Raw genomic sequence first — 57,261 nt, 5'->3', positions numbered from 1 at the left:
ATAGGTTAATTGGCCAATATCGGCATATAAATACTTTAATTGTAACTAGCCATTGGAATGGCTTGTGATGGATATGTTTGGTATGTATTTGAAATTGGTTGATTGATAGAAATTATATTGGCATATTGATGATTGAGTTAAGTTAGTATATTTGATAAGATATGCATATAAGTGAACTTGGTAATTTAAATAGGTGTGTATACTTGATTATATGAGGTATTATATCATGTATAGGACTTGATTTTGAGTTGGGTTAAATGACCTATAATAGATTGTGAATGTGATAGAGTGTTGGTGTAGGAGGATGACAAAATGGAGTGAGAAATATGGCTAGGAAAATAACCTATTTTCATCCACATGGGCAGAGACACAGGCGTGTGTCTCAACCATGTGTGACACACAGCCCAGCACATGGGCGTGTGATCTGGCCGTGTGTCCCCTGCATCTTTAAAATTTCAAAACAGAATGCCCAAGTATTTACACACGGCCTAGCACACGGGCATGTGGATTGGCCATGTGACCCAAGTCAGAGAACTACACGGCCTGAGACACGGGTGTGTCCTTTTGGTCGTATGAACCACACGGCCTGACCACACGGGCATGTGACCCCTGCACCTAGGAAAAATTTTGAGATTTTTCAAAAAATTCTTTAAGTACCTGGTTTAGTCCCGACTCGTTTCTAATCATGTTTTGGACCTCGAGGGTTCATATAAGGGACTTTATGTTTGATTTCTGACATGAATACTGTATAAAATGAAATATCTGTTTACTTGATTTGCATATTCTGGTAATGCTTCGTAACCCTATTCCGGCGACGAATATAGGTTAGGGGTGTTATATCCAGAATGCAATTTTGGTATCGTTTTTCTATAGCGATATAGATGTCTTTCATAAAATATCGATACTTTTTGTTTAAGTATCGATATTTTGTCCCTGTTTTGAATAAAAATAATTTTTAAATCATTTCCAAACATAAACAAACATCCATTAATAACCCCAAATGTTTATATTAATAATTTTTTAGTTAAATAAGTTAAATCACTATGTATGAATGACTGAATTATAGAATTTCTAACCAAAAATTCTTTGGCACCAAATGTAATAGTCCTATACAAGGTCCATATAGTCGGATCGACTATAGGGGTGTTACAATACTAACCCTGTCATTTTCATACAAGCACAATATTTTTTACTTCTACTTCGATGCTAGGTTTTGTTTTTGAACCTTCATCCCCAGTGTATTACACACCGATACCACCGACATTTTCGATGACGATGATAACGACGACGACATATAGGTTGTCTTTGTTTTGGGCACCAACCGAGAGTCTAGTCATTATGCCATCAGTGTATGAGACACAATATAGTTATACTCCTACACCGATGGTGTCACAAACACCTCTGAGATCATTGTTCTACTAAGGTGGATCATCTTCCTAGCCACCTATTCCTAGACTGTAGGATGCACAATGGCAACTGAGAAGTAATCGATCGTAATTAACCACGAACAAAGGTGAAGAAGATGAGAAGCCAAGACCACAAGCTATACTAGAGGTTGAACCAAGAAGGAATCTGGCTCGCAACCATTGGCCATCTCGATGTGTACACATTCTAACTGGGGATTGGATTGATTTACATTATTATTGTACTTCTCATGTTAACATTACAATAAATATCAAACATTTTTATTATATCGATGTTGCACATCATTATGTTTTTAGATAAATATAGTTTCTTTTTCATTAAAGTTGGTATTTGTTATCATTTCAAAATATTAAATCAAGGCTGTACGTGAACAATGGAAGAAAGTTGTATAATTTATTGATTTGTATTTTATGGAAAAAATGCGCGTTTACAGATTACAACAAAATTGATGTTAATAATGTGTTGTACTTGTATCATCCCTTTGATGTGGACATGACGACATTGTATGGTCCGAGTTCCTACACCACCCACATAACCTCAATTGATTTGACTTTTCTCAGATGTCAATGTTGTTGTGTATCTGAGTCGATGATGGGCGACTTTTTGGTTTGCAATGCAATGATCTATCAGGTAACAACTTAAATGGAGCACTCGATACAGGTGACCACCTACATTCATTTGGGACTAGTGGGAATACGTTTCCCCACACATTGTAAATGTTTTATAGTTTGTAGACTTCGTCAAAAAAGCTTATGGGATCCAAACGTTGATTGTTACATATTGCAATTACATGAGCACATAGAAAACAAAGTGCGCCAAATCTCCCACAGTCGTAAGTCCTTTGTCTCAGGTGTACACGATACGCTTCCCCGACAATACCTTGGTCTGACCTGTCGTACTCCATTACTCGAAACCATAGGTCTTCACGTGAGTGACACACTAGATGCATACAGTTCGCTCGTGTTGTAGCCTTTCTAATTGCTTTCAGTACATCATTGCTCCAAACGTGGCCACCATGCATCTACCCAATATAATTCACTGTGACGCCTCAAACCCGATCGGGATGGTCCAACCCAATTCGAAACATCATATTAGCCACCGAAATAACTCTTCATTTAAAACTTTATGAACCACACCAACCATGTAACACCCCTAACCCGTCTCCGTTACTAGATTAGGGTTACGTAGCATTACCAAACAATTGGAACAACATTTAACATCATAATATTAAATAAATTAATCTAATTAAAAACCTATCAAACATATGCATTTGGTCCCTAAATCGAGCCTTCAAAACCCTAAAAATAGTTTAAAAGCAATTTGAGACTAGTTTGAAACAAAATAAAAGATTTGAGAAAAAGTTGCAAAATTTAAAAATAGGGGTCACACGACTGTATGGTCAAGTCGTGTGACATAGCCCAGGCTGTGTAGCAATCAAACAAAGGGACACACGGCCGTGTTGCAGGCTGTGTAACTCTTTGACTTGTGACACAACCATGTGCTAAGCCGTGTAGCACACTAACTTGATACACTAGCAATTTACACAGCTGTGTTGCCAAGCCGTGTGACAGCCCATGTCCCAAGTCGTGTGATTCATAATTTGACCTTAAAAATAAGCCATTTCGAAACCAAAACACACCTAACCATCCATCCCATTTGTGCACACATTTAATAAACTTAAGCATCATTCAAAAACTTATAAACATACCATTTCAAACATCCTATTTCATCTAACCAATATGTCATTCAAAGGCACCACATTTATATCAAAACATCATTAACCAAATAAATCAATATAACCCTACTTAAAGCACAAAACCTAGTTCATTTATCTACCAAATGATATCACATATGGCCATTTACATGCCATCACAAACATACCAAAAAGGATCTTATATACAAGCATTCGAGAATGGCCAAAATGTTCTAACTTGTCATAGCTCCAAAGTTTATCAAACCAAACATAAACTTCAAAAGCATATACATACCAAATCAACCACTACACATTTAAGAACTATCATAATAAAAGGGTCCTATACATGCCATTTATAACCTTGGACAAAATACTCAAAACTACCAAAATAGTTACTGGATAGTGTGATAGATCTTCAACAAGTCTCCAACCAATCGAGCTTCCAATAATCTGTAAAATTAAGGAAAGTAACTACAAAAGCAACTAGCACTTAGTAAGCTCGTATAAACTCAAATATAACTTAGCATTTCTTTAGCACAATTTGTAGAAAAAGCATAATATCGTTACCAAGACTATAAGCTTAGTAAAATCTTATACAAGCACCATCAAACTCACAAGTTAGTAAGTTCATCCATGGTACAACCATCAAACTCACAAGTTAGTAAGTTCATCCATGATACATATGAGTTCAATTATATCATAAATAGATTTCATAAGATACATCATTTAACTCATCAACGTTTTCATAAGATCATGAACCATTTCATTTGTATACATACCATGACATTTCCTTTACTTACCTATTGAACCATCTAGAATTGCATCAGATACTCGAGAATGCTCACACATAGTGTGTGTTTTTCCATATAACCGTAACCTTTCCTTTTTAATAGTACTCACACGAGCTGTGAAATGGACCTGCTCACACGAGTTGTGGGTCAGAATGTTAGCTACATGATGCTGCTCACACAAGCTGTAGGGAATTCACAATAAATGCAGGACTTCAGCCATCAGCAGGACATTCAAGACCAGCACCTGAAACATGAAATCCCTAATGACATGTCATTCGTATCCTAAGAATTTTTAAAGTTCAATGGGATTCATTGTCAGTTAATTACTCAAAACATCGATACATAAGCATTTTCAAGTTCATTTATATTAGCACATTATAGTAAATAATCAATTTAGCTAACATTAATACGATTATAATTCATACGAACTTACCTCGATAACTATGGTTGTAGAAGTAGAATTTGAAACTAATCCGAAGCTTTCGTCTTTCCTCGATTTAAATTCGATTGTTGTTTATCTTGATCTAAATAGATAATTTCATTCAATTAAGTACTTCAAGTATTCAATTCAATTCAATTCAATCTATAATTCATATTTATATAAAATTATAAAATTACCCCTAATATTTTAACTTTTCATAATTTAGTCCTTAAACTCATAACTTGAATATTAATCATTTTAACCTAAATCCATATTAACTAATGCTACAAGGAGCCTTGGTAATATATTACATGCCATTAAAACTAATCATTCTAAGTGTGAACTTGGAATAAATATCAAAATTACATGTTAACTTTTAAATAGTACAACGTGATACATGATTTTTAATTTGATTCAATTTTCACAAATTATTAATACCGTTATTGACATAGTACCATTTTACATTTATATATTATATATAAAAATTTATTTATTCAATATGAAAATAAATGATAAAATGTGTATAATATAAAAAATATCTCATGTGAACTTAAAATTATTACAAATATCCTTTCTTTTAACTAATAAATTTATCCTAGTTAAACATGTAGTTTAATTATTTTATTTAAACTTAATTAATAATATTAAAATTAATAAAATTTATATTATATAAATTTTATTAATTTATGTAAATTTAAAATTAATTTAACTGTAAAATATTAGATTGATTTTTCGTAATATAATATTGTAATTATACTTTTAAAATTTGAAATTATTTCAATTTCCATATTAAATCATGACTTAATTAAATTTTTATAGAAAAATATTATACTATTAATCTTTAAAATAATTCACGTGTAAATGCATATAAAAAATTAAAATGAAAAATGTTACATATTTATGTTTATTAATTGCATGCTTTAAATTCTCATTATATCTAAATTTATAACCACGGTTATTTTAATTATATTTCTTAATGGTCTACCGCTCCGCCATGAATTGCTTAAACGTCATATACCTGTCAACCCCTTCTGTGTCTTCTGTTCGGAACAACCTTAGGATATTGATCACCTCTTTCGAACATGCTCCATATCTAGGGCAATCTGGTTCGGAACACCCAAGGCCATTCGAAGTGACACTCTGGCTCTATTTGAAGCAAGTATTGTGAAATGGATGTGGATCATAAAGCTGTTACTCATGGCTGGATAGTAACCCTCTGGCGAAGCACCCCAATGCAGTATTGTTTAACAACGAGGAGCCAAATCCATTACTGGTGTACATGTGTCCTGGAATATAATGAGTCCATACAGGTATCCGCAAAACCTATAGTACTGCACCGGTAGAAGCGAAATTGCATATTCCAGGTAACGCGTCCCAAGAGCCTCCCGCTAACTGTCCCTTTGCTGCTCTGGCAGCACCATTCTTAATGCTTATAGCTTTAGTACAAGATAGAGTATTAGCAAGATATGGCGTCGCAGCTGCATTAATAGGATATTGCCCTAACCCTCTGTATCTTGCTGCTTCCTACATGCAAATTTCCAAAACCCATTGTCGGCTCCTGCTGATCCGAGAGGCTTTAAGGAAACTGAACTCATTACGTATAACTCATGCACAGTTATATCACTCTGATCAGACATAGGCACGTTTGATTAATGGCCAGGTAACAGTTCACTGGAAGCTGGAACCATTGCAATCAGGCATCCGGAATTCGCTCCGCACCATCCATCTATGATTGGAGCGAACATGGCACATGCGGTCACACAGGGTATACCTGCTGGCTCGAAGGGCCACTACTTCTCAGCACTGGAACCCATTAACAATGTTTTTTGCGCTTTAGTTAATCCACCCAAAAAAAATTATATTTTATATAAAAAGTGTTACATAAATTTATATTTCGGTAATTACAGGAGGGATAACCTGAGCCAATTAATTAGTAACTAACCACCAATCGCATCAGTCACCTGGAATAGTTAATTGGAAACACTCAAGACCCTGTTAAGTAATAGACTTCCTTTAGCAAGCCATGCTGCCACGAAATGTTTTTCCCTTCGAACATATGCTACCTGCTATGGGTGGGGTTTACTTCCACTTAGGGTGAGCATTCGATCGAATCGAATCGAATCGAATCGAAAATTTTCGAGTTAATCGAGTTTTTGAATCTCATTTTATCATCCTAACTTTATTTGAAGTTTTCTCAAATCGAGTCGAGTGAGATGGAATTCGAATCGAATCGAATCGAATATATTTGCTCGAGTTAAATTTTAAAAAATAATTTTGGGTCCTTGTAACCATTGTCACCCATCGTAATAAAATTTGTCCACATTAATCAAATTTTTTATTAACTTTCATCACTTCATAATTTATTTATTAATTTTTTATATATTGGTTAGCTTCTTTGCTTGCTTAGCTGTTTCAATTATCTTCAGATTCTTGTCACTATTTATTTTAGAATTAAAAATATATATTAAATGTAAAAATATAATTTTTTAATAAAATTTATTTTAAAAATAAAATGTGAAATTGATACCAATATAAAATTTTAACACGAATATTTTATGGCATAATTAATAATTCAATTTTAATATAAATATTTAATATGACTAAACAATTCAATAATATAAATAATATAAAATGTGAAATTTAATTTAATAATATAAATAGTAGATATAAATAAAATTATTACTATTTATGTTTAGTGATTTTTTTGGATAATTTTGATTTTTTATTTGAGAGTAAAGGGTGAGAAGTAAAAGTTTAGGGGAAAAATAAAAAGTTTTGGGGAATAAAAGTTTGAGGGAAAGTAAATAGGGGGAGTAAAATTTTGGAGAGAAAATATTTAAAAAAATTGGAGGGGGAGGGTTTGGGATAGATGGGAGGTGGGATGGGAAGGGAATAAAAGTTTTAAGGGAAAAGTGGGAGTGAGTAAAAATTTTGGGGGAAAATAAAAGGTTTTGAGGGTTTTTGGGAGTAAAATTTTGAGAAAAAATAAATGGAAGAGTAAAATTTTGGTGGGAAATGGATTTTGGGTAGATTGGGGGGTTGGGATGGGAGGGGAGTAAAAGTTTTGGGGGGAAAGTGGGAAGGATTAAAAGTTTTGAGGAAAAAGTAAAAAGGTTTGGGAGTTTGGGGTAAAAATGTAAAATATTATAGTTTGATATTCGAATTATTCGAGTTATTCGAATTCGAAAACTCAACTCGATTTGAACTCGAAATTCGAAAAAAAAATTCGAGTTGATTCGAATAACTCGATTAACTCGAATAACTCAATTAACTCGAATAACTCGATTCGTTTAACTCGAAATTCGAATTTTTTTCGATTTTTTCGAGTCGAATCAAGTTTTGCTCACCCCTACTTCCACTGGCCTAAAGGTACATTCAAATTTTGGAAATTGGATAAAAATATTATGTTTGAAAAATAAGTTTTTAACAAAAAAAAATAGTTCTGTTTAAAATATGGACTGGGCTCAAGCGTTTGAGCTTGGCCCAGTATATTTTTAAGTTTATAATATTTTATATTATGTTATATTTACATATTATCACTACACCAAAACAGGCTTTTAGCGGCGTTTTTTTAGGCCTTTAGCTGCGCTTTTTAGCGCCGCAAATACTAAGCGCCGCAAAAGACGCTGCTAATGACTACGTCACTAACTTTAGCGGCATTTTTAGAAATAAATGCCGCTAAAGACCAAGACCTTTAGCGGCGCTTTCCCAACAAATGCCGCTAAAGACCATGACCTTTAGCGACGCTTTTCACACAAACGCTGCTAAATACCATGATTTTTAGCGGCGCTTTTCGCACAAACACCGCTAAATACCATGATCTTTAGTGGCGCTTTTATCACAAACGCCGCTAAAGAGCATGATCTTTAGCGGCGCATTTTCCATAAAAGCCTAAAGAGCATGATCTTTAGCGGCGTTTGTGGGAAAATCGCCGCTAAAGCCCATGACCTTTAGTGGCGTTTTTTTTTTAAAACGCCACTAATTTTAGCAGATTTGTAAAAGAAATTTTTTTATATTTTCAGCCATCCTGTAAAAACAAATCAAAAGAAACCAAATCTAAACCAACCGAAAGTAATAAATCTATATAATATTTAAACTAAACGAATAATATAATAAATATCAATAAATAAAATAAAATTCGTATTATTCTTACAAAAATGTTAAAAGTTAAAATGATAATTAAAAGTCAAATTGAAGTATATTTACATGATAGTCTAAGACGGCGGCTGTTGCGACTGCTGAAACATATTCATCATACTCTAAAGCTGCTGCTGGAGTTCATCGAACTTTTTACGCTGCTCTGCTTCCCTCGCTGCAGTCTCTGCTTCCCTCGCTGCCGCATCTGCTTTAAGCTATTGCTGGAGTTCTTCATACTTTCATTGAACCTTAGCTTCTCTCGCTGCTGCATCTGCTTTAAGTTGTAGCTGGAGTTCTTCATATCTTTTTTGAACCTCAGCTTCTCTCGATGTTGCCTCCGCTTTAAGTTGTGTAATTTGCTCAATTGTTGTCGCTTGCATCTGAGCTATCTGGTCTCTTAACCTCTGAACTTCAGCTTGAGCCCGACTCCCCGAAGGCATGTATTGTTGCGAGCTGGATTCAAAATATTGGGATGGGTTAACAAAAGATCCTTGAAATCGAACCCGACCATACCTTTCAGGACCCAAAACTTCAGTGATAATTTGGTTATCAATGTCGTCAATATGAACAGAACTATCACTGCAAGGAATCGTTTCATACTCCGCCTTCTTATCCTTTAGTTTTTCCTAAAAAATAAATCACATAGTTAGGAACGCAATATATATTAAAAAAAACAAATGCAACATAACTTAACAATATTTGCATTACATATATGTAATTTAAAACACATTAAAAAAATAAACTTATATAAAATATATAATACTACTCTAATATAAGCATTAAAATAATGCTAAAATGACTATATAAAAATTTTAATAAATAAAAAATATATAAAATTATTAAATATTAAAATAATATATTATAAATATTTTAAAAAAATATCAACGGACTTAAAATAAGTTTAGATTAATTTTTTACAAATATAAATAAATTTAAATAAAATTTTAAATTTATATTTTAAACTTTAAATAAATATACAATATATTAATATCTTGGGTGCGAATCTCTCCTTAGCAAAGCCCTTATGCCTTCAACAATAGATGAGAAATGACATAAATTTGATAATGTATCATACCTAACCCATAAGAAATGACATAATTTATTAATTTGATAAAAGAAATGGAAATTCTTTTGATAATGCGACATAAAGCTAAAAACAGAAAAAGAAAAAAAAAACATCACAAAACCACGTCCAGCCCACTGTTTCTATCTTTGGATTCATGCGGTTTTGTACCAAATGAATTATGTTTAATTTAATCCCTTTTAAAGTTTGCATTTTTCTGCATTGAAGTACTTAATTAGTAGCTTTTTTTATATAATTTACTTCCTATCTCAAATTTAATTTAATTTATTTCTGAATTTAATTGGTATTTTTAATTCTTAATTATGATATAATTAGTTTATATAGGCATAATAAATTTATTTAGCCTTTAATTTTATAAAAAAATTATTTTAGTTCTCTATTTAATTTTTCATCTATTTTAACTCTTAAATTTGAGTTGTTTGTTAAAACACTCCAAAATAAATGGAAAGTTAATATTTGTTAACTTTGACATGGCATATACACGTCAACATTAATTAATTAATTTTTAAAATTTAAAGATTCAAAAAATAAAAAATTTATTTTTTAAAATTAAAAATTATGAAAAAAATATCAAAATGATAAAAAAAAATATTTTTTAATATTTTAAAAAATCAATTAATTACTTTTTTTCTACAAGAAAATGCAATTATTTTCAAAAGGTGAAAATGCTTAAATTGTTTTTAATAAAACTATAATAAACCCCTTTTTTTACTACAAGAAAATGAAAATACAATTGATTATAGGAGCTATACAAGAAGAAGGGCCTAGGAACTGGAACGAACTGGAAGGCCAGATTCCAAAATTTTCACAGTTTGGTCCATTGTTGGCCTAACTTCTAATATGGGATGAGAACAAAGAACTGCAACTAAAACATACTGCTCCATCACTTCTGCTAATCCAATCTCTGCCATGTCTTGTTCAAGGACATCCAATGCCCTACCTTGTTCCACAAGCTCCCATGCCCAGTCTGTCACCCGAAAAATCTTTCCCTCATCGTTGTCATATGCCTTTTTGCCACTCAAAAGCTCGAGAAGCACAACCCCAAAGCTATAAACATCGCTTTTCTCAGTTAACTTGCCATACAAGGCATATTCTGGAGCAACATAGCCTAGAGTTCCAGCTACCCTTGTGCTTAAATGTGTCGTTCCTTCGGACTTGATCTTTGCCAAGCCGAAATCCGCAACTTTCGGCTCGAATGTCTCATCCAAAAGTATGTTACTAGCTTTGATATCTCTGTGAATGATAGCAGGATGAAGTCCATGGTGCAAATAAGCTAAACCTCTGGCAGTTCCAAGGGCAATTTTAAGACGAATAGGCCAGCTAAGTCTCTTCTTCTCGGATCCGAAAAGATGATCATAGAGGCTTCCGTTATGCATCAAATCGCAGACGATGATCCTTTGATGTCCTTCCAATGGAATTGTTGCAGTGCAGAAGCCTCTCAATTCAACAAGATTGACATGTTTTACACTTGCAATGACTTCTACTTCATGTACAAAGTTTGCATCTCCAACAAGTGAGCAATTCTTGAACCTTTTTATGGCAACTTCAGATCCATCAGGTAACACCCCTTTATAAACATTCCCGTATCCTCCCATTCCAATAATGTGCTCTCTCGAGAAATTCATTGTCGCACTTTTGATATCCTTAATTTTGAACTTCTTTAAACCGGTGCTTCTACTATACAATCCGAATCCGAAAACCAAACTAGTCTCATCTTTAACTGAATCGTTCTTCTCCATAACACGGCGACTCCTCTCCTTTATATTTTTCCTATGTCGTCTCATCAGAAGGACTAAAATTGCAGAAAAGGCCCCAAGTAGACCAACAAGAGAACCAGCTGTGGCACCAGCAATTGCACTTCGGTGGTGGCTACTGCTCGATTTCTTCGGTTTAAGTTCTATGGAAAACAAACACTTAGCAGTTGCTTTATCAGTTGGACCAAAATTGTTGATAAATGCAGCTGCATACATACTAGGATACCCTGAACAAGCAGAGATGTTCCCCGCAGTGCTACCGATGCCATCGAAGTAATTTTTCCTAAGTTGGAGCAGCTTTCTAGTACATAATTCACACGTAAAACTATCATCCAAAGACTGAGTACAGTAATATCTTAATTGGTACAAGTCGGTACTGGGGATTAGGCTCTCAAATTGTGCTCTAGATTTTATATTCATGCAGGGTTTAGAAATCCATTCTGCAATATTATATCCGCAAGAAGTTTCGATATCAAAACCATTTATGAACTCACCTATTAGCAGTTGATAGGAATCCCAGCATGCCTTAGAGGTGGTGGGAGGGGGAACAAAGTACTCGTTCGTTCGGAGATACTCGGATCGGACCAAATCGAGTCCTTCAAGGATGGTTTGACACTGTGTAGAAATGTTAGCAAATGTAGAGCTTTCAGGGTCTTTGTTTACCAACTTCTTAAGGATGTCAAAGTTCAAAGGACAAGAGGCTTTACCAAGGGTTTCATTTGAGAGGTTTTGGCAATATGAAGCTGAAATACCGATCTCCAAAAAGGTTAAGATTGTTACTAATGCAAAGAAAGGGAATAGAGATAAAGGCATTGCAATGTCACTAAAAGGAACCTTCAATTTTAACTTTCCGCTGGAGTTGATCAAAACAATAACTTCAGCATCAACCTTTTATAAGATCCATTGGCCGGTTTTGGCTGTTTGTAATGGGCGGCAACTTAGAGCTTGGAACCAGTCTTCAACCAATTTTAAACGGCGGAGACAGGAGAATCTTTAACATACATCAATATAATCTATTTCATATATTTGGAGCCTCATATCTCTCTATTTATCTTCGATTATATGTTGGATATAATTGATACTTTGAAAAAAATGAAAAATCTGAATAACATGAGCTAATATTATACCGAATACGAATGCAATGAAAAATTCGAATAACATTAACGGGGGTATAGTTAGAAATTTTCTGTTTGTTGAGATGCCATGGACGAATGGATTCAATGGCTTAAGAAAATATGCTAAGAATTAAAGTCTAAGCCGTGCATGTGAGGTTTAGGTAGAGGTTTTATTAAAAAAAGAAAAACAACCTGACAAAATTAGACTATCCTTTAAAAGGTAACTTTTGGCACTAACCAAGACTAATTCATATATAGGAAATTTTACTTAGTTAAATTATAAAAGAAAATTGAAAGTTGATATCGTTCATTGTCGGTATATTTGATAAATTATAATGTTCTCCGATTAAAATGTTTAACTATTGTATGAATTTTGAGATGGACCCAAGAAGTGAAGTAAATTAAATTTGGAGTTTGATTGCTTAATATGATTTTATTTTATATGTTTGAAGAAAGAAAGGATTATATAAAATTTGATATTATATCATTTGTATTCTTTTCTAATAATTTAATGTCATTTTAATATTTTCATCTCAGTTTTATATAATCCTTTCTCTTTTGATGAAATTTAAAAGTTTAAAGAATTTGGACAGTAATAATAATGTTTGAGAGAGAAACATAAACAAAAGAGATGCATATAAGAGTTTATTATTTTTATTTTTATCTACTTTGGTTCTCTTCCAAAAATTCTTATTTATTTATTTTTGTCATTATGGTCATTTAGCTTTATTTTTATTTTTATAGAAGGAGAGATTGTTAAGATAATTTAAAGTTGTTGCAATGTGTTAAGGGAAGCTTTCATTTCCTTTGTTATTGTGACAAAAGAACTTGTCATATTTTGAAAATTGACAATTTATTAAATCAAATCTTTGGACTACGTTGATATCATGGAATGATTCAAGCCCATCAATGAATATCAATTTACTTGGAGAAACATATCTAGAAGATCAAATCAAATCGTTTATATTGAATCCCTTGGATCGAGACAATTGGATCGGATCAAAACTTGAAGACTTAATTTGCCAACAGTCTATTTTACTTTAGTCATTGAATATTATATTGCATTTAACTATTTTAGCTATTGTTTAGAAGGGACGATGATTGATCTTTATCATGTTAGCAAGTCTCAAAAATCTTATATAATCGAAGAGACTTGTAAAGGTTTGTTACTATTTTTTGGAAGCACTTATCTGTTCAATGTTAGGAACATTATTTGTAAGAGTGCATTTTTTATTGTAAAACCTGTGTAGTTGGTTTTACAAGTTAAGTTCTCATGGAAGAATTTAGTGGTGAGAGATCTAGTCTTTGAAATGCAAGAGTGAGGATTCTTCATTGGAATGTGTTAGAAGTGGGATCACTAGTTGTATTCGTTTTAAAGATAGTGAATTCATCTCACTGAGCTAGGTTTTGCAGACGTAGAAAAATCAAATTGCATAAACAACTTTGTTTTCCACTATTATCATTGTGATTGTCATGGTTATTACAAAAGTGTCCACTTCTATTGTTACTTTTGCTCATACTCTATTTCTTATTAACTTAGTAATTGTTTCAAGTCAACAATTGACACCAAAGCATCTCATTAACATAACTATTGGGGATTCTTGGTATTGTTAATTATAGGTCATGCAAGGACCATCAACTACCATCCCCACTGTTGGAGATTGGTCACTATGCTTACTAAAAGGCACACATGAAAATTTACTTCAAATTCATTGATGAGAAGGCTTGACACTCGATTCTTATAGGATGAAAGCATTATATGATTGAGACTGAGGTAGGTATAGTGGCTAAACCCGAGCTACAATGGACAATTGATGAGAAACTACTTACCAATGCTAACTCTAATGCATTGTATGTATTAGCAATCATCCATATTAAAAAAAGTCAAAGATATGGGTATCAAAATGTTGGCATTGGAAATAAGAGATTTAAGGCATTGAAAGTGGGATTGAAATTTGGCATGAGATATTTGCAACTTTTTGGTCCCTAATTGTATAGTGACCTTACAAGTTGATTCCTGAATCTCAACTATAAATAGGCCTAACCATTTCTCATTTTCATTCATCCCCCATATTTTCCATTCTCTCCTTAAGGCATTGTTCTCTCTCTTTATTTGTAAATTTGCACTTGTATTTTAGAGTGAAATATATTTCGTAGTGCCCGAGGACGTAGGCAAAATTTGCTGAACCTCGTTAAATTCTTGTGTTCTTTATTGTTTATTTTGCATATGTGAGTGTGATTGTAGTGATTTATTGTGTAGTTAAATTACGATAGAGGGATATTCTGGCCAGGAAAGACCTGGTACTTATGTGATTCTCATGATCCACCTCTCTTTCCTAGGAATTGAACTTAGTGTGATTTTTCAGTATAGTAAATTTTACTCTTTTACACGCTTTCGCACAACAATTGGTATCAGTGCTAGGTTCGTACTTAGGGAATACGATCGTTTACGATACTATTTACACATACGGTATTGCTCATCCACGACACTATTCACGTCGACGGTACTGTTCACATATACAGTAGTTGGGATTGATGAGAAAAATGACAGAGGCATCGTCATCAGCAAAAACTACTATGACTAATGCAAAATTTGAAATAGAGAAATTTGATGGTACCAATAATTTTGGTATGTGGCAATGTGAGATCATGGATGTCTTATGTCAGCAAGACCTAGATATAGCTCTTGAAGAAAAACCTGACAAGATGGATGATAAGAAGTGGGCCAAGATCAATAGATAGGCATGTGGTACAATCCGTCTATGTTTGGCCAAAGAGCAGAAGTACTCTGTCATGAAGGAGACATTAGCGAAGAAGTTGTGGGATACACTGGAAGAAAAGTTTCTAACGAAAAGTCTTGAAAATAGGCTTTATATGAAAAAAAACTTTATCGATTCACGTTTGCACTTGGTATGTCGATGAATATAATCATCTTACCACCACATTGTTTCATGAGAAGGATACGATCACATTTGATGCAGTCTATAGTGCATTGTATAGATCTGAGACTCGAAAGAAAGATAAAAGAGATTACAGAGATACAGCTGCAGAAGTCTTAATAGTAAGAGGACATTCGCATAGCAACAAACCTGGTAGAAGGAGTAAGTCCAAAGGGAGACCTGCCAAAGATGAATATGCTTTTTGTAGTGAGAAAAGGCATTGGAAAAAGAATTGTCCTAAGTTAAAAAAGGGCAAGGCTATTTCTGATGCATGTGTAGCGGAGCATGATGAGGAGTCAGACTTTAGCTTGGTTGGCATGGTAATGGCATGTCAAACAGATGAGTGGATTTTAGATTCGGGATGTATTTACCATATGTGTCCTAATAAGGACTGGTTTTCTAGTCTTAAAGAACTAGAAGGTGGACTTGTTTTTATGGGCAATAACAGTGCTTGTAAGACAATGGGAGTAGGTACAATCCAATTGAAGAATCACGATGGCTCAATCCAAGTCTTGACAGATGTTTGCTATGTACCTAGCTTAAAGAAAAATCTCATCTCATTAGGGGTCCTAGAATCTAAATGGCTCACAATCACTTTGAGAGATGGATTACTAAAGGTAGTAGCTAGGGTATTAATGGTGATGAAAAGAACAAGAAGAAATAACCTGTACAATTTAAATAGAAGTACAGTTATTGGATCAACATCAATAGCTTCTACGAAAGATACAGATTCAAAGGTTAACAGGTTATGGCATATGCGATTGAGACATGCTGGTGAAAAAGCTTTGCAGAATTCGGTGAAGCAAGGCTTGTTGAAAGGTGAAAATTCTTCCAAATTGGAATTCTGTGAACACTGTGTTCTAGGCAAGCAGACGAGGGTAAATTTTGGTTCAGCAATTCACAATACGAAATGAATTCTGGACTACGTTCACAGTGATGTGTGGGGACCTACCAAAGTGGTTTCTTTGGGAGGTATGCATTATTTTGTTACTTTTGTCGATGATTATTTAAGAAAAGTATGGGTGTATCTAATGAAAAGAAAAAAGTGAAGTTTTGAATGCATTTCTGAAATGGAAGAAGATGGTGGAGACTCAGACTGGTCGAAAGGTCAAACGACTTCGATCAAACAATGGTACTGAGTACAAGAATGATTCATTTCTACAAGTATGTTAAGATGAAGGCATTATGTGACACTTCACTGTTCGGGATACACCACAACAGAATGGGGTGGTAGAACGTATGAATAAGACTATACTGGAGAAAGTTCGATGTATGTTGTCCAATGCTGGATTGGGTAAGGAATTTTGGGCTAAGGCAGTTACATATGCATGACATCGAATTAACCGATTGCCATCAGCTGTAATAAATGGAAAAACTCCTATAGAGATGTGGACTAGTAAACCTGCTACTGATTATGATTCTTTACATGTTTTTAGTTCCACTGCATATTATCATGTAAAAAAATCTAAGTTAGACACAAGAGCAAAGAAAGCATTATTCGTAGGACTTGGGAGTTGGTGACACAGCCCAAAGGAAAGAAGGCAATTGGATGCAAATGGGTATATGCAAAGATGGAAAGATTTCCTAGTAAAAATAAAATTCGATACAAGGCTAGATTGGTAGCAAAGGGTTACACTCAGAAAGAAAGAATAGACTACAATGAAGTGTTTTCTCCAGTTGTGAAGCATTCATCTATTCGGATTTTGCTAGCCTTAGTTGTGCAATATGATCTTAAACTAGTTCAGCTCTATTTGAAGACCGCGTTTTTACACTGTGATTTGGAAGAGGAAATCTATATGACTTAGCCAGATGAATTTAAGGTTGCTGATAAAGAAAATGGGTTTGCAAACTGACAAAGTCACTTTATGGATTGAAACAATCTCCGAGACAGTGGTACAAGCGATTTGATCAGTTCATGAAAAGGCAAAGGTACACAAGAAGTAAATTTGATCATTGCATGTATTTCCAGAAGCTACAAGAAGGAATTTTCATATATTTGCTCTTATATGTTGATGATATGTTGATAGCATTTAAGAGCAAAGTTGAAATTGAGAGATTGAAGACTCAACTCAACCTTGAGTTTGAGATGAAATATTTAGGTGAAGCTAAAAAGATTCTTGGCATGGAAATATGTAGAGATAGAGCTCATGGCAGAGTTAGCTTGTCTCAGAAGCAATATTTGAAAAAGGTACTAAGGAGTTTGGCATGAACGAGCAGACAAAACTTGTAAGTACCCCGTTGGCTTCTCATTTCAAGCTTTCTGCACAACTATCTCCTTCGACGAATACGGAACAAGAATACATGTTACAAGTTCCGTATTCTAATACAATAGGTAGCTTGATGTATGCAATGGTGTGTACAATACCCGACATTTCACAAGCAGTTAGTATAGTGAGCAGGTATATGCATAATCTTAGAAAAGGACATTGCAAGCTGTGAAATGGATTCTATGGTATATTCAGAAGACCATGGATGTTGGATTACTGTTCAAGCAGGATACTACACTTGGTAAATGTGTTATTGGGTACGTTGATTCTGACTATACCGGTGATTTGGACAAACGAATATCAACCACCGGTTATGTGTTTACACTTGCTGAAAGACCAATAAGTTGGAAGTCTACACTATAGTCTACAGTTGCGTTGTCATCCACAAAAGTCGAATACATGGCTATAACAGAGGCTGTAAAGGAAGCTATTTGGTTACAAGGTATGGTTAAAACCTTGGGATTGGTTCAGAAGCATATTAACGTGTATTGTGATAGTCAAAGTACTATTCATTTAGCAAAGAATCAAGTCTATCATGCACGTACAAAGCATATCGACGTACGATTCCATTTTGTATAGAAAATTATTGATGAGGGGAAAATTCATCTTCAGAAGATTAAGACTGCAGATAATACCGCAGATATGATGACCAAGGTGGTGACAACAACCAAGTTCGAACATTGTTTGAACTTTATCAATATCTTGCAAGTTTAATAGTTGAAGAAGGCACTATCAAGTATTGTTGTCAAAGGTAGAAAGAATTGTGTGAAGATAAGATTATCCTAATCAAATCTTTAAGGTGGAGATTATTGACAATCATCCATATCAAAGATATGGGTATCAAAATGTTGGCACTGGAAAGAATTGTGTGAAGATAAGATTATCCTAATCAAATCTTTAAGTGGGATTGAAATTTGGTATGAGATATTTGTAATTTTTTTGTCCCTAATTGTATAGTGACTTTGCAAGTTGATCCCTGAATCTTAACTATAAATAGGCCTAACCATTTCTCATTTTCATTCATCCCCTACATTTGTCATTCTCTCCTTAAGGCATTGTTCTCTCTCTTTATTTGTAAATTTTCACTTGTATTTTGGAGTGAAATATATTTGGTAGTGCCCGAGGACGTAGGCAAAATTTGCTGAACCTCGTTAAAATTCTTGTGTTCTTTATTGTTTATTTTGCATATTTTGTGAGTGTGATTGCAGTGATTTATTGTGCAGTTAAATTACGATAGAGGGATATTTTGGCTAGGAAAGACCTGGTACTTAAGTGATCCTCGTGATCCACCTCTCTTTCCTGGGAATTGAACTTAGTGTGATTTTTCAGTACAATAATTTTACTCTTTTACACGCTTCCGCACAACAACAGTATGGCATTTTTTTGTGGACTGGGTCAGAATTGCAAAGTGCATGATTACAAAAACTCGGAATATTCTACATATTGCACATGAAGCAACTAATATCGTCAAGCAATAAAAAATGCAAATGTTGACCACTAGATTTGAAACTTTGAGGATGCAAGATTCAAAGACCATAGGTGAATTCTACATAAAAATCTGTGATCTGTCAAATCAAGCATTTGCCCTAGGGGAAGAATACTCCAATACCAAGCTAGTCAGGAAGGATCTAAGATCTCTTCCTGAGAGATTCTCTACTAAGGTTACTACTATAGAGAAAGCTAAAGACCTTGAAAGCCTGACAATTGATGAATTCATTAGTTCTCTACAGATCTTTGAAATGAATCTTAATGAGGCCAAATGCAACAGGACAGAGGGAGAAAATATTACCCTTCAAGTGGGAGAAGAAGTACCAACTTCCCACACCACTGCAATCAAATAACTTCAGGAGTAGATCACATTACTCAGAGAACTTCAACAAAGCTTTTAAGAAGCAATCAAGGAAGACAAAGAATTTTGAATCCAACACGAATGTTCCAAGAAAACTAACAAGATTATGTTAGGAAAATGGGAGTCGGTATGTGATGTGAATACTCAACTGTTAAAAAGAAAATGGTCACTTGCAAGAGGAGAAGACAATACTAGTCAAGCATATCGAAGCTTAAGAGTCACTTCTTACTATAGAGCTTGACAATCTAGTGAAAACCTAGAAGGATTTGCTGCATCCAAGCTTATGGTTTTTTTATAGTTTCAAGGCAAGAAAAAAATTAATGCAATTTTATAGTCTCAATAGGAAAAAAAGTTGTATATAGAAAAAAAATAATTTCTCCCCCTCTATCCATTATCACATTTCTTAAAGTGCATTAATTAATTTTTAATTCCCATATACAATTTTTTTCCCTTAAAAAATTAATTAATAGCCTTAAATGTTGTTTAAGATTTTTAAATTCAATAAAAAAATTGTAAGCATTTAAAGATAATAATGCAATGATATTATATATGGTTAAAACACATTAACAAAATATTAACCATAATTCCTATTTGATAAGGAATATTTATATTTGATAAGGAATTTAACATAATTATAGTAACATATATATATATATATGAATATTTGGTTCTTGATTCTTGATGACAATCAATATGAATTGGAACTTTGCATCAATCTATATCATTATCATTCATTAATATGGAAACATAAACAGAAATTATGGTTATTAATTTGATAATATCTTTAATTATTATTTTTAAATAGTATGATTTGAAATCTTCTAACTAATGTATTATAAATTTTTTATTGAATTTAAAATTTTAAACAATATTCTTTTTAAGGCTTAACTTTTTTAAGGGGAAAAAATTGTATATGGGGATTAAAAATTAATTAATGTAGTTTAAGAAATGTGATGATGGAGAGAGGGGGAATTTTTTTCCTATTGAAACTATAAATTTATATTAATTTTTTCTTTCCTTAAAATCATAAAGAAAAACCATTAATTAGATTTATTAATGTAATTCTATAAATATTTTTTTCTCTTCTCTCGTTTTCTTCGACTGTCGAATTTTTTTCCATCATCTTTTTCTCTTGTTTCCTTTAGCTACTAAAGTACTATAATAAGTAAACTAAACCGAAAAGCATTTTACTTAACATGGGTGTCAGTCACCATAGTGCCAACACTAAAATATGCTGGAGAAAATTTTTTAATTTTTTTCTAGGCAGTGTCAGCCACCTAGACACCAACACCTAACAAAAAAAATTAGATTGGAGAATATCTGTATTTTATAAAATACGTGTGGAAAAATACATATGAGTGTGGGTCATTACAGTGTTAACACCAAATTTTTTTCTAAACCCCCATGCAATCAACAATTAATGATAGGGGATGATTGAGTTGGGTGTTGACCATCGAGGTGCCGACATCGCCCGACATCATTCATTTCAGATTATTCTCATCATTGTTTTTGAAGTTAGGTCATTCTTGTAAATATTTAATTTTTTTAGGTTAATTAGGTAAAAAAGCTAGCAATTAATAAAAATAAAAGTATTAAAATTATTTAAAACTATTAAGAATTTTTTTATAATTTCTTATAATTTCTAATAATTTTCAAATAACTTTTTATATTTTTTTATAATTATTTTTAAAGCTACCTCCAAAATGTACTTGAATAAATGATTGTCCGGACTTACGGTAGTTTTTAAACAACTTTTATTAATTTCTAATAATTTTAATATTTTTTAAATATTTTTAATAAATCTCTATAATTCTATACTATTATAATAATGATTAAAAAAAGCAAGTTTTGAAGAAACCTGCACAAATTGTTTTATTATTTTTAAATAATATTTATTTATTTTTTGAAAATTTTTAAAGATCTGTTGATGTATGATTTTGCCACACATGATTAAAAGTTAAACTTCATCAACATTATGGAAGAACTTAATTGATTAACATTTCAATTTTAAGGGTTCACCGAAAATTTTTTATGACTACTTAATTGATTTTTTAATATGGGTTTTTTTTTTAACCCTTAAGCGTTCAAATTATGTTATGGAGCAATATAATGTAGCTTTAAAAAATCCCAATTGTGTCTATATGGGTGTCTCAAGGTTTTAATTTTTTAAGGAGGTTTATTACAAAGAAAAATAATCGACAAATTTTATGTTTATTATCGATAAGTCTTCCAGTATTTATAACCAATTTTTTAAAGAATACAAAAAGTCCTTTGCATTAATCATCAATTTATTAATTAAAATTAATAATTTTTCTTCAGTTAGATACAAGTTTATATAGATTTATTGAATTTTAATTACATTTTTTTAATTTTGGTAAATAGGCTTCTCTGGTTTTTCTCTCAATTTTAATATTGAGCAATTTGGTCTTTATAAAAAAAATGATCAAGTCAATTTCAAAAGTGGACAACTAAGGACTATTAATCACAACGATAATGTTTTTCGTCAATTGTACTTTTTTTATTGGTATAATAAAAAAATTTACCCCTCAAAATTTACACATTCTGTCAATTTGATCTTGAATTAATAAATTTAGCCCATAAAATTTACGCATTTTTTTTAATTTGGTCATGATTTAACAAATTTAGCTCGCAATATTTACACAGAATATATAAACATCAAGGACTAAACTTGTTATTATACCAATCAAAATCATGTACAATAGATAAAAAAAACATTAATGTTATAATTAATTATCCTTAGTTGCTCACTTTTGAAATCGACAAGTACTAAATTGATCTATTTTTTTTAAAGTGGCTAACTTACTCAATATTAAAATTGATAGGGACCAGAAAAATATTTTCTCTTTTAATTTCAAAATCTCAAATTTATTTTTATTGGATTACAGGATTATGAAAGAAACTTCAAGGAAAGATCCATTCATTTTCCTTTCCTAATATATATTTGTAGTTGACATGGCCAGCTGACCATTTCTCATGTTGAATGCTTTGAATTAGGAGAACTTGTAAGAAAGTAGATACAAGGGACAATGACTGCCCAGAAAGGGATATCAAGAAAAAAAAACAAGATGACAAAGCCAGAAAACTTCAACAATCAAACATGGAAGACAATTAGTTTTTAACTGTCGTGATTTTCTAAAAGAGAAGATTGAATCATTACTCGTTACAGTTACATGGATGTTTATCATCAGCGCAGGCGCTTGACATGCTGCGCGACGATCTGAAGTTGGCTGATTTCTGTTGGAAAGGAAGTTTCGGAATTCAGTGAACTGGAATATCGGTTTCCAATATTCTCACAATCTGGTCCATTGTTGGCCTAGCGTATAACTGTGAATGACAAGAAAGAATTGCTAACAAAACATATTTCTCCATTACTTCTGGAGGGCCTAATTCCAGCACATTCTCGTCAATAACATCGAATAGTCTGCCTTCTTCGACCAATGACCAAGCCCAGTCAGTCAAAAGCAATGTATGATGATCATTAATGGAAATAACTGCTTGCTTACTGCTTAAAAGCTCAAGCAGGACAACCCCGAAGCCGTAAACATCACTTCTCTCGGTTAGTTGCCCGTATAAAGCGTACTCCGGGGCTACGTACCCTAGAGTTCCAGCTACCCTGGTGCTCATATGAGAGAAGTCATCAGGAGTGAACTTTGCAAGGCCAAAATCTGCCAGTTTTGGCTCAAACGTATCATCTAAAAGTATGTTACTAGCCTTAACATCTCTATGTATGATAGCAGGCTGTGCACCATAATGGAGGTATGCCAGCCCACGTGCCACTCCAATGGCAATTTTCTGACGAATAGGCCAACTAAGCTTGGTAACTTCTGATCCGAAAAGATGGTCGTATAAGCTTCCGTTTTGCATCAAATCACACACGATTATTCTCTGGTGACCTTCCATAGGAACCGTGGCAGTGCAATAGCCTCTGAAAGGAACAAGATTGACATGATTAATACTAGCAATAACCTCCACTTCATGTGCAAAAGTTGCGTCCCCTGCAGCAGAGCAGTTCTTGAACCTTTTCAATGCAACTTCGGATCCATCTTCTAATATACCTTTATAAACATTCCCATATCCTCCTTTCCCTATAATATTCTCCCTTGAGAAATTCTTTGTAGCCTTTTTGATTTCTTCAAATGTGAACATGACCAAACTGCTATCTCCACTTATCGTTTCTATTCCAAAACCCGCACCTGTCTCATTCAGGGCGACACTATTATGTCTTCTCTTCCATTTCTGTTTTCTTCTCCAACTAAACCAGATCACCATAACTGTCATGATCAAGCCAAGAGCAGCGCCTATAGGGGTGGCACAAAGAATAGCTTTCTTCTTCCAGTTGTTTGCATTAGTTGAGGTATAATCAAGGGAGAACAAGCACTTTGCAGTGCCTGAATCAGCCGGTCCCTCGCGATTAGCCAATGCCCCGGCTTATATGAAGGGGTACCCTGAACAATCTGATGCATTCTCGATGAAGTATGATTGATAAATGCTATATAAGGTACCCTGGCATGGTGTGCATGAAGAATCCTCATCTAAAGAACGGTTGCAAAGATGGTTAACTTCTTGCAACTCCGGTTTCGAAATAAGACCTTCGAATTGGAATCGAGTTGTGATGTTGTTGCAACTTTTTGATAGCAAAGTGGCATCGAAGGCACAAGTGGAACGAATATCCAACCAGGGTACTAATTCATTGACTAACTTCTGATACACATCCAAACAAACCTCAGAGGGAATGGGAGAAAGGGAAAAGTTTCCGGTGACTCGAAGATAGTTGGACCGAACCAAACGAATACCTTGAAGGAGGGTTTGACACTTTCTTGGAACATCTAGAAATGAAGGTCTCCTAGGACTATCAAAAATGAATTTCCTGACAACAGTGAAATCCAATGGACAAATGGAATCAGCCAGGTTTCTGTGTGGGATTTCATGATCACCGGTAACTAAAGAGATAGGAGAAGAAAAACATAAGCTGAGAGCGAGGAGAATGAAGTGAAAGGCTGGCATTTCAGTGTTGAAACATTGAAATGCTTTCCATTAGATTGATTATAAAAGTGATGGGAAACTTTGAATACCATGTTTCATAATCTGATGGAAATCATATAATCGATACTTGAAACTGATGTTTCATCAGAGGCTGTTAGTATTAATTTAGATTAAATAATCATATGGTCATGCTTCCTCCAAACAAACTAATTAATTCTCAAAGTCAAATGACTGACTGGTTCCAATTGCTTTTCAAGCTTAATAATATAATCAACCAGTTACCTCATATATAAAGAGTATCATATATTTAAAAGATTGTTTCTTTTTGAGTTTGAAAAATGTTGCATTTTCCATAATTAGCCATCCAATTACTCACTAAATTGCTTGGTCAACATTCCTTCATAAGAACCATTCTCTACTTCTTTGCTCTTCTGGATTTCATACCACAAAATTTAGTTACTTATACATTTTATATCTATATATAACTTATTTAACCATCATATTATACCACTTTACTTATACAATTTATATCTATATATAATTCCTTTTTCATATGCTGACGTCCTTGAATAAGTGTACTCTGTAAAATAAAACTACTGTCGTCATTTTCATAACAACGATATATTTTTCCAACAACAAAGAGGTACAAAATTATTAATTATTTTTATACATTTTTTCCAAACCATATATCTAAAACATATATCTATTGTTGTTTATAATTATTTTTCCCTATACCATTTTTCAGAAGTAAATTTTCCTCACCGTTTTAAGGAATAACCAATATTTAGGTAGGGTCAACGTTTAATCGAATCGAGTGAAAAAATTTCGAGTTAATTGAATTCACAAGTCCTATTTTATCATATTAACTCAATTTAATTTTTTTTCGAATCAAGTTTCGAGTCGAGTCGAATCGAGTGAAATTATTCGAGTTAAATTAAAAAAAATTGAACATGTCAAATAAAAATATTTTTACATTATAACTAATTCTATGTTATAGCACATAAATTTGAAACCATATATATTTGAAAAAAAATTCAAAGCAAAATAATAATAATAATAATAATAATAAGATACTTGAGTATGATAAATTTGAATCATTAATTAGGTCCCAAAATTATTATTTTAGAAAAATTTTAAAAGTTTTAACTTCTTTTTATATATTTTTTAGAATTTTTATACTTTTTTAAAAAATATAAAATTTGAAATTTTTATAAATATTTTGAATTTTGGATATTATTTTGAATTTTGTTGTAATTTTTGTTGATAGAGAGGCAAATTTGCTTATTTTCAAAATTGATATGGACCAAAAGGGTATTTACACCAATCTGTTATTCGAATTTTTTGAAATGTGAAATTCAACTCGACTCGAACTAAAACTCGAATCGAGTTATTCGAGTTGACTCGAATAATTCTAATAACTCAATTCAATTGACTCAAAATTTAAACTTTTTCGATTTTTTTAAATCAAATCGAATTTTGCTAACCTATATTTAGGTATTACCTACTACTCATATACAACTCATAATATTTTTATTACCTTCGAATTTTAACTCCTATTACGATTAATTTAATTTATTTCATTACATCTGTTTTGTAGATACTTTCTATATCATCACTAATTTTATCAATAATAATCGTATTTTCCTTTAATTTTTTATATTTTATAATGTATTACATTGCCTGATTGTAACAGGATTATGGGTTGGCTGAAAATAAAAATCATCACCAAAATGTAAAAAAAAAATGAAAATTAAGTATGTAGCAATTAAAAAATAGTAAAAAAAAATCAAGGGGATTTTTTCTTATTCTAACAATGCATGGTATGTTGATTCAGCCTTATTTTGACTGGTATAAGTATTACTGTCAATTTAGAAAGATATGGGTTTCAGTGCATTGAAATACATTATCCTCCTATTTATGAGTAGGGTGGGCATATAAGTAGTTTTAGGTATTATATTAGAAATAACAGATATGATCAGAATTTATAAGGAAATAGATTAAAAAAATGCATGGGTATCCTTTCAAAAAAAAATAGTGCATGGGTAAATAACAAGTAAAGCCCTCCACGTTCTATTGTTTTTAGCGGAAGATGCCGCATTTTACAAATTTCATCATTAGTCCTCTTCCCTCTCTATTTTTATTAAATTGAAATTAATGCATAATTTTGTTTACGTATTTCATCCCTTTTTATTTACATTTCTTTTAAAAATGGCTTTTTTACATGCACACGTTGCTTGATTCACATATCTTTAGCAAATCTAAACCGATGTTTAAAAAATTAAACTAATCATTCAACTTTAAATTTATCTTTTTGTAGTAATTATTTTTGTATTTTTAAGATGATATTAAATAAAACACTTTTAATTTTTCTTATTGGTAGTAAAAAAAACCATTTCTTAATGCTTACTTTCTTTTTTCTGGAATTCAATCTTCTTACTCTTATTTTAGGAATTTAATCTCTTTCCATTTAATATTTTAAAATGTAGATTCAATTTTAAACGCATTTAAAACTTTTATTTGCGAGCACATTTATTTTAAAAAATTTAGCCCTTTTGTTCATTTGCAGTTTAATATAAACATGACTTTCTCAATTTATTTATTATTTCAAAAGGTATTGTGAATTTCATTTGCCCATAAAATGCTTATATATTGCTTATTACAATTACGTTCAATAAAAACACTACATTATACAATTTAACCATTTTACACATCTCTAACTTGAAACATATCATAATATTCCCACAATCTTGGACTATTTTTTTTATTGCTTTTTCCAATTAAGCATGTTTGTTTATTAATTTCTATGTTTTATATGCATAACTTTATTAATCACTACATGCTTCTCCTCACACAATTTATACATTAACAATTTTTTTATAATATATTTATCGTGCTTCTTCAATGCTAATTTTATTAACAATTACTAAGTAGTTATTTAGGTTACTAAGTGGCTCTCGCACAACTTATCTTCCTCTACTTATTGTAGGGTCTTTGCCCATGTCTTGTCGATTTTCTTATCTATCCTTACCACTTTCATCATTTTTGGCAGATTCCACATGATTCGTTTTCCATACATATGTTTTCTCTTAACTCTTTTTCCACCTATGTGGTTTCTCATACTTAACACGTTGTCATTATATCCCTCACTTGAGGTCTCAGCGAACTTTCGCATCTGTTACCTTGAAGACTTTATGGGTTGTCGTAGCCGAGCTATGGCCTTACACCCTTCTTACCTCATTTCCCTTGTCCTTTTGGACTTACCCCATATTTACTGTCCCAACGAACTTTCTCTTTTATGTTTACTGTCTCAGCAGACTAACTCTATTCTATGTTTACTATCCCAGCAGATTATCTATATTATGTGTTTATTGTCCCAACAGACTATCTATGTTCTGTGGATGCCATGGACTCTTTCATCTATGGTCTTACATCGATTCGCCATCCTGGTGTACTATCTTATAATGTCATGGAGTCTTTTATCCATGGTATTACTCATCATACCTGGTTGTCATAGCATCTTTTATCTATGGTCTTACACCGTATACCTTATACTTTGTACCATGCTGCAATGGTGGCTTCCATTCATGGTATTACGCTACATACCTTACACTAGACTGGCATAGCGTCTTTCATCTATGATTTTACGCTATATACCGTCGTCACGGTGTCACCCCGAAGGACTAGTAGATATCGTCGTCACGGTAAATACCTTTCCATAATTTTTATTTCCCGAATTCTCCTCTCATTACCTCCTTTACATCGCCTAACTTTGATGCTCAAACACCATAATGTTCCCTCCGCAAGGCTCAGAGCTTTGCCCAAGGCGGTATCTAACAAGATCACTCCTTATTTCCCTTTCTAACTTCATCAATCCCATTGAGGTTTTTCCCACAGTCATGCAATGCATGCACATATCATCATATTTTATGGATTATGCAAACATGAAATATTCAGACAGCGTAGATCATACAGTAGGTTTAAAGTCTGGAACTCGCCTAAAGCTTCATTGTCTCCATAACTTAGCCTTCTCGAACGTTATAGCTTTCGCTCTCCTGAAAGCTAAGTATTTCAACCAAAATCATAGGTTATACTCAATATTCTCAGTTTAACCCCATTTTTCCAAAAACATGCAGAACCCTTAAAATGGTTCTGAAGTCCATAACTTTATTCTACGTACATAAAAGGGTTATGAACCTTACCTGCTTGTTGGTTTCCTACTTTTCCATCTCCCACCTCATGAAGTCTGCTCCATGCAGAACCTTCCATGGTTATTCCTTTTCAAGTTATCGAAGAATGTGGAGAAGAGAAAATAAAACAAAGTCGAGAAGAAAATTATCTTTGGGAAGTGACCACCCGCACGCTTGCACATTAAAACAAACGACTTTGGAAAACTATTTTTTAAGAGCGATTCTAACTGCAAGTGTACAAGTCAGTTGTAATACTTATAGTGTCCGATGGAACACCGAAATATTCCAAGGGGTCGAACCTAAAGGAGATGGCGATTGAGTAATAATTAGTGTACACTCTAGAGTCTAAACGACTACTAGTACGATTTTATAGTACGATAAATCATAACAAGAAAATGTTACAAGGAAATTAAACATGCTACTCTAAAGACCAAATTGTAAATAGTACAAGATTATGAAATTAACTAATAAATAACGAACGGTGGTCGGTTGACTTTGATGTAGTTTGTCAATCTTTTAATAAGGGACTTAAATCGCTTAAATTACTAAAGTGGCTCAATTTTATCCCTCGATCTCAATTTTACCAATATGGACAAATTAGTTTGGTTTATCTCTCGATCTCACCGGATAATCCGGGACTAATGGATTGGTGCACAACAAGATTACCTCTTGGCCCCACTTGTCTAAATGTTCCCTTAGGGACATCAATATTAAGTTTTTAGGTTTATTCAAATCAATTCAATTTATTACGGTTTGATCATTCATCCAAAAATCAGCTCACCATATCTCTATCAACCAACTTCCTTAAAGGTTTAGCTACTCATACTGGAAATACAACTAACAACCATGGAAATGAAAAGCAAAGAAGTCATTAAAGTAAAGCTTAAAAAAAATATAAATTTGAGATTTTTTATGCAAGAAAGCTTAAAGAACATGAAACGAAAAGCATTCAACAAGAAAATTTAAAGCAATAAATATAAAAGTAACAAACTTTAATATATTTGAAATAAAGGAAACTAAAATACATCAAACTAAAGTTAAAAATGTCATTACAACCAATGTGCAATGACTAAAAGTGCAAATAAACCTAAGCTACAGTGATAACTAGCTTAACTAACTACAAGAACACTAAGAATAAGAAGAAAGTGCAATAAAATAAATCCTAAAACTAAAAAATGAGAAGAGAAAATATAAACCCTAAAAAAAGTTGTAGAAAAACTAAGAGAAACCCTAAAGAAACTAAGGCTAAAACTAAGTTAATGTGTGTATCCTCTCTCTCCTCAGCCAAAATTGACTGCTTTAGGTTGATGGATGATGAATTTTTGTTGCCAAAATTGCCCCTACATGTGATTGGTGCGTCGAATCTTGCAAACATACATTTTCATAGGAATCTAAGTTTTTATGCGAGCCATATCTGAATGCTTTGTGCAGTGATTAAGTGTAGTGTGAACCTATTGAAATAACTACATGTTCAAAGATATTGTTTCGTATAATCATATTCTTTAATGTTTTATGCATGCGAACCCTTGTATTTTGAGTAAGTGTAATTTCTGCTACTTTCTTAAAGATTAACTCTACATTTGTGTGCTATGTATAAGTGGTGCGTTGGAGGACAGGTTGGGAGTTAATGGAGAGTCACTTCGGTGGCTAATGAAGCTCGCCAAATTCGAGTCAAAACTTGCAGGTCGGATTTGGAGTGTTACAGACCTTACCTAATAATTGGATTGTTTCATATTCTTTTTGAATAAGTAAACTTCTTTCTTTTGTTTTTATAAGGCATTTAAAGTTTCAAAAGTTGTTTTCTTATAAACATTAGTTTGTTGGAACTCTTGGGAGAGTCCAATTATCAAATCTTTGGAAACATTTTCATAATGTTTTTCTTGTTCATTAACAATGTTATTTGAAGTTTTGTTAGACTCTTGGGATTGTTAGAGATAAAACTTGCTAAAGAATTGGTTCTCCTAAGGAAAGGAAACATCTTTTTGTTTTCGTATTTCCTATAATGGGGTTGTAACACCCATAACCCATACATGTCGCTGAATTAGGGTTACGATGTATTACCATACAATCCAGAACAATCAGTAACAGATAGCATTAAGTTACCTATTTAATTAAAAGAATTTCATAATAATTCAAATTGGAGTAATACGTATATTTATGGGCCTTAAAACGAGCCTACGAGGCCTTAAAATTAGTTTAGAAACAATTATGAACCAACTCGAAACAAATCAGAAAGTTCAGGGAAAAATTTAAAAATTTCAAAATAGAGGTCACACGGCCATGTGGCCAGACCATTTGACACAGCCCAGACCGTGTGGCTCCAGACATGGCCGTGTAGCCAACCGTGTGATGAATCGTGTACCCTCCGAAATAATTTCACATGGTCGTGTCACAGACCATGTACTAGCTCGTATAGAATTCAAAATACCCTCACATGACTGTGAAACAGCCCGTGTCCCAGACCGTGTGTACCCAAAAATGACCAAAATCATGCTATCTCATTTTTTTGCAATTGCATAGGAACCCAGACCAAGTCATACCAATCCAACACATATCTAGAAACATTTCATATATTCATTTACCTTATTACATGCCATATAAGCCAAGATGTTTACAAAATCGACCATAAAGAGTCCCCAGGATAGTGTGATTCTTCGAGTCAATCCGATTTCCCAACTACAAAATGCAATCTACAAAACAAACACAAAACAAGAGTAAGCTTACTTGAAGCTTAGTAAGTTCGTTAAATCGAACAATAATCTTACTAAATTTAAACATAAGAGATCAAATTATATGATTAAATAACTAAGTTCATGTCAATCACAGCTCACAGCAAGTGAGTATTGTGTGGTACATTAATTCATATTCCAAGTCGTCGTTTAGTAAGATATCAAGTCAACAATATCCAATACGAATCGTTACATCGGCACGAAGCTTGCCAGGCCTTAAGCCTGATAAACACTGGCACAAAGCCTGCTAGGCTCAAAGCTTGATAAGTCGCTAGCATGAAGCTTGTTAGGCTCAAAGCCCGATAAGTCACTGGCACGAGGCCTGCTAGGCTGAAGGCATAATACAATACACCAGCATAAAGCCTGCTAAGCCAAAGGCCCAATACAATACAACCGCCATAACAACTCAATTCTATTATATATTCCCGACAATCAGCATTCAACTTTATAATACTAAAGCTAAAAGAGTAAATCCAATAATAAAGAATAAAATATAACCATATATATATAATACGAACATTGAACTTACAGAACCAGTTTGTAGTAACGACTCAAGTATAGGGACTCTCCATCAGTAGGACATCCAAGACCAGCACCCGAAACTATATAACCCCTAATGACCTGTCCTTTGTGTTTCAAGTATTTACGAGGTTCATACGGGTCATATACCATGTCCATTTCAATTAACTTTCTTTACATTATACCATTGCGAGCACACATCTATATAGTTATTATTTATCAGACATAACATTGAATTAACTAATAATGCAATTTAGTTCAATTTACTAATTATCATATAATCATTTAAACGTTTCTTTGTTACATGAATTCAATTATATTCTTTCCTCACTTTCAATCATGACCCTCAATTATAATTTCATTTCAATTTGATTCAATTCCACAATTTAATATTTACTATACAATTTAAATACAATATACTTAAATTATTCAATAATTCACAGAACAGCAACTAAATCAATTACTTTATTGTGCACACTTATAAGACTGATTTGCAGTAACGGTTCAAAGTATCTCAATCAGTAATCGACTTTGTATCAATTCATTATTTCCATTTTCATTTACACACATAAATATAATCCAACATTATGTAATTAGGTTCATATAATATCTTTAAAAATGTACTAAAATTAAACCGAACGAACTTACCAAACTAATTGCAGCAATAATAAAAGTTAAGGGACTATTAAGTAATTTTCTCTTTTTCTTGATTATCAGCTCATCCTTGATCTAAATAATTATTTCATTCAATTATCAACTTCCAGCAACATAATTAACTATTTTATGCAATTAAGTCATTTTTGACATTTTTACAAAATTACCCCTGACATTTTACTTTTATGTAATTTAGTCCTTAAACTTAAAACTTATAATTTAACCAATTTTAATCAAATTTAAGTTCAGCCGAACTATATACTACCCCATTTCAACACATACTTGCTGTTATTTCACATCAAGTGCTTATAGTTTAATCACTTTAACATTTTAGTACTTTAATCTTAAAATTACTAAAAATTACATTACATAATAGTCTTATTTAACAACCAAACTCAATGATCTATCATCTATCATAAAATTCCAAGAAAGTTCATAACTCATCAATGGCATAATCCAAAACATTTGCAAGTTTTACAAATTAGTCCTCATGTTAGCTAAATCGAGCTAAAACGAGCTCAGAAACATAAAAATTACTGAAAACAGGCAAGGTTTACCTATCAAACGAGGAACCCTAAGCTTGGTCAAAAGCTTGCTCCTCTCCTCCCATGGCTATTCGGTTTTTGAAAGAAGAAAGTTAAAAAGATGATAGTTATTTTAGCTTTTATTTTATTTACATTATGTTTAATTATCAAATTACCATTTTACCCTTTCAATTTCCATTCGATTTTAACAATTTCAAGCCCATTACCGTCCACAATCATCACCTATAGTATACTTACCATTAAAGAAGGGTTTAATTACACAATTGGTCCTTCAGTTGTTTTAAATTATTAGTTAATTAAAATTTATTTCAATTTAACCTTAAACTAATTAGGACTAAATGAATAAATAACCCAAAAGTTAGTTGATTAATCATATTCACCACCGCTTGGACTTTTTGACCATGATTAAATTATCATTTTGATTCGTTTACTATTTTAAATCTATAGCAATTAACTTTTACCTCTTTTACAATTTAATCATTTTACCGTAATTAAGCAATAAATCATCAAAATTACCGAACCAAACTTCAATTCACATGTAATACGACTCTGTAAATATTTAATAAAAATATTTACGGCCTTAAATTATGGAAACAAGGTCCTAATACCTCGTTTTCAATAATCACTTGACTTTTGAACCGAAGCACTTATACTAACTTTTAATTCAGTTAGTTAAAATTCCTTAAATCAAATTTCAATATAAAAATTATTATTGACTCGTATAATTTAAATACTAATTACAAGAACTCACTCGTCAAATTTGTGGTCCCAAAACCACCGTTTTTGACACTATTGAAAAACGGGTTGCTATATGGGTTCTACAATCAGAATTTTTGGATTCCTAGAATTGCCTACAGGGATCCTTAACACACCTAACCCATGGCTAATTAGAATGTGTATCAATACTCAACAAAAATAATAATACATTAAGAAATACAGTTAAATCAAAACTCAGAAATATTTAAAACAAATTGAATATTTTCAAAACTTAGAATTACCTGTTCCTCATTGACTCTGATACCAAATAGTTTCGACGATCTGAGGATAGTTACTTAGTTACAAGGACTAAATTATAAAAGTGGTAAAAGTTAATCGCTATAGATTTTAAATTGCTAAAGGACTTATTTAGTAATAAGCAAGGGTTTTCAATGACAATTTGACCACGTTGGCTTATAGTGGATGATTGGGTGATGTTTTATGAGTATTCTAAAGGCCCAATTTTTCCCACCCCAAAACCAGAAATAAATAAACAGAAAAATAAAAAATAATAATAATCATAAAACCCAAGTCTAATTACAAAATATGTCAGTCCATTAACAAGGCCCAAAAGCTAAAAAATTTACAAACCTAATAACCCAAAGCCCAACAAGCCCATAACCTAAACTATTTTCAGAAACCCTAAAACCTTAAGTCCCACTTTGAGCCACTCCTCGTGCCACATCAGCATGCTCACCACCCAAGGCCTGACGCACCCCTGCCGTCGTTGCACCAAAATGGCAAAGTTACGCTTCCCATTGCCCTCTGTTGACCGCACACCGCTACCTACAAAGAGAAAACAAAAAGGACAAAAATAGTGGAAACAGTAACAAGAACAGTAAAAAAACACAAAAATAAAGTGTAATTTGGCTATAAAAGCCATTATCACAATGTAATGTTTACAGAGAAATTCAATACAAAAAAGAAAGCAATCAAAAAATAAAAATCAGATACAAAACATCGAGCAAAAAGGTGATTTATTTTGTTTATTTTTTATTCGAAAAATTAAAAATAAAAATAAAATAAAATTCATTACCTGTCTCTTCGTGTCGCACCACCGTCGGAGGTCTCCTCCATACACGAAAGCCATCGAACCCAATAGGGTATTATTCGGGCTTCATTAAAAGAGGGATAAGAGAGGGTGAAACGGCAAAAAAGGGCAGAGCCCGAATTTTTTTCGTTCTTTTTTATTTTTTTAGGTGTTTGCCTTAACATCCGAAATCTAGGGTTAAAAAGGGCCAAAAAGGTTTTCTTTTTGAGTCTCCGGCCACCGGAGGTGACGGTCACTGTCGTTGATGATCGATGGCCACAGTGACTGTACGACGGCACCCATGGCTGGAAGAGGGTCAGTTTCAGGGAAAAATAAGGGGGATTCAAGTTTTTTTTTTTAAAAAAAAAAACTAGTTCTAAAATATTTTTTTTGGAAATTTTTTAACATATATAGAAGTCGCTATATGACGTCGTTTGGGACAGGTTTCAAAGACCCCAAAACGAAGTCGTTTCGGTGCGCGACCCGAACACCTCAGGATCTGCGTGTTTTTTTACAACTGGGGTATAATTGCGACCCTAGTCCTTCCGCTTCTCAGACAACTTACAATGTAGTCTTTTTTACCTTTTCTATTTTTACCATTTACTTTTATTTAATTTTCATTTTGGTTCATGGGCCATTTTTGTGAACAGACATTTGAAAAAGTGTCGTTTTGACGTTTAGTCTGATAACCCGACCCAAACTGCGCGAGATTCGCGTGTTTTGATATGGGTGGGGTCTATTTATTTCCCTGGTCCCTCCGTTTTTAATTGTCTTTAAATCAAGTCCTATTTCTTTTTCTTAATTTTTACCACGTAATTTTGATTTTGTTTCATTTTAGTCCCTCATTTAGGAATATTTTCCTATTCAGCCCCTGTTCTTCTTCACGTGTTACATTTTAGTCCTTATTAATTAATTTATTCATTTTTTACAATTTATGCTTTCTAATTTCATTTTAATTTTGACTTAGTCCTTTATTTGTTTAACTTCAACCTTTTACAAACCTTTTTATTTATTTACTTGTTTATTTATTACTTCTTTATTTTTTTACATATTTAAAAATTAGATTGTTTACATTTTTTATTGTGCATTTTTTGCTCATTTATTATTATTGTCGTTATTTTTTTCTTTTATCTTGTCCTTGTTATTTTATCATTTCTTTTATTATTCTCATGTCATTTATATTTACCTTCGTAATTAAACATATTTTATTTTTTTATTTTGAGTTATCTTATTTATTTTAATATCTAGTATGGTATTGTGATCTTTATTGCTACCAATCGAAATTATCATCATTATTATCATAGTTATATTGTTCATGATACATCATTATTGCTATTGCTACCATTATTTCATTTCTTATATTATATTTATAATATTATTTGAACTCGTATAGCAACTTCATTTTTACCTAAGCATTCCATTATACTTCCTTTTTATTTTATCCATCTCTATACTATGTTCGAATAAGTTAAACACATATTACTTTAAATGTTACATCCATTTTTACTCGTTGCATAAAAAAGAAAAATTTTAAAATCAATGCAATGTTCTGTATTTGGAGATTCGAGAAGTCACGCCCTAACTTACGGGGTTCGACTTTCTCTTTGAACCTAGATCACCGAACATATTTTTTTTAAAACTAAAATGCGTGAGATTCAAATAGTAATTAAATAATGAGCAAGCTTATTTTCGAGGATTAAAGATGTTGTGTCCTAACTTACGGGACATGACCTTTTTGGTTACCTCGAGATAAGAAGGCATGTTACATACGTTTTAATTTATTTAAGTGATTTTAATTAGAAATATCATCATGCAAGGTGGGATCATGTTTAAATTATCTTCAAATTTTCTATTCTCAACACTAAGACATCAATTAATCAACTAGGTACCAAGTTTGGGCGTTACGAGTGTGCTAACCCTTCCTCGTGCATAACCGACTCCCGAACCCATTTCTTAGATTTTGTAGACCAAAATTTATTGTTTTAGTAAATCAAACCTTTTATAAAAACGATCAAATGACGAGGTGATCCAATCACACCTCATAAAAAAACATTGGTGGTGATTCCCATTTTCGTTTTCTAAATAAAAATCGATTTCAAAAAAAAAGTTCATACAGCTTAGCGACTCCACTGGGGACAAAATAAGAGATTCAAGTCGAGAGTTAATTACTTTTTAGTCTTTTTGTTGAAAGTTGATAATTTGGTTTAAATTAACGATCCCTTCATTGCATTTCAATCCTTCATTTTTGTGGTAAATCACATCTTCATCATGATATCTCTGCTTTATTGGTTTAAGTTTCTCTTAGTACATTTTCGCATATTACATTGCATAATTGTTCGATTTTGCCCTTCTTAAGTAGGGTGAGAAGCTATTCCTTTGTAAGGTCTTCACCTCCGTATATGATAGTGGACTGCTTTCGAGATACATATGTACCTATGTCTTCGTAAGATCTTCATCTCCGTATAGCCATAGGGAAATGTATACCCTTAAACTGAACTCGATCCATATGAGCCTATAATGGGTGAGGATTGAGGAATCTACTGGTTCAGATACCTTTACTTTAGAATCGAATCGCATATAATGAGCTCTAAGAACCTACCTTAAGTAAAACCATCGTAAACCTCTAGTGGTCACCCGAATAGGTGTTCTATTTATTATTTCTTGCTTTGAATTCTAGCTTTGTATGAAATGAACTAACTTATTTCATTTTGTTTTGGTTGTAATTGTATTGCATTTTCATCATAGAAAAGGGTGTTGATTCATGTTCAATTGCTAAATAGAGAGCTTTTCATGGAATAAAGATTTCTTGATAAAATGGAAGACAATGCGGCCCTCTGAATATGGTCCGAGAAGATACAACAAGAGAAGGGCGATAGCTTGACGGAGGGATATATGTCAAAATTATGGGATTTCACTTACATCAGTGTGACTAAAAATAATCTTCAAGATTTGAAAGAAATATGAGACCAATGGGATGACGAAACCAAACAGTTATTCCGCCAAGACTATGTTGATTTGCCTTATTTACTCGATGTCAAAGTGGATACGCACTTATTCCGAGCTCTTTCCTAGTATTAGAATCTCGCCTATAGCTGCTTTACTTTTGGGAAGGTAGATTTGGTAACCACCATAGAATAGTACACAACTCTGCTCCATTACCCTAGGATCTAAGCAGACAAAGCTTATTCTAAAGCCGTCAATGTCCTGACTTTCTTAAAGAGGCTAATGAGCATAACGAGAATGAGCGAGCAATGGGTCACGGCCCAGATTAAACAAAAGGGAGATAGTAAATGCATTCCTTGGAAAAGTTTATGAGATTTGATCTTAGCGCCTTCGGACACGAAGAAGAGGGTCGAGGTCTTCGCCTTGAGTATCTATGGGTTGGTCATCTTCCCCAAAGCACTAGGGCATATCGATGAGGCAGTTTTAGATCTATTTAACCGACTTGACAAAAAGGTCATACCCATCCCGATAATTTTGGCCAAAACTTTCAAATCTTTGAGTGCATGCCGAAGAGCGAGTGAAGAAAGCTTTATCGGGTGTGCGCAACTCTTGTAAGCATAGTTCCATAGCCACTTTTAGAAAGTAGAAAAGGTCTCTTATCGAGTATTCTCTGAGAACTACTCTCTATTGAAAGAATTCGTGGCTACACCAAGGCGAAAAACCATTTTAGAGAAAAAGTGGATGGCAATTCTCTAGAGTCTCCAAAACGAAGGCGTTGAATGGAGGGCCTCTTGGCTGATCCTTGCTAAAATTTTGTACCAATATGAAGACTTCAACTGGGTCCCTCTACTCCGGATATGGGGAGTTATTGGATATACCCCTCTACTTGTATTGAGACAGTATAGGTCGAGGAAGTTTATACCGGTAACGCAAGGGTTGGCTCAGTGTGAGTTTGCGTACAAAGGTGATAATTACAAAAAAAAAGGTTCGTAAAATATCGAACGCTTGGAACCGAACGCACAGAATGAAAATATTTGCAGCAAACCTCATGACGACCCCCGAATATGATTGGTGGTGGGGTAAAAGAGTCAATGACAATGTCCTTGTGTCAAGTCAAGAAAACACTCGGCCAATAGAAGAACACCTACAAGTGATCCCGTCTAAGCTAGAGATCATAAAGTAAGATTTTGAAAACAGAAGTTCAGAGATAGGGAAAAAGATAGAATAGTTGGAAGAGGAAAAGATTCAGCTAGGATTAGACGTCGACGTTCAGAAGTCAGAAGCCAATAAAATGGGAAAAAGAAATAACAAGGCTGATGAAGACTTGGACAGCTTAAAAACAGATTATAAGAAACTGCATTTGTTAATGAAAACTGCTAGGTTGAGTAAAACATCGGAACGATGGAGGCAAAAAATCAAAGAAGTAAAGATTAGAGCTAATCAGTGGGAAAGAAAATTCCAATATGCTCGAGTTCGAGAAAATACCTTAGAAAAGGATTTGTTAGAAGGCTGAAATCAAAAGGTTGGATTGAGAGCCCGAGAAGCAGAATTAGAAAGGTCACTATATCAATATCGTAGTCGCAACTCCGCGATTGAATTGAAATCAAGCCAAAATAAGATTGAAGAGCTGAAGGGAAAGATAGAAGAGCTTGAGGCAACACTACAAAATTGTGAACTTTGAGTTGAGCTTCTTGAAACGAACAATGAACACTGGAAAGTGCAACTCCAACGCCCGTAAGGTCATATTAGGGATAGATATCACATTATGGGTGAAGCTGTGACTCAAGTACGGGAAGTAGCCGACCATTTGCAAACCCTAGCAGTTCAAGCCAACATGCTGAGCTTAAAATACGAATCAGAATCAAATTGGGGCCGAGAACTAGCTTGGCTTCTCAGGAAAGTCAAGGCTTTGAGTATTAGGGCAAGGCCGTATATGTAATATATATTTTATGTAAAGAGATTTGTTTTCTAGAAAAGTTGTTCTAATAGAATTGAATCAGAATTAATGCCTCTTTTTGCATTCATTTCATTCATCAGCATTACATTTCATCAAATGCATTAAGTTTCATAAAAAGATTCTAACTAATCGAAATTATGGCAGTTACCCTGGAAACCAACAAGAATTTTCCAACCGAATATCGTTAGGGTACCTGCGGTAAAACCAAAGCCATGAATCAAAGATTAGAAAGATTAGAATAAATTTAGAAAGACATGCAAGATCAGCTGCAAGCACAGCTGCAGGAACAATTAGCTAATGTGCAGCAAGACATGAGAGATCAAATACAAGAGTCCCAACGAAGCATGATAAGCCAGTTGACCCAATTGCTGGCCGGGGGATTGAAAAAGGGAAAAGTACTGTGATTAACTCCGGGGATTATAATGAAGACCCTACATACCCCCAGGCTTTACCCCAGTGAATGTCCAAGCCCAACCAGATACATACCCACGAAGGGTTCCCGTTACTATAAGACCTCAACAATACTAGGCTGACACCTCAACACCAGTGAACTACCCAACAGGTTCAGGTTCCAATCCTGGAGATAATTCGACCAACCCCGTCGTTCTGAATTTGGATGATATGGCAGAAATGGATAGAGTAAGAGTAGAACTACCTAAATAGCTAGAAGATCGGTTCAAGTGGTTGGAAAAGAAATTCAGAGCTATATAGAATGCAGATTACCTTTGCAAGGTCGATGCTAAGGAACTGAGTCTAGTCCCAGATCCAATGCTCCCACTTTGGCTTAGGATACAAGCCAGATGTGAGGTAAAAGTAGGAGCTGGAGAAGCAGTAAGAAAGAAGAAGTAAGAAAGAAGAAGAGGACGACTGGGTGGGGGAGAGGTCAAGTGGGAACCGATGGTCTTTCCCCATATATCCAAAAAGTTCATGTTAGGAGAAACCATTTACCCTAAGCAAAGGAGGTCAGAAAAAGAAAGCCCGGAAGGAATGTTGAGAAATTTGAACATCAATTCCATATCCGAAGAAGGAACTGGGGAAAACTTATCAAGCATTGGTCTTTATATCCTCGGAAGTGTTCTGAACAATTGGATTGCGGAAGAGATCCTTTTAATTTTTAAAACTAGTTCAGATTAATGTTCAAAACACACTTATTGCTCTAAACCTAAGAGCAATAAGAATCCTTTTGTAAAAAATTCATATGTCCACTATTTTTATTTCAATAAAATGCATCTTTGTATCTTATTTTGGAAAATATTCTTTTCTTTTTTCCATTTCATTCATACTCATACCACATAGATAATTATTCTTAGATTTATTTGTTCTTTGGGTCTTCCTTTATTCCTACAGCGGGTCTCAAGTTATCAATGATACGAGCGATGCTACGGCTGACTCAGAGTCTCCTTTTAAGCAAGATATGTGTCCAGACAAACCTCAGGACTTTGAAGATGATTGAGATTGTAACCCATCTCCTGATTCATTAAGGATAGTGGAACAAGATAAGAAACAAATCATTGCTTACAAAGAGTCAGAAGAAATTGTGAGTTTGGGAGACAAACAATAAAAGAAAGAGGTGAAGATCGGAGCTTGCATCACTACAGAGACAAAACGAAACCTCATTGAGTTACTTTAAGAATTCAAAAATATCTTCGCATGGTCGTATCAAGACATGCCTGGTCTAAGTACTAATATTGTGGCACACCGGCTTCTCATAAGGGAAGAATACAAGCCAGTTCAATAGAAACTCCAAAGGATGAGGCCCGACGTCCTATTGAAAATAAAAAAAGAGGTCAAAAAGCAATTCAACGCTGGTTTCCTACAATTGGTTAAATACTTGGAGTGGGTAGCTAATATAGTCCTCGTCTCTAAAAAAGATGGGAAAATACGAATGTGTGTAGACTACAGGGATTTAAACAAAGCCAGCCCGAAGGATAATTTCTCGTTGCCTCACATTGACACCTTAGTGGACAACACGGCAGGTTATTCACTGTTCTCCTTCATGGATGGCTTTTCCAGATACAACCAAATAAAAATGCATCCTGAAAACATGGAAAATACCACATTCATAACCATGTAGGGAACATTTTGCTATAAAGTGACACACTTCAGACTGAAAAATGCGGGAGCGACGTATCAAAGAGCCCTGGTAACTTTGTTTCATGATATGATGCACAAAAAATTAAAGTTTATGTCAATGATATGATTGCAAAATCCCAAACAGGAAAAGAGCATGTACAAGTTCTGAGGAAACTGTTTTCAAGGTTGAGAAAATTCCAACTAAAGCTCAATCCAGTAAAATGTACCTTCGGGGCTAGGTCAGAAAAATTATTAGGTTTTGTAGTCAACGAAAAGGGGATCAAGATTGACCCAAATAAAGTCAAGGCTATACAGGAGTTGCCTCCGCCGCGCGCTCAAATAGAAGTTCGAGGTTTCCAAGAAAGATTAAATTACATAGCCCGGTTCATTTCACAACCGAGAAATGCGATCACTCATATTCAAGGGTACCCATTAGGGCACATAATCAGGAAGCACTCTCTTGAGCCATATAACGGGAAGCTCACATAGAGACATTAATCGGGAAGCTCGCAAAGAACCTATCAGGAAGCTTATCCGGGATATATAACAGGAAGCTCATAAGAGCCATAATCGGGAAGTTCAAGTGAGTCATATCAGGACGCTCACAAAGAGCTGCGTTTGTGTCTACAATATATACAGGATCACAATCGATCATATAACAGGACGCTCACAAAGAGCTACAGTAGTCTGCAACACATGCAAGATCACTACCGACCAAGATGCTCGCAGGAACGATATAACGGGAAGCTCAAGTGGGATTATAATAGGATACTTGTACGAGCTGTAGTGTGTCCACAACACATGCAGGACCACAACCAATCGAGATATCCCGTATCTATCGAATTTCATTATTCAAACGGGATTTAACGTTTATCGGGTATTATCGGATGTGACTGATTTTCATACATAAGACATTTATACAATACACACATATACAACATCGAATTCAAACATATTAATATACATAATTTAGTTACACTAACTTGCATCAAAATTGTTCGTGTTCGTAGGTTACTAATCCGATACTTTTTGTTTTCCTCGATCCAATTCCGAACTAGGTCTATCCGGATCTATATGAGTAAATTTAACTCATTTTAATAAAATTCACATTCAATTTCATCCAATTCACATCCTAGGAAAAATTATCATCTTGCCCCTATACTTTTAATAAATGACGATTTTGTCTCTAAGCTCGGAAAATGAAATTCATGCAATTTAATCCTTATTCCAAGTCTAATTGGATTTTTCATATAACATTCACAGCCCATGTAATTCATAAAATTTATAAATTTTCCATGAATTTTACATCTTTACAATTTAGTCCCTAAATCAAAATTTCATCAAAATTCACTTTTAAAAAGTTGTTTATCTATCAATAACCTTTCATTTTATATGATAAATTTCAAAATTTCAACATACTTATCCATGACAAACTTTTAATACTTTGATAACTTTACAAATTAATCCCCCAAATAGGTAGATTAGGTTACTACAATCTCAAAAATATAAAAATTACTAAAAACGGGACAAGAATGCTTACCCAATTAAGCCAATTTAGCTTGCTTGAACTCTTTTCTCTTAGCTAGGGTTTCCATGAAAATAATTTGGGGAAAGATGATGAAAAAGATGATATTTTGTTATTTAATTTAATTATCATCTTTTATTTTTCCACTTTTCAATTTAGTCCTTTTCTTTTCTTAAATTTTCATGGATGAATCATCATAAATATCTAATAATTTATCTTATGGTCTACTTGCCTTATAAGGACCTCAAATTTTGAATTCCATAGCTATTTAATCCTTCTAGCTACTAGAATTCAACTTTTGCATTTTATGCAATTTGGTCCTTTCTATAATTAAACATGAAATCGGTAAAATTTTCTTATAAAAATTTTCATACACCTTTCCTATAATAATGCAGACCATGAAATATCATTAAGATAAAAAATTTTTCTGACTCAAATTTGTGGTCCCGAAACCACTATTCTGATTTTACTGAAAACGGGCTATTACAGTAGAAATCACTTCTTATACCAACGTCACGAAGTCGAAAGTCAGTAAATTCTAGAAGAAAGAGACCATATGTCGGTATGGAATACCAGAAAGGATCATATCTGACAATGCATTGAATTTGAACAATAGCACGATTTTAGAAGTCTGCAGTCTGTTCAAAATCAAACACTACAACTTGTCACCATATCACCCAAAAATGAATAGTGCAATTGAGGCAGCCAATAAAAACATTAAGAAGATCGCGGGGAAAATGAAAGAGACTTATAAAGACTGACATGAGAAGTTACCATTTGCTTTTTATGCTTATTGATCGTCTATCAAAACCTTTACCAGGGCAACACCTTTCTCATTGGTCTATGGAATGAGGCGATTTTGCCCATTGAAGTTGAGTTTTGTCAGAGTTGAAATTAGATGAAGTAGAATGGATCCAATCTCGATATGATCAGTTGAACTTGATTGAAGAGAAAAGGTTGAAAGCTATTCGTCATGGCCAGATGTATCGAAAACGAATGATACGAGCTTAAAACAAAAATGTTCGCCCCAGAGAATTCCATGAGGGGGACCTGGTATTGAAAAAGATCCTGCCCATACAAAAGGACTTCAAAGAGAAATGGATACCGAATTGAGAATGACCTTATATGGTAAAGAAAGCATTTTCTAGAGGAGCGCTGATTTTGACCGAGATGGATGGAAAAACTTGCCTAACCCTATGAATTCAGATTCAATCAAGGATACTTAACCTAAAAAAAGGAAAGGCCAAGGTGAAAGCTCGCAAAAGGGTGTCTTGAGAACAAAAGGGTTTTGAGTTAAAAACCCAGGAAAAGACAGCTCAGATTTAAATCGAAGATTGAACATATGGTAGTCGCGTCCTCTCAGAAGAAGAAGTATTACATCTTGGGGCATCAACAAAGTACTCTAGATCTCCTAAACACATATCAAGCTCAAAAGGGTCCTCAAGAAGTTTGTGCAGAGAAACCCATACTGCAATTTGGGTCACCTATTTACTCACTTTGTATTTTAGGCTCAAAAGGCTATTTTGATTGATTTATTCATCTCGAGCTTCGCTCCCAATAAATCTCAATCTTATCCATTGTTACAACCTTTTTTAAGCATTTTTACATTGAAATAACGATTAATGGACTAACAATATTCAAGTAAAAGGATTTTTGCATATTACTCTAAAAGGTTTTCTAAATAGTACAATGACCTAAAACAGGACCACTAGTTAGAACTAACTAAATCTAGGTTTGGAAATATCTGAGAACGAATAGTCTACGTTATGATTACTTCTTTGGGTTTTATGTCAAAGATACCATATCCAAACAAGAAGGCGTGGTAACAAATCAGTGATGAAACTTTGATAAACAACGAGCAACGTTAACTTGAGCATTAAAAAGGGAATCATTCTCAAAAAATGACATTCTGTATTCATGCAAATATCATTCATATACATCTAGTTAGAAGCATTTGATTCGTTCTAATCATAACATCCTAATCGCGTGGCATAAATATAGGCCTATGAAATAGATTCTATAGGTCATGTTTCCCAGAGAATGGTGTAACAGATCAGAGAAACCATAATTCCTATACCTCTGGAGTTATAGTGGGTTGGATTGAATATAGCAAATCTTATCTCCTTGAATATGCAATGGAGCAAGATGAAGCTACAAATCACATATCCCTAAAGTTGCAGTGGATCAAATTAAAGTTGCAAATCTTATCTCTCTGAAGTTGCAGTGGAGCAGATTGAAGCTACAAATCTTATCTCCCTGAAGTTGCAGTGGAGTGGATTGAAGATAGCGAATCTTATCTCGCTAAAGTTGCAGTAGAGCAGATTGAAGCTACAAATCTTATCTCCCTGAAGTTGTAGTGAAGTATATTGAAGCTACAAATCTTACCTCTCTGAAGTTGCAATGGAATTGATTAAAGCTACAAGTCTTATCTCCATAAAGTTGCAGTGGAGCAGATTGAAGCTACAAGTCTTATCTCCCTAAAGTTGTAGTGGAGTAGATTAAAACTACAATTCCTATACCACTGAAGTCGCAGCGGGCTGGAATGAGGCTACTTGAAAAAGAGAAGCACTAAAGAAGTCGATATTCGACAAGACCAGACAAAATTGGCCCTTCTTAAAGTCTTTGCCTCATTCCCATTACACGTTAATGAGCAAAGAGGGGCAGCTGTAAATGCCCAATTTTTCCCGACCCAAAACAAGAAATGAATAAACAAAAAATAAAAACAAAAAAAAATAATCATAAAACTCAAGTCCAATTACAAAATATGCCAGTCCATTAACAAGGCCCAAAAGCCCAAAAATTTACAAACCCAATAACCCAAAGCCCAACAAGCCCATAACCTAAACTATTTTTAGAAACCCTAAGTCCCCATTTGCGTCGCTCCTCGTGCCATATCAGCGTGCTCGCCGCCCGAGGCCTGACACGCCCGTTCTGCTGTTGCACCAAATGGAAAATGTGTGCTTTCCATCACCCTCCGTTGACCGCACACCGCTACTTGCAAAGAGAAAACAAAAAGGACAGAAACAGTGGAAATAGAAGCAATAATAGTAAAAAAAACACAAAAATAACAGTGTAATTCGGCTATAAAAGCCATTATCACAATGTAATGTTTACAGAGAAATTGAATACAAAAAAGAAAGCAATCAAAAAAAGAAATCGGATACAAAACATCGAGCAAAAAGGTGATTTATTTTGTTTATTTTTTATTCAAAAAATAATAAATAATAATAAATCAATTATTGTCTCTTCGTATCGCGCCATCGTCGGAGGTCTCCTCCGTTCACGAAAGTCGCCGAACCCATTAGGTTGTTGTTCGGGCTTCGTTAAAAGGGGGATACGAGAAGGTGAAACGGCAAAAAAGGGCAGAGGCTGAATATTTTTTCCGTTCTTTTTTATTTTTAGGCGTTTACCTTTAGATTCAAAATATAGGGTTAAAAAAAGGGGCCAAAAAGGTTTTCTTTTTGAGACTCCGGCCACCGGAAGTGACGATCACTGTCGCCGATGATCGGTGGCCACGACAGACGTACGACTGCACCCATGGCCGGAGGAGGGTCAGTTTCAAAGAAAAAAATAGGGGGTTTCAAGTTTTTTTAAAAAGAAAAACTAGTCCTGAAATGTTTTTTTGGAAAATTTTTGACATATATAGGAGTTGCTATATGACGTCATTTGGGACAGGTCTCAGAGACCCCAAAACGACGTCGTTTTAGTACGTGACCCAAATACCAGACCCGAATACCTCAAGTTCTGCGTGTTTTTTGTGACTGGGGTATAATTGCGACCCTAGTCCTTCTGTTTTTAGACGATTTACATTGTAGTCCTTTTTACCTTTTCTATTTTTACCATTTAATTTTATTTCTTTTTTATTTTGGTCCATAGGACATTTTTGGGAACAGACATCTGAAACGGTGTCGTTTTGACGTTTAGTCCGATAACCCGACCCAAACCGCGCGAGATTCGCGTGTTTTGATAAGGGTGGGGTCTATTTATTTCCCTGGTCCCTCCGTTTTTTAATTGTCTTTAAATCAAGTCCTATTTCTTTTTCTTAATTTTTACCACGTAATTTTGATTTTGTTTCATTTTAGTCCCTCATTTAGGAATATTTTCCTATTCAGCCCCTGTTCTTCTTCGCGTGTTACATTTTAGTCTTTATTAATTAATTTATTCATTTTTTACAATTTGTGCTTTCTAATTTCATTTTAATTTTGACTTAGTCCTTTATTTGTTTAACTTCAACCTTTTACAAACCTTTTTATTTATTTACTTATTTATTTATTACTTCTTTATTTTTTTACATATTTAAAAATTAGATTGTTTACATTTTTATTATGCATTTTTCGCTCATTTATTATTATTGTCGTTATTTTTTTATTTTATCTTGTCCTTGTTATTTTATCATTTCTTTTATTATTCTCACGTCATTTATATTTACCTTCGTAATTAAACATCTTTTATTTTTTTATTTCGAGTTATCTTATTTATTTTAATATCTAGTATGGTATTGTGATTCTTTTATTTTTTTTATTTCGAGTTATCTTATTTATTTTAATATCTAGTATGGTATTGTGATCCTTATTGCTACCAATCGAAATTATCATCATTATTATCATAGTTATATTGTTCATGATACATCATTATTGCTATCGCTACCATTATTTCATTTCGGGGTTTTTACAAAATTATTATAAAAAAATAAAAAATAACCAAAATATTATAACTTTTTTTTATTTATCAAAATATTATAAATTTTATTTTATTTACCAAAATATACCAAAAAACAAAAAACAGAAAGAAAAAAAACCTGTCACGGCCTGATCAGGCCAATCACATTGGCGGCACCAAAGGTGCCAATGTGATTGGCGGCACCAATGGTGCCAAAGGACTAAAATGTTAGTTAAAGGTAGTTTCAAGGACCTGACTTGCAAATTTATCATTTTAAATTTTGAAAGTTAATTGCTACTGCTGTGCGCACTAAAATTGAAATATGGCTAATTGCCTTCTAAGCCCTCCTTATTTATTATTTTCTTTTTATTCCCCTTGAACTCACTTTTTTATTTAATAACTCTATTTTAATTTATTAAATTTAATAGTTTATGTTTATAGATAAAATAGTTTATGTTTCCATTATTTTTTTCCTTTTGATTTAATATTAGTTAAGGGAATATATTAAATTTATAAAATTAAAATAGTTTAATTTAATAACTCTATTTTAATGTAATGAAATATTCTCATTTAATAACTCTATTTTAATTTAAAAAAAATTAAATTAAACTATTTTAATTTTAAAATTTTAATATATTCCCTTAACTAATATTAAATCAAAAGGAAAAAAAATAACGGAAACATAAACTATTTTATCTATTTATAAATTTAATATATTCTTAATAGACTTATAACATAAACATAAAATAGTCTCTTAAGATATTATGAAGCAACAAATTTTATATTTCAGTAAATTTTATATTTTAAATGAAAATAGAGTTATTAAATGAGAATAGTTTATTAAATTAAAATAGAGTTATTACTTAATTAGAATTCTAAGTATCTTAATTATCACTTAACTAATATTAGATTTAATTGAAAAAATTAATAGAAATACCAGGCATGCCTTATTGAAAAACTAGAAGTAATAATAAAACTGATCACCCATAAATGTAACCCAAATAGAAAAAATAAATTATAATTATATTATATACTCTTAATAACTCTATTTAGTAATTTTTTAAATAAACTATTCTCATCAAATTATCAAAATAATACATAAAATGCGAATTAGTTTATACTTTTTTAAATAGCTTTATTTTAGGTAAAATATATTTACTTTAATAATAAAATAAAGGGCTTTTATGAGTAAAAATCATAGATTAAGAGCTTATTTAACTACAAAAATAAGTTGAGGGCTTGTTTATTAAATAAAAAAGTGAGTTGAAGGGGAATAAAAAGAAAATAATAAATAAGGAGGGCTTAGAAGGCAATTAGCCACATTTCAATTTTAGTGCGCCCCACACGCACAGCAGCATCAATTCACTTTCAAAATTTAAAATGGTCAATTTGCAAGTCAGGTCCTTAAAACTACCCTTAACTAACATTTTAGTCCTTTGGCACCATTGGTGCCTCCAATCACATTGGCACATTTGGTGCCGCCAATGTGATTGGCCTGATCAGGCTGTGTTAGGTTTTTTTTTTGGTTTTTTTGGTATATTTTGGTAAATAAAAAAAATTTATAATATTTTGGTAAATAAAAAAAAGTTATAATATTTTGGTTATTTTTTATTTTTTATAATAATTTTGTAAAAAACACTTTCATTTCTTATATTCTATTTATAATATTATTTGAACTCGTATAGCAACTTCATTTTTCGCTAAGCATTCCATTATACTTCATTTTTATTTTATTTTTGTTACAACCATGCCACGAGCCGTGTTTAAATATATTTATCCATCTCTATACTATGCTCGAATAAGTTAAACGCATATTACTTTAAATGTTACATCCATATTTACTCGATGCATATAAAAGGAAAATTTTAAAATAAAGGCGATGTTTTGTATTTGGAGATTCGAGAAGTCATACCCTAACTTACGGGGTTCGACTTTCTCTTTGAACCTAGATAACTGAACATCCTTTTTTTAAAACTAAAATACGTGAGATTCAAATAGTAATTAAATAATGAGCAAGCTTATTTTCGAGGATTGGAGATGTTGTGTCCTAACTTACGGGACATGAACTTTTTGGTTACCTCGAGATAAGAAGGCCTGTTACATACGTTTTAATTTATTTAAGTGATTTTAATTAGAAATATCATCATGCAAAGTGGGATCATGTTTAAATTCTCTTTAAATTTTCTTTTCTCGACACTAAGACATCAATTAATCAACTAGGTACCAGGTTTGGGCGTTACGAGTGTGCTAACCCTTCCTCGTGCGTAACCGACTCCCGAACCCATTTTCTAGATTTTGTAGACCAAAACTTATTGTTTTAGTAAATCAAACCTTTTATTAAAACGATCAAATTACGAGGTGATCCGATCACACCTCATAAAAAGGATTGGTGGCGACTCCCATTTTCGTTTTTTAAATAAAAGTTGATTTCAAAAAAATGGGTTTCGACAAGTATTAATATTAAAATTTTATATTTCTTAAAACATAAAAATAAAAGAACAAAATGGATTGAAAGAGAAAGCATTTCTCTTTTCATCATCTAGCATTAAAATCACCATTGTTGAAAGGAAAGAAATCGACCATTGAGCTCCAATTTAGGTCATTTAATTGGTGAGTTAAATTCAGTTTATTTCTTGTAATTTTGATGTTTTTGAGATATCAGGAGCTTGTTTTAGCTTACCTGTGTACTATTTTGCAAAATTTTTAAAGTTTTCAAAAGTTGACACTATTGAATACTTGAAGAAATTGGTGTTATTTTGTTAGATTCTAAGCTTAGAAATGAAAAATGACTAGTTTATAAAGTTTAATTTCTAGTTTTTGAATGTAGGGACTAAAATGTAAACATTTCAAAATTAATATGAAAATTCTATAATTATAAATAGTAGAGAACCTTATAAGGGTGTAATTGAGATCGGTTTCGAAACTGAAACTCAAATTCGAAAGTTATAGCAATTTCGGGTTTAGAGACTAAATCAAATAAAATGTAAAAATTAGTTTTAATTTTGATCAAACATTGATTAGAGAATACTATCATAGCTCAGTTATTCACTATTTTCATTAAAAAGTTAGTTTTAATCCCACATTAACCTCAGAATACTACCATAACTCATTTATTCACTATTTTCATTAAAAATTAATTTTAATCTATTTTCATTAAAAAGTTAGTTTTAATATCACATTGACTAGGGAATACTACCATAACTCACTTCAAAATTTTCATTAAAAGTTAATTTTAGTCCCTTAAAATTAATTTTAATTCCACATTGATTAGAGAACACTCTCATATCTAACATTGACAATTCCCTCACTATTTTTATTAAAAAGTTAATTTTAATCTCACATTGATTAGAGAATACTCCCACATCTCACATTTACCTTATAAATAAGTAACGAATTTTTCACTATTTTTCTTAAAAAGTTAATTTTATCCCACATTGATTAGAGAATATTCCAATAACTCGCTTCTTCACAATTTTCATTAAAAAATTAATTTCACATTAAGTAGAAAATACTCTCTCACTTCACTATTTTGCATTAAAAATTAATTTTAATCCTTTAAAAAGTTAATTTTTATCCCACATTGACAAGAATACACTCTCGTGCTCACACTTGCCCTATAAATAAGTGTCAATTTTTTTCTATTTTTATTAAAAAAGTTAATTTTGATCATACATTGACTACAAAACACTCTCTTATCTATAAAAATGTGTCAATTATTTACTCTTAAGTTTCAAATTCTTCACTATTTTTTTAAGTTCTTTAGAGTTTCTTCCTTTGTGGAAATTAATGAGAGAGAGCTTGTAGTTTAAAGTTAATTATATATTATTGATATGAATGGTGGTGATTCTCATACAATACTAATACTAAGATTTTGTAAATAAATGATGGTGATTTCAATATAGTACACTTAGTCGCCAAAAGTCATCCACATGATTATATACAAATATTTTATATCTAAAAAAAATATGAAATAATTAAATATATATTTTTAATTTAAACACAATAAATCCGTACATCTATATATAAGTACTAAACGGATTAATTGTTTAATAATTTTAATCAATATTATTATATGCACATATCAAATTATTTTAATTAATTAAATAGATTATTATTAAATTTAAAATTTGACAGATATTCATAACTACTAGAATTATAATTAATTTATAGACAGGATAAAAAAAATTAGTATAAATAAATAGTTTTCAGATACACCATATATAAAGAAAAAAAGGTTACAAAACTAAAATGAAAAAATTGACAAATTAAAGGAGTCAATGTTACATTATCCCTATGGAAGAGTTTCCTTGAAAAAGATCATAAAAGATACAAATTTTATAAAAAAAGCCAGGTTGCCCACGTGCTTACATTTAAACTTCTCTTATTTCTTCAATCCAATTGTATTAAATAATTATTTTATATATATTAAAATAATATTTAATATATTGTGGATGAAAATTTTAAATTATAGAAACAAAATTAAAAAATTGTTAAATGTTATTTTAAATATATATATGATAATTTCTTAAAATTATTTATGAAATAAAAAATTAATGTATGAAATATCAACCCATATAAATTTGGGTTGAAAAAAAGACAACAACATATAATCAATGTCCTTAAAAGCCACGATACTGTTATTTTTTTAAAAGGAAAACAAGATTGTGGCTTGGTGCAGAAGTTGATTAGTTGTTTTTGGTTTAGTAAATGTTGTTGTGATGGAGGGGCACAACACAACATTCTAGCCTTCTTGGCTAAGATGGTGACAATGGAGTTAATCCGTGGCTGCTCTGCACATTGAAAAATTCATTATAGTTTCCTAAAATGTTTGAATCACCCATTTGGGAATGTGAAACATTTCTAGTGTGAATTAAAAAAGGATCTAATAAACACCACATTTTCTGAATGCTTTTACACACAAAATCCATCTTACCCCCCAAAACAAAATATTTTCATTTCCATGTTTTGGATTCTTTACTTCCAAGTCAATAATTTTTCTAATTATAATATCAAGATGTAATGGTAATGTTTATTGAATAATTTTTTAATAAATTTTATGCATTTTTTTTAATTTTTATGAAATGCATATGAATTTTCGCACTAATTTATCACATCAACACGATTAAAATTTTAACAGTTGAGTCAACCTTCTCGTCTAGAACGATTATTTTAGTTAAATTTTAAAGATAAATAATCAAAATGACAAAAGAAATAAATTTTAATACATTAGGTAGTATTTTAAAATCTTACGGAGTAATAAACTATAATGACTATTGTTGAAACATTTCTTTATAGTTTTTAACATTGTTAAGTTTTTTTTTTGGTTTAATGGTGTAAAAAATAATAATTTTTTTTAGAAAAAAGTAATTAAGCCCTTGCTTCTTCTTCTTCTTCTTTTTTACATTCATTTTAGTACTTGAACTTTCACAAAAAGACCCTAAATTTAAAAAAAAAAGCACTTAAGCTACTGCTTTTTGTTTTTTTGTTTTTTGCACTCAATTGGGTACTTGAACCATCCTTAATTTTTTCTATTAAAGCCACTACATGTCACAACCACAACATAACATGTGGCAAAAAAATTATAAAAGTTATAAAAATGATTAAATTTTAATAAAAAATATTAAAAATTTATTAAAAATTATAAAAATTGTAAAAAAATTATAAAATATATAGGAATATAGAAAAATTTATAAACTTTTATAAAGTCATAAGAAAACTATAAAAATGTAAAGAAATATAAAATTCGTAAAAAAAATTTATAAAAATTGTCGTACTAAAATAAATATTTTATAATTTTCCTATAACTTTAATTGATTTTTATTTTTTATCATTTTTCACCACATGTCACACTATGTTGTGACACATGATGACTTTAATTGAAAAAAAACCCTGAGGGTCGTTAACTTTAACGGTCAACGGTTAAAGAGTTTTTTATTCAATTTATAATTTTTTATGATTTTTATAAAAAAAATTCTAATTTTTAATATTTTTGCCACATATCACGCCGTGGTTGTGACACGGGGTGACTTTGATTGAAAAAAATTAAGGGCAATTAACTTTAACAATTAACTGTTAAAGTTAATGATCAAAAAGCCTTTTTGATACATTTTACAGTTCAAATACCTAATTGAGTGCAAAAATAAAAGTAAGGATTTAGTTTTTTTTTTTAAGTTTGAGTAATTTTTATACCTTAAATTAATTTTCTTTTATTTGGTTCTTACCTAAAATGAGCAAATATAGGGTTATATAAAAGGAAACTAAATATTTTTGAGAGTCCTGGGTTATTTACTTTCTTTTTCATTGTGTCTATCATGATATTTTATTTATGGATAAGGAAAAAGTGATTAAAGGACTAAGATATACATCAAATCTCAAGAGTATTAGAAGGATTTGATGGCACCACACAACTTTATAAGGGCTCCTTCCGACATTGACATAAAAAGAAAAGGCAGTATTAGATATTGAATGTGAAAGGGTAGGATCATGTCTAATCTAAGTGTTGAAGGTTCACTTGTTTGAATACCCTACTTATTTTGCTTATGTTATTAACTCTATCTTGGATGGTTTGTGCTGATTTGCTTATTGTGCTCTGATTTATTCATGCTTCATCTTGTAAGTGGGAGTTGTTTTGAACTTGTGTATTAAATGTTAGTTTCTTTATACTGAAAATTTTGTATATTGGATCCATTCTTTAGGCAAAGTTCTGCAGTTGCAGAGTTGATAAACAAACGTGTAAAAACAATCTCATGCCTCTTTTATTGTCTTTAATTTTGGTTCTTAATTATTTCTCTTCACCATTACAACATCAATTATTATAGTTCTCATACTACAAACTTATAAATTCGATATTTTCCTCAATAGTTACACTTAAAATCAATAACTACAAACTTTGAATTGAATAAGTAACTCACCATAATAAATCTAAATAGAAAAATATATATAGTGAAATTTGAATATAAAATTTCAAAATTTTCGGATATCTTCCTTACTAATAATAAGATTAAAGAGGTGAACATTTCCAACTAGTAAGTTCCATTATCAATTCCAACCACGTTTGGGAATTGAATTCAAATAAGCTCTGATGATGCAGTAAAAGAGGATTCCGACTTAGCAACGATTGGGGGAATTCTACGTGACAAATATGACAAATGGATTATTGGTTACAACCGATTTGTGGGCATTTGTTCAATTTTAGATGCTGAATTGTGGGATATTTTGGAAGGCTTGGCAATTACTATTGATAGGAGAGTACAAACGGTTCAGGGGAGTGTTACAAAAATGTCGAATTCTACTTTAGTTAGAAGAATCGATTCAACACATATCCAAAAATCATAATAAAGAGATTGATAATCTAACTAAAATACCTGTCCGTAATAATAATGGTATTCAATTTTTTGAAACCTCCAAAATAGTTTGGATGTACTTGTAAGTAATGTTGTTGTAATATTTTTCATTCACCAAAAAAATACGATTAAAGATGATAATTAAAAAGGCTAAAATTCATGGCGTAAACGGAAACCCATTTTTGTGTAAAATATGTATGTTTCATACGTTTCATATTTTAAAAGAAAAACAGGAAAAAATAATTGAAAAAGTTGACATATAATAAATGTTCATTAATATCATTTTACTGGCTTTTGTCTTGTTATTGAGAAAGGGGTAAAAGAAGAATCACTGACATTTATCATTTCACGTTTCATTCACAATATAATATTAAATATAATGTCAATCGAAAGATTAGGAAAATATTTGAACATGGTAGCTCAATTATTAATGGAAAAAGTTAGTTTTAAGTATACAAACTCAATGCTTATTCATCAAGGCATGGAACACACAATCAAAATACATTAATGCAGCCATGGAAGTATGGTTGGCATCATAATGATATCAACATCTTCCTTACAAATGTTATGACTGACAACTAAATTTTCTAGTATTTAAAGTTAGTGTACTTCATACGAAATTTTCTTTCATTTTTCAATTTCAATACAAAGAAGATGCATATTTTATGAAACTTACCCACAAATTATGTACATAATATAAAGTTTTGGCCTTTTGGGGGTGCAAAATGTGAAAGTTGCTCGAAGAGCTTCAAGTTTTTATTCTTTTTTACTGAAAAAAGGAGCCGAAAGAAAAGAAGAAATATCATCAACGTTCATATTCGGTCCCTCAAGTTGTCTGTTTGCACAATTTTGAGCGTTTAAGGTTGAGAGCAGAAGTCGCTGCAGAGCTTTTAACACATGTCACTAACCCAACACATTAGACTAGCGATTCTTGCGGACTCGTGTAATAAAAGAGAGAGAAAACAACAAAAACAAAAAGTTAATGTAAAAGTTTGTTTGTAAGTAGCACCACTTTGTGAAAATCTTTCTTCCCTCTAGGAAAAGAAAATTAGAAGGATAGAGAGAGAAAACAAAAGAAAATGAAAACTTTTCCATATAAAGATATCTTATGTTTCAGATGGCCCTTTTCTGGGTCTTAAAAAGAACAAAAAAAAATATTTTTTTGGGCGGGGGGGGTGGGGTCAAAATTATGTTACTAAAGAACAGGGCTTTAATGTTATAGAAACCACTACAAAGTTTCATTTGTTTGCTTTGCTTTCTGTCTATCACATTGTTGTTTGGTTTGGTGTATTTGCTTGTTTTGAGAGTGTTCATGGCTGATGTTAATCACCATAAACATGGTACTTTAAGGTATGTATTCATTTATCTTCATGTTATCTCATTTGGGTTTTTCTTTTTTTTATTTGATTGGTGGCAGATGAGTTCTTTGTTTTCCACTTCATGTTATATCATTTGGGTTTTTCTTTTCTTTTTTTCTAAACTTGTTTTCCTTTTCCTGATGTTTACTGAAATCTAGCATCTTGTTTGTGTTTTTGTTCTTCATGTTATTTCATATGGGTATGTGTTTAGTTTTGTTCAAAGCTTTTTCCTTTTCCTAATGTCCATTAAGGAATGTTATCAAATGAGTTCTTTTTGTTCTCTCTTCATCAAATGTCTTTTGAGTGGTAGCCGTTGGTTTGTTCTATTTTGCGTTTCTATTGGTTTTCCTTTGTGCTGTTTATAGAGAAGATTGTTGGTTTTGATGCTACTTATGTTGTGATTTCTAGTTTCTACACTAATTATTTTGTCACTTGTGGGTTTCAGCTTACCAATTTTGTGGATTTTCTACAAATACCACATATGGTAGACAAGTATTTTTGCTT

At 32.4% G+C, this 57,261-nt stretch overlaps 4 protein-coding genes across 6 annotated transcripts in view; 2 read left to right on the top strand and 2 right to left on the bottom strand.

Annotated features, from left to right (window-relative positions):
• Positions 1-10,315: 10,315 nt before the first annotated feature.
• On the bottom strand, positions 10,316-12,250 carry LOC107955788 (probable LRR receptor-like serine/threonine-protein kinase RKF3). The gene has a single exon (XM_016891591.2). The coding sequence runs from the start codon at positions 12,116-12,118 to the stop codon at positions 10,316-10,318; it is 1,803 nt and encodes a 600-aa protein (XP_016747080.2). The 5' UTR covers positions 12,119-12,250.
• Positions 12,251-19,107: 6,857 nt separating this feature from the next.
• LOC121223209 (uncharacterized) lies at positions 19,108-19,467 on the top strand. Its single transcript, XM_041104333.1, has one exon. The coding sequence runs from the start codon at positions 19,108-19,110 to the stop codon at positions 19,465-19,467; it is 360 nt and encodes a 119-aa protein (XP_040960267.1).
• Positions 19,468-22,480: 3,013 nt separating this feature from the next.
• On the bottom strand, positions 22,481-24,494 carry LOC107955781 (probable LRR receptor-like serine/threonine-protein kinase RKF3). The gene has a single exon (XM_041104633.1). The coding sequence runs from the start codon at positions 23,772-23,774 to the stop codon at positions 22,755-22,757; it is 1,020 nt and encodes a 339-aa protein (XP_040960567.1). The 5' UTR covers positions 23,775-24,494; the 3' UTR covers positions 22,481-22,754.
• Positions 24,495-56,131: 31,637 nt separating this feature from the next.
• Positions 56,132-57,261, top strand: part of LOC107933818 (receptor-like cytosolic serine/threonine-protein kinase RBK2) — a 5,605-nt gene continuing 4,475 nt past the window's right edge. The window contains exon 1 of one of the 3 annotated variants that reach the window (XM_016866105.2): positions 56,132-56,397. In XM_016866105.2, coding sequence (XP_016721594.1) covers positions 56,297-56,397 — 101 coding nt within the window. In that variant the 5' untranslated portion in view covers positions 56,132-56,296. Of the gene's footprint in view, positions 56,750-57,261 lie in introns of all 3 variants that reach the window. The other 2 variants (XM_041104632.1, XM_016866106.2) reach the window with 2 other exon arrangements.

Source organism: Gossypium hirsutum, chromosome D11, assembly GCF_007990345.1.
Source record: "Gossypium hirsutum isolate 1008001.06 chromosome D11, Gossypium_hirsutum_v2.1, whole genome shotgun sequence".
Taxonomy (NCBI): Eukaryota; Viridiplantae; Streptophyta; class Magnoliopsida; order Malvales; family Malvaceae; genus Gossypium; species Gossypium hirsutum.
Note: the sequence above shows the minus strand (reverse complement) of the source record. Positions and strands in the feature narration are given on the sequence as shown.

What these genes read in the sequence shown, in the direction of transcription:
- LOC107955788 (XM_016891591.2), bottom strand. Translation starts at nt 12,118, where the DNA reads ATGCCTTTATCTCTATTCCCTTTCTTTGCATTAGTAACAATCTTAACC.
- LOC121223209 (XM_041104333.1), top strand. Translation starts at nt 19,108, where the DNA reads ATGCAAATGTTGACCACTAGATTTGAAACTTTGAGGATGCAAGATTCA.
- LOC107955781 (XM_041104633.1), bottom strand. Translation starts at nt 23,774, where the DNA reads ATGACAGTTATGGTGATCTGGTTTAGTTGGAGAAGAAAACAGAAATGG.